The sequence below is a fragment of the Camelina sativa genome, chromosome 4, assembly GCF_000633955.1.
Source record: "Camelina sativa cultivar DH55 chromosome 4, Cs, whole genome shotgun sequence".
NCBI classification, from domain to species: Eukaryota; Viridiplantae; Streptophyta; class Magnoliopsida; order Brassicales; family Brassicaceae; genus Camelina; species Camelina sativa.
Genome location: NC_025688.1, coordinates 14,627,972 through 14,694,391, shown reverse-complemented (window position 1 = coordinate 14,694,391; position 66,420 = coordinate 14,627,972). Strand labels below are relative to the sequence as shown.

At 37.8% G+C, this 66,420-nt stretch overlaps 3 protein-coding genes and 1 pseudogene across 4 annotated transcripts; 3 read left to right on the top strand and 1 right to left on the bottom strand.

The window, feature by feature from the left end:
* LOC104780564 (myb-related protein 306-like) lies at positions 6,724–9,395 on the top strand. Of its 2 annotated transcripts, none has more exons than XM_019244655.1 (4): positions 6,724–7,018; positions 7,692–7,797; positions 8,102–8,231; positions 8,345–9,395. In XM_019244655.1, the coding sequence occupies exons 1-4, from the start codon at positions 6,992–6,994 to the stop codon at positions 9,084–9,086; spliced, it is 1,005 nt and encodes a 334-aa protein (XP_019100200.1). In that variant the 5' UTR covers positions 6,724–6,991; the 3' UTR covers positions 9,087–9,395. The 2 variants fall into 2 exon arrangements, with proteins under 2 accessions (XP_019100200.1, XP_010503364.1); XM_010505062.2 differs by having other exon boundaries at positions 6,724–7,066; positions 7,740–7,797.
* On the top strand, positions 10,883–11,774 carry LOC104780563 (annotated as a pseudogene).
* On the top strand, positions 28,056–29,681 carry LOC104780562. The gene is made up of 5 exons (XM_010505061.1): positions 28,056–28,368; positions 28,693–28,775; positions 28,859–29,139; positions 29,213–29,306; positions 29,380–29,681. The coding sequence occupies exons 1-5, from the start codon at positions 28,087–28,089 to the stop codon at positions 29,567–29,569; spliced, it is 930 nt and encodes a 309-aa protein (XP_010503363.1). The 5' UTR covers positions 28,056–28,086; the 3' UTR covers positions 29,570–29,681.
* LOC104780561 (glycine-rich protein 3 short isoform-like) lies at positions 39,354–40,361 on the bottom strand. Its single transcript, XM_010505059.2, has 2 exons — positions 40,220–40,361; positions 39,354–39,756 (listed from the first exon to the last, which is right to left on the bottom strand). Exons 1-2 carry the CDS (start codon positions 40,305–40,307, stop codon positions 39,572–39,574), a joined length of 273 nt encoding a protein of 90 aa, XP_010503361.1. The 5' UTR covers positions 40,308–40,361; the 3' UTR covers positions 39,354–39,571.

Below are 66,420 nucleotides of genomic sequence, written 5' to 3'. Positions count from 1 at the left end.
ATATATATATATATATATATATATATATATATATATATTATATTACCAATTTTTGTCGCGACATCATCTCTAGTATCGATAATTGTCAAAACTCTACCCAAATTGCCGCAGAAGATTTTACCAAGGAACCTTAGGTTATGTTCCGTGACAATTACATCAGCTTGGATTACACAAAACCCTATGCTTAATTATATATACTTTTTTTTAATTTTATTTTTATCATTCTATCATGCACATCATTTAATGGTAAGTCCAATTTCTCTTACTCTATTATTTTACTGCAGCTTGTATTATTTCTGCGCAATTTGACACGTGTCTCTCATTCCCATTTAACCGTTTGTGGGGGTAAAATATTAACCCTAGGTTTAACCTACCAAATATTTTAATTAGATAGTGTATAAATTAAGATATGAACCAAAAGCACGTCGAGATCCAAAAGACGACCAGAATCGTTGACTTATACTCTAGAAACTGTAGGAAACATCGTAGAACTTTCAATTTTGATGGAGAGAAACAAACGAAACCCTAGCTAGGTAGGCCTCGAAGATGCACAACTTAATAATATTATATCAATACTACTAAACCAAGTCAAAATAATAATTTGTGATAGATGACAAAAACAAAACTATTTGTAAAAATGGACCATCAAACTAAAATAGTATATAGAGATTGAAAAACTGTAAGTATTATACATTTTTTTCTTTACTAACATAGACTCCATTTGTTTCATAACAAATTTATGCATGGTTTTGTAACTTTCTTTTAATTGTTTTAAAGATTTTGAAAATGATTATCTTTTTCCAAAGTGTGCTTCTAACTAAATTTTTGAGTTTATACCATTACAATTTAATTAATTAGTAGTATATATATCTTGAATAGTCATATTAACTACATGTTTTCCAAAAAAAAAAGGTCATATTAACTACATTAAAACCTCTGTAAATTAAGAAAAATAACAAAATAATAAAATTATCTAGTCATAAGTCGGACATGTGTAAATTTGATAAGACAATAAGAGAAAAGTTAATTTGGAATACATATATACATAGCTTCATTACTATTATAAATTAATAATTATATATATATATACATGTAAGTTAAGTTGATATATTAATGTATGGTTATATATATTTTTTTAAAAATTGAATTTTCTCATAGAGCTCATCACTATAAAACAAACAAGATTTTCAAAAATACCCCTTTTTCTATGTCACTTTTCAAAAATATCCTTTTATGGTGTCTATTTTCAAAAATACCTTTTTTAATATATAAATATAATAAATTTCAAACCCTAAACTCCAAATACTAAATCCTACCTTCTAAAAACTATATCCTAAATATAAAATAGAGAACCCAAACTTTTAAAAAAAATTCTAAAAATTAATTTAACATATTGTAATTGTGTAAAAGAAGGTAAAAAAAGAAAATGTTCAAAAAGAGGTATTTTTGAAAATGAATATCTCAAAAAGGACATTTCTAACAAATTCTCGTAAAACAATTATTATATTATATTTTTAAACTATATGTTGTAGTATACTCTATAACATGTTATAAAATTAGCAATTTATTTTTTTAAGTTTCAATTTATAAATATACATCATTTTCATTTTTTTATAGGAAAAAGGAGACAAAGGTCTCCTAGAACTTATAAAAAAGAATAAAAAAAAATAAAAAAATTACAATCGAACACTGCATGGTCGCGTGGATACGCAGACCGAGCCTCATCTGCGTAGCTTAACAAAAAGAGAATCCGGGCAAACATCTAAGTATTGAAAACCTAATGAGAAATATGACTATCATCTAAGTACATCATTTTCGTTTTGAAATTCTTATAGGTTATTAAAATACGATTAAAGTTATTAATCATAAATTTGAATTTATGTATATTATGTGTATTGAGTTTAATTTATAGTATTTGTAATTTATCGTCAAAAATATTTTTCTAGATATTAAAATTTCAATTCTAAGACTATAAAACTATTTATAGAATTTGTTATAAATACCCTTTTTGAGATAACTCTTTTCAAAAATACTTTTTTTTTTTTTTGAACATTTTCATTTTTACTCTCTTTTACACAATTAGACTATGTTGAATTAATTATTAGAATTTCTTTTTTTTAGGTTTGAGTTCTCTATTTTATATTTAGGGTATAGTTTTTAGGAGGTAGAGTTTAGTATTTAGGTTTTATAGTTAAAATTTAATTATTTTATATATTAAAAAGTGGTATTTTTGAAAATAAATACCATAAAAAGGTATTTTTGAAAAGTGACATAGAAAAATTGATATTTTTGAAAATCACCCTATAATTTATAACATCCAAAAGATTGATACTATTTTTATAAAATTGTCAGAATTTTAACAATTAGAAAAAGAATAAAATAATAATTTAAATTATAGATAAATTAATATCACAACAAATAAATAAAATATTATGATTATAATATTATTATTATTAATTTATAGAGATTTTATTGTAGGCTATTATCGAAGTATCTGTCAATGTATTCGAAAATCACAAATTTTCACTGAAGTATATAGAAAGAATGTTGTCTTATGGAGAACAAGTAAGATCTGCATCCATAACAACAGTTGAAAAGTTAAATTTTGAGATGTATTGGATAATCTAATAGGTTACATGATTGATAAATATCAGTTGATATGGGTAAATTATTAGAAGCGTCTGGATCTCAGGAATTATGGATCTCAACTCTGGTTCTCTTAGTTAAACAACAAATAAAACCTTAAGATGATAAAGGGTTGTTTTACCGATTGTTTTTGATGCTCAAATTGGCTATTGAACCTAATTAACGTCAAAAGAGGTATCAGTGGTGTTATGATGCAGTAAACACACCAATAGAAGTTCAGAATCATATAAGATATTTACATATAGATTGGCCAGACAACAGATTTACAATATAATTTTCTTTGATACACATATATATATATATATGTGCACATTATGCTATGCATGCACTGATAATGTCATAATGAGTCGATGGTATCACAAACTAAAAGCATGATCTCAATGACCAGACACGAACATGTTTTTTGTTCAGTCTAATAAACGATACCAACAACGTAAATATATTTTTATCAAAAAAAAAAAGTTAATATATTTATTTTGAAATATACACATTAAAAAAAAAATACACATTTTCGATTTCTGATATACGGAGTACTACAATACAACTAAAGATTTGTAGTATTAAAAAAATAAGAATATTTATAGGTATCTATTTCACAATTTAGTCAAAGTAAACTTAATACCATCGTCCTCGAGATATGGGTTACGTATACAGAAAAAGACGTGGCGTATGGGGTTTCAACCTATTTTGTTCAATGATGTTTCTACGGCCCGTTGAATTTGTATTTCGTCACTTGATTTTCTTTTAAAACACTTCATATTTTGTAATATTAAGATAAGTATAATAATATTTCTTATCCAATTTAAAAGCTCAATACACAATGACGACGCGCTTTGCAACATTCCTCTCGTTTCTAGTAATTATTTTTTGATTTCCTCTAAGTGATTTTTAAACCGATCCTTAGTGTAAACAAACAAATCCCCCAATGACTTTATAACCTGAATATAACCAACAGGTTCAGCATCACCAAAAGATCGATACGTGTGGACAATTTCCTTACTGGGAATGTGGGGATATGTGTTACAATTATGTTTTATCAACGGTTCAAATTCAATATCTACAAAAGCTCACCACTAATGAACATTTTTACATGTTCGACTAAATTTTCATCAATTCAAGTTTAGCTACTTTTTTTGGTATATTAAATTTTGCTAGTTATTTATACGGTGTCTTTTGATGTCCATATTTGATTAATAGTAAGGGTACTATATTCCGGTTCATGGTAGTCAATTTTACTATAAAACTATATTAGTATTAAAGCACGAGTTGAAATTCATTTTATTTATATTGTAATTTTTATATAAAATATAATTTATGTGATTGTTTTTAAAAGTTTTTTTGGATAAAACATTATGCAATAAAATCATATGCTAAATATGATGACTTGAAAAAGACACATATTTTGTAAGTTTTATATTGTTAATGATTTTAGATAAATACCCGTGCTATAACACTGGACAATTTTATTTTATACAAAATTTTGTATATTCTATATTTTAAAATAAAATTTTAATATGTTGTATTAGGTTATATATGTGAAGTTATTTCAACAATGTATATTCTATATCATGACTTGAATGTCATTATAAGATATAATTTTGTAAATTTGAATTTAAATATTCAACTTTTGACCCGTTACTCAGTAAATTTTTTAATTCAATATATATTATTTCTAAACAATAATATTACAAAAGCTTGAATATTTTATAGATTGAACAATTTATATTTGTTTTTAAAAATTTAACTTATGGTATATCCAGAAATAAAACTATTTTTTAATTATAATAAATAATTTGATAATTTATTTGTTTCACAAAATAGACTCATATATAAAAATGGAAGGTGAAGTATAATGATAATTAACAAATTAATATGTTAAGTTAGATATCAAAAGATTTTATTTGATGAACAATTTAATAAATGAAATTAATATGGTAAGTTAGATGATATGATTCTTTAGAATATTCTCTTTATTTTTTTTGGTATAACCTATTTGTAACCGCCCTAGCCGCTCGAGTTCTCTCTAGCACGACCTTCAAGACATCTACTTTCAGCGGCGTCGACTTCGATCGGCGCCGATGGGAGACTGCATCTCTGTCCTCTTGTCCTCTATTGCTACCTAAGCCTGCTTTCTACCTGTTTCTACGGCGAATCCACCGGAGGTTCACCGAAGTTCGAATCAGTTAATCCAGCCATGCGTCAGCTTCATCCTTTCCCTCCCCCTCCGTCTCATTCGGTGGGTTTTCTCGGCGAGTCGATTCTCGCGAGTTTCCAGCCATTCACCGCCAAATCTAAGATCCCAGAACTTACTGCTAGCTTCTTGTCTCGTCTCTTTCACCGACTCCCTTTGAAGTCAAGCCTAACAAATCTCTGCTCCTTGGATCTAGAATCCCCCACCAAGTGTTTTACTTGGCTGCGTTTGGACATGAGCTCTGTTTTGACGCCGGAGTTGTGCAAGATATCGACGACGAATCATTACCCAAACCTTGTCCTTAAAAGACCTAGGTTTATTCAAAATCCTTCTTTGTCTAGCCATAGCATATCTCTGTGTCGATCCATGGTATCAATTGTCCGAAGACTGCAATTTGAACCTAATCGTCCATTGTTGCTCTGTTATTACAAAGTGTGTTTGCGAACCCTGTCATTAGAATCATCTAGGACCATTATCTATGATAGTCAAATGATGAAGAGAGCCAGAATTATGACCCCGATCCTATGTATCGAAGGTTACCAGACCCTCTTTGATATATCCTCTATGATTTACCTATTTCCTGAATCCTCTCAAGCGATAGTGTTATGCCCTGAAACCGGAAGAAGTAGGAAGCTCGGCATTATGACCTCCTCCCTTTGGAGTGGAGGTTACCGAAGCCTTCCTAACCTTCTCATAACCTCTTCCTTGTGTTCCGAGCTTTGTCAAGTGCAAATCAAAAAAGTTAGGAAGATGGTTCTCCCTTGCATAAGCATGAAGATTATCGGCATTATGACCCCAGCCCCATGGAATGGTGGTTACCGAAATCTCTTCAAACAAGCTTCATCCGACCCTCAACCTCCAATCACCCTCCTCGTCGCCTTTGAGCAGATCAATCCACCTTGTCTCACGGCTTCGGAAACCCTCTCAACGTCCCACTATCAACTGATACGGACTATCTCCCATGTTCCTGCTTTGATCTTGAATATGGCATCAACTCCCCTTGGATTTGCTTGTGGTTTGGAGCTTTATTGCCCAAATCTCCAACATCTCTTGGATATGGTGTTGATTTATCTATCTTTTATTTTGCTTCTTGTTGTTTTATCAAGCACTGCTTTCAAAAAACTCTTAACCTTTGTATCCCTGTATATTGTTGTTTTAATGAATACAAGACCTATTTGTTCAAAAAAAAAAAAAAATCTATTTGTAACCAATTAATATATTATTAATGTATAACCTGTTTGTAACCAACTTATTAAAATTATATAGTCTACAAAAGAATGTTGTAGAGAATTATATTGGGGATATATTTAAGCTTGTCTAGTAATTTTGTGGAGGAATGACATTATAATCATCGCACACACAAGTATATAATGAGCATGCAAGTAGAAATACAATTTACAGATTCACATGAAAGACTACTTTTTGCCTGTTTTATTTTTATATACGTTTTCCTAATGGGTAATTAGAAGGTTTTAGTTACATCAATAGAAGTTATATACTTAAATTATACTATACAATTCACTCTCATTGTGGATCGCTTTATACGGTCAAATTAAAGTCTTTAAAGTCTAAACCCAATCAGATTAAATACCTAAAAAATAATACAATTGTTCTCATGCATGTGGAGACAAAATTAGGGGTTACTTTGCGATAATATGAAAGGACTAGCTACAAAGAAAGCTGAAGGCTAATATTAGAGAGAGAAAGCATGGAGTAATGGTGGGGAGAGAGAGAGAGAGAGGAGGCTGACTTTGGAGAGCAGGAGAGAAAATGCCTTTGGCTGTCCATGTTGACTCTTTGAAAGCAAAACCCCACTCTTTATTATTGTTACTTTAAACTCTATTATTATTGCACAATTCACTCATCAGCTTAAGTGCTTAACTCTCTCTATAAATATAGGCAAGCTCTCTCTCAACATCTTCAGACAAAACCAACCACACCACTTGTACCCCTTTGTCTTATTACTCTTCAACCCTATCATTTCCCAAGCCCTCAAGCAAAAGTAAAAAGCTTCAAAAGATTAACCTTTTCTTTGTCTATATATACATCTGATCATCATCAAAGCCCTTCTCTCTACTCATACCACAAACCGTTCCATTCTTGCCATAATCACCGGGTGATATACACACATATATATACATAGAGGAGACTGAGATGGGAAGACCACCATGCTGTGATAAGATTGGAGTGAAGAAAGGGCCATGGACACCAGAGGAAGATATCATCTTGGTTTCTTACATCCAAGATCATGGTCCTGGAAACTGGAGATCTGTGCCTACTCACACAGGTATCTTCTTCTAGCTTGATCTTTTATATGATTTTTGTTTTTGACGAAAATAATATTTTAATTTCAGTTGTTAACCCCTATACTCTTCAGAAGTAGCCTTTAATGTTTTTTTTGTTTTTTTTTTCTTGGGTTTGTGATTCTTTTGGTCTGGTTTCAATTTGGTTGGTNTACTAATTTCTCTCTAACCGATCTTGGTTATGGTCCATCATCTTCTTCTTCCTCTACCACCACCACCACCACCACCACCACAAGAAACACTAATCCATACCCATCTGGGGTCTATGCTTCAAGCGCTGAGAACATCGCTCGTTTGCTTCAGAACTTCATGAAAGACACACCAAAGACCTCGGTGCCCTCCCCAGTTGCAGCCACCGGGATGGCTATTACCACGGCAGCTTCTAGCCCTAGCACAACCGAAGGAGATGGAGAAGGGGTTGACCATTCTTTATTCAGCTTCAACTCCATGGATGAAGCTGAAGAGAAGCCTAAACTATTAGACCATGATATTAATGGTCTAATTACACAAGGCTCTCTTTCTTTGTTCGAGAAATGGCTCTNTGTGATAAGATTGGAGTGAAGAAAGGGCCATGGACACCAGAGGAAGATATCATCTTGGTTTCTTACATCCAAGATCATGGTCCTGGAAACTGGAGATCTGTGCCTACTCACACAGGTATCTTCTTCTAGCTTGATCTTTTATATGATTTTTGTTTTTGACGAAAATAATATTTTAATTTCAGTTGTTAACCCCTATACTCTTCAGAAGTAGCCTTTAATGTTTTTTTTGTTTTTTTTTTCTTGGGTTTGTGATTCTTTTGGTCTGGTTTCAATTTGGTTGGTATGATCATTTAATGAAAAGCAAAAATTGTAATAATATCCGATTTATTTCACCTGCTTTTTTGTCCACATATCACAAACTAAATTACTCTTATTAATGTTTTAATTATTTTCTTTTTTTTATTGTTGTGGTGATTTAGGTTTGAGGAGATGTAGCAAAAGCTGTAGATTGAGGTGGACTAATTATCTTCGGCCTGGTATTAAGCGTGGAAATTTCACTCAGCATGAAGAGAAGATGATTCTCCATCTTCAGGCTCTTTTGGGCAACAGGTAAATTCATACATATTCACATGCACATGATCTATATATGCGAAACTTCTTTTGGTATGTATAGAGATAAGGTTTTGAACTTTAAATAACTTGGGGACCAAATAATTATGAAGGTGGGCAGCTATAGCATCATACCTTCCAGAAAGGACAGACAATGATATAAAGAACTATTGGAACACTCATTTGAAGAAAAAGCTCAAGAAGATGAATGATTCTTGTGATAGTACTATCAATAATGGTGTTGATAGTAAAGACTTCTCTTCACCAAACAAAAACACTACTTCACATCAAAGCAACAGCTCTAGCAAAGGTCAATGGGAGAGAAGGCTTCAGACAGATATCAACATGGCTAAACAAGCTCTTTGTGATGCCTTGTCTCTTGACAAACCACAAAACCCTACTAATTTCTCTCTAACCGATCTTGGTTATGGTCCATCATCTTCTTCTTCCTCTACCACCACCACCACCACCACCACCACAAGAAACACTAATCCATACCCATCTGGGGTCTATGCTTCAAGCGCTGAGAACATCGCTCGTTTGCTTCAGAACTTCATGAAAGACACACCAAAGACCTCGGTGCCCTCCCCAGTTGCAGCCACCGGGATGGCTATTACCACGGCAGCTTCTAGCCCTAGCACAACCGAAGGAGATGGAGAAGGGGTTGACCATTCTTTATTCAGCTTCAACTCCATGGATGAAGCTGAAGAGAAGCCTAAACTATTAGACCATGATATTAATGGTCTAATTACACAAGGCTCTCTTTCTTTGTTCGAGAAATGGCTCTTTGATGAACAAAGCCACGATTTGATCATTAATAACATGTCACTAGAGGGTCAAGAAGTGCTGTTCTAGTCTTCTAGAAAGAAAAAAAAGATTGACGATTTACTTAAGGAACGACGAGGCTTAGTTATAAACAAGTTGTATAATTAAGTACTCTTTAGTTTTGTTTTAATCCTTAACTATGTTTCAAATTACAGTAATTAGGGATCTTAGTCTTGATTAGTAGTAACTTTTAAGTTTTAACACGATTTCTCTACTTTTTTTGGGAGATGTTATCTTCTTTTTTTTTGTGTGCTCTTTGTCGACGTGGAGATGATATCTTCTATGTAGTAGAAACTCAAACGTGTACATCATCTTTATTAATGTAACGTTGTTTTTATATATTGTGGCTCATAATTTGGTTATACAAATTCATGCCACTTAATTGATATTGATGTGGTTAGGTTTCAGATTTTATGTTTCCATAAATTTCAATCAGTATGTAGAACACACATTTCTCCTTATTACTTATATAGAATTTACTAATTTAGATGATCTTAATCTATTTTGAATTTATTGAGTAAATTTATTTAATTTGTACGCAGATAGTTTCTTTCACTGAAACTTATAATCACAATTGTTATTTCCTGTCATATATAACTAACTTACGATCATCAATTATTTATTTTCAGAGCTTGTATATATGTTGTAGATATATGAGAAATGTGTTGTTTCAAGAAAGTTAAAGACCAAAATCTAGTTTTGTATAAAAAATGTAGTGGTTCGTAGGAAATATAAAAACTAATACTAAAAGCTACTAACAGGAGAACTACGAAAAAAAAAAGTGAATTAAATGTAGAAGAAAATGTGAGTGTTTGACTTGTGCCTCCTGTGAAGCACAACGAGCATGATCCAAGCAGAGATGCTTTTACCTTAGGCCTTAGCCACATCGCAGATTTTAATGTCACACTCTCACACCCATCTCGTTGACTTTTTTTTTGGTTTACAAATATGTAGAAGGATGAATGATATTATTTGCGATAAATCACTTGATTGGCTGAATAGTGGGGAATAAGTTAATTAACTGTTCTGATCTTTATTCAAATGTTTTCATGTTTTAATTTGTTTTGATAGTAACGAACGTTTTCGGAAACCGAACAGAATTAATCGAAATTTATTGATAACAAATGTTTTAATATAAAAGTAGAGAAAATATTAAAAATACACTAAACATCTTTAATATGAATTAAAATTAATTAATTATTTTATCTTTTTTGTTGGGATAACAATTAATTATTTCTGTGTATGTTATACACAGATATGAGACCGAATCCAAACCAAACCAACATTTTTAAGACAAACCAATTCAAAATATAATTCATTTTTTATGGACCTTATTATTTTTGCAAACCTGAAAAGATAAACCGTAACCCAAGCGGCTAAGACCCTGAACCAAAATTAACCGAAAAATCCATGCACATGCCTACCCGCATTCATGGTTGACAACTAGTTTAGTTAAACAAATTACCTAAGTACGTCCCAAGTCACGCTTTTGTGTTTGGTCGTTTTGCCAAGAAGGTGCTGATATAAGCATTGTCGTGGTCTCGTGGAGTCATTTTAAGAGAAGGTGATTAAGCTTTAACCAATGATCAAAAAAGGATGAAACTAGTAAAATAGGTCTTGTCGAATTCGTTTACCCAAGGATGCACACTTTTGACGTTTTCAACTTCAAGTATTTGTTTCGTTTTCTTTTCTTTCTACTCTACTTTTATCCAACCTCACCTTTTTTTTTGTTTTTTTTTTTGTCATCTTCTCACAAAATTCTCTTTTCTCACTATTTCATATAATAATTTTTCTATTCCAATTAGATAAAAGAAACCACCAAATCAACAACCAATTCTCTCACAAACCCTTTAATCCCCAAATGTTTCGTAAAATCTCATCTTCTCTCTTCTGTTCCACAATCTTGCCAATTTCAACCAAACCCATCTTCAAATTGCCATCTTACGATCCTCAATCTCTCCGTCGTCTCCTCTTTTCCTCCTTAAAAATGGTAGATTCACCTAACTCCCCTTCTATACCAACAGCCACCAAACCTGAATTACTTCGCTCACTCAAATTCCATATGGGTTCTTGCTTCAACAACAATCCAATAACTCCTCCACCAAACCCTTTTATCACCGGATAAGTGGAACAAGCGGAGTTGGCAAAGACGCAACCATCAACAAGCTTCGACAAGTTCGTCAAAGTCTCCATTTTGTTGTCACAGCTACGAGCCGTCCGATGAGCCAAGAGAGATCGACGGTAAAGATTACTTCTTTGACTCGAAAGATGAGTTTTTGTCAATGGTTGAGAAAGATGAGCTTCTTGAGCATGCACTCGTTTACGGAGATTACAAAGGGATACCTAAGAAGCAGATTCAAGAGTTCATGGGTTAAGAGTACGACATTGTTTCGAGAGTTGATATCCAAGGAGCGAAGACGTAGATGAAGATTCTTGGGAGCTCAGCTGTGTTTGTTTTCATTGTTGCGGAGAGTGAGCTTGCGATGGTTGAGAGGTTGGTTGATAGGAGAACAGAGAGTCATGAGGAGTTGCTTGTTATAGTGTAAGAGTTGCTACATCAAGAGAAGAGATTAGGCATATTAAAGATTTTGATTCAGTGGTTGTGAATGCCAAGTAGAATATATGTGAATGAATCCTCATTGAACTATAACAAATTATTACATCTGCAAATAGCTATCCATTTGAATAAGTTTTATAAAACTTTCATGTGTGAGTGTTTGTTTTTCAAGTATCCGTGAATTTTGTCTAACGCAACAAGTTCTTTGTTTGTTTTTAATTTTAGAAGTTGTTTGTAACTAATATGTATGTGGTCAAGTCTACGTGAACACTCACACATATTAAAATTTAAAAAACAAAAAGGTCTAAGTGAACATATTATTATGGATACAAACTATCATTAACCACTTAATTAGAACAACTATGTTCTAAGTTACAAACTATCATTATTAGCGATCTACCATCCCATGAACATGATTTAAAGGATGTTCTCTAACATTTTTATAACTTTCTATTTGTAAAAACATATTTTTTATTTCAAAAAAATTGCACTATAACCTCGATCAATAAATACGTTTCCATATGGACACGTTTGTCATAGACACCAGAATTTATGGATATTACTTATATATATAAATTTTGGTGGTATTGCTTTTGTGATTAACAAAATTATATGAATGAATATATATTAACTAACCAAATCAATTCATAAAAAATATATGAACACTTAATACTTTTTTTTTTTATGAATTGCTTTATTTCGTGTTTCAATGTGTAGTCAAAGTTTTTGTTAATTAGTCTTTAAACTAGATAGCTAAGAATCTATTTTTTTTGCAACAGTTATAACTTAGAAATTTACTTGTTTGCTTTGAGAGAACGGAACATGACACAACTAAGTTGGATAGCAATCACAAGATATTATGACATGTTATGGATTGTAGCATAAAAACGCATATAACACAACTAAGTCGAATAATAATCACAAGCAGCTCAAAAGAAAACATATTAGGTTACTTAAATTGTTTGTGCTCAGAAGAGTAAGCATGTGTTCGTGTTCAACAAGAACATGTTAAGAAATTAGGGGTAATGACCACATGGTCAAAGTTTAGTGGATGGACTTAGATGGAAATCATGAATATTTACGTCATAATGTTTGGATGTTCTTCGTATCTATATGCAGTGGCTATAGGTTCCATTTTTCCATGGCCGCATGGACATATGTAAATGATGGTATAGTTTGTGAAGAGAATGAAATGTTTGGGCATGCTTTGTATGTGGATGACATTAATTCTAGTTTTTCATTGGTTCAAGGACTTGTGGATATATGTGAACGGATTGTAGAGTTAGTAAAACCAAATTAAGAAAACAAAGTAGAATTATCTTTCTATGTCTTACGGCTTCTCAAGTGTTCATTTTCAGAAGAATGGTAAGGTTATTCAATGTGGCAAGCACCACACAACCACCTATGCATCATTTCTATCTTGCTTATATAGAGATCGTTTACGGCTCTCACTTTGTTCTGTAATTCCAAAAATTCTTCCACAAACACATATTAGATGTCCACGGAGTAATGACCATATGGTCAGATTCTTGTGTCATCAACACATTTTCTTGAAGATGGAGATTTCTGCAAATTGAAAGAAAAATCAACAAATAATTAACAAATTGGAGAATAAATCAATATGGTATCAATGAAAGACTGAACAAGGGATATTCACATATAGATAAAATCGTTCTCGATGATTAAATTGAATCATAAATTGAAGCCTAAAGAGATTGCCACACAATGAAAATGGATAGTTTTCCCAAAAATAAAATACAATGAAAATCGATAATCATTAAAAAAACTCACAGTTCAGAATCCAAACTTACCATAAACAAAAGTGCAGATCTATAGAATATGAATCCAATTGCACATACACATGTGATTGTCTAATTTGTGATCGCCGCTAAATTTATCTTCTACCTGCAATTCTCAGACTCTGTGGAGACTCAATTTACCAGTAGAAGCGAGCAGACTCATTGACCCTCAAATTTCCTTACCCATCAATTATACAAAAGCTTAAGATCTTCGACACAACACGATCCATCTCAATTTGCTTTCCAACAAAGAAAAAAAAAAAAGGAAAGATGAAGAAGAGAGAGAAAGCGGCAAAGAGATAAAGGTTTTTGTTTGATGTTTTTTAATTTATTTTCTAAAGAGGTGATTAAGGGCAAAATAGTCATAAAATAATGAAAAATTGTAAAAAGTATGGAAAAGTACACATGTAGCCGAAACGTCCCACCCAAAGTGAGTGTAGATGCAATTCACTCGTAGATATTTGAGAGATTTTGTGCAAACTGTTTGACAACTTGAAATTAAAAACTAGCATGCACACATATTAAACGTAGTGTGAAGAAAGAGAGAAGACAACGTATAAAACACATGGTCATTGTCATTGACCAAAAGACACAAGTACCTCACACGTTATACGTAGTCTACTCCTCTCTTCTTCTTTTGGTGTTGGAATTTTCCATGTCCAAAATCTTGGATGGATGCTTCAATGTCTTCTCCATCAATATTGGTTTCTTTTTAACTTCTTCGACGACCCATCTTTTCCTAAATTGCTTTTCTATTTTTCCTGATGAGTGTGCATCACTCACGAGTCCCATAATAGATCTTAGAGTGGAGATCCTTGGATGATCATCACAAGCCAATATCATTTCCTTCTTCTTGTCAAGTCCTATCATAGATGACGAAGACGGTGTAAAAAAGAAAAGTCCAATGCTGCACCGCAACGCTCTAGGATCTGCTCGGGGTGGTTTTCACCCCCAAAATGAGGTCCAGCCCATGGACACCTGCAAGGCCCAAATAGCATTTTGAGAAATAGACGAGATTCTTGGAATGTGGACAAGGTTATTACAGTCATTTAAGTCGATAAATTGACACAATATTTTATAAACACGGACGTATGACATTCGCAAAAGGGAGAAGAGGAAACCGTTAAGAGGAAACGACAAAGAGTAACCGACTAACTCGTCAAATTGATAAACCGGACAAACCACTCGAGGTCGTCCAACCTTTTTAGGATTTAACTTGTTGTCATGAAAGCTCGACGAGCACATTGACAAAGGTTGAAGAGAATGTCTTGTTCTTATTAATCACAATACACAAGTATATATACATATGTGAGGAAACCTAGGTAGAAGGCCCTAGAATATATGAAATAAGGAACATTAACATATCTAGAGATATTATATCTAATATTTACATAACGCTCCCCTCAAGTTGGAGCATGAAGATCCCGAATGCCCAACTTGCCACGTAAATATGTAAATTGTGGAGATGTGGAGATCATAATGCCTTGGTAAAAATGTCTGCCAGCTGTTCTGTCGTAGTAATGTGCAAAGTAGTAAGTGAGCCATTCTGAATCTCATCTTGAATAAAATGACATTAATTTTCAATATGCTTTGTCCACTCATGGAACACCGGATTCACGGCAATATACAAAGCAACCTTATTATCACAAGCCAACCGCATAACTTGCTTGTGAAACACACCAAAACACGACAAAAGCTCACGATTCCATTTCAATTCCCGTGTAGTAAAACTCATAGCACGATACTCCGCTACTGTCGAAGTACAAGACACTACATCTTGCTTTTTCGCCTTCCATGTCACAGGAGAGTCCCCCATCATCACGATAAAACCTGATAATGACGGCTGGACACCGAACATGATGAGTAATCCGAGTCACAATAAGCTGTAATTTGCAAATCCGAGTCAGCACTGAAGAAAATACCTTGCCCAGGGCACCCTTTAAGATATCGTACTACCCGTGTTGCATCTTCCCAATGTTTAGTATGAGGTTGTTTCATGAAACGAGACAACATATTGATGACATAAGTTAGTTCCGGTCTCGTGTAAGTAAGATACACTAAGCGCCCAACCAGCCTGCGATAGTGTTGCAGATTGTCATAGAAATCCCCTGTCTCAACCGATAACTTGTGATTCTGCTCATGAGGAGTAGAAACCGGTTGACCCCCAAGCAAACCACAATCATTCACAATGTCCAAAGCGTACTTACGCTGAGATAAATAAAAACCTTTAGAAGATCGTGAAACTTCAATGCCCAAGAAATATTTGATCACTCCCAAGTCCTTCATCCGAAAACATTTTCTAAGATAACCTTTAAATTTTGCAATAGCTTGAGAGTCTTTACCACCAATCAACAAATCATCCACATAAACTAAAACATAAAGTCGCATGTCTCCACGAACCAAGCTAAAAGAGAATAATCAGCTTAATGTTGGGTAAACCCATATCCCTGAAGAGAAGCCGTGAGCTTAGCGAACCAACACCGTGAAGCTTGCTTTAAACCAAACAATGACTTCTTCAACCTACACACTTTCGTCTTGTCTTTATAAACAAAACCTGGAGGCAATTTCATATAAATTTCTTCTTCTAAATCCCCATGAAGAAATGCATTATGAACATCCATCTGATGTACTTCCCATCCTTTAACCTCATTAATTTTAAGAAACATTCTTATTGTTGTCATTTTGTCCACCGGAGCAAAAGTTTCATCAAAATCTATCCCTTCTTCCTGTTTATTTCCAAAAGAAACCAAGCGGGTCTTGTAACGTTCAATCTCCCCATTTGATTTATATTTGATTGTATACACCCAACGACAACCAATAACCTTCTTTCCCGGTGGAAGATCCGTCACATCCCATGTATGTTGATCCTCTAATGCAGTAACCTCACATGTCATAGACACAACACCAACATTTATCCTTAATGGCCTCCGCATACGATGTTGGTTCACATGCCTCCGTAATTGAAGCAAAAAACGGTCGTTGCGAAGCAAAAAATTTGACACAAGAGACATAATTTGAAATAGGGTAACAAACCGTACCTTGAGACGAAGATGGTGATGGAGAGAAATCTGATGAGAGTGGTGAGGGGGCATTAGTACAACGTGTGGTGTGCAATTCATACTCATGAAGATGACCTGGCAGCTTTCTTACTCTTTCACTACGACGCACTGGTACAGGTGCGTCATTATTAGGAATCACATGCGGCTCAAGTATTTCGGCGGGAGAAGAGGACCCATCTTTGTGAGGATTCACATTAATGTCTTCCACATCCATAGTAGTATTTTCAACAACCCGTGTCGGTGAAGCGTCACTTGTCAAAACACCACTATGTTCAGTGGTCCCCCTTACGTCTACGCCGGGTAAATCATCAAAAAATGCACCATCATCATCATACAAAAGTGACTGTGACGGAACCAACTTTAATAAATTAGATCGCGGAGAAACCATAGACTGGAATGGGAACTCAGATTCTTGAAAGACGACATCACGCGATACAAAGAATTCTTTTGCTTCCAAGTCAAACACTCGCCAACCTTTCGTCCCAAACGGATATCCCATGAACACGCACCGTCGACTTCTCTCACCAAATTTATATTTATTACGAGTAACCTTCCGAGCAAAACACAAGCTATCAAAAACTCTCAATGAAGTATAATCTGGTTTCACACCATACAACATCTCATAGGGCGTCCTTCCTTGTAGAACATTCGACGGAGTTTGATTAATCAAATGACATGCTGTAAGGACACAGTCACCCCAAAATTTAGTAATACTCGCTTGCAACATCAACGAACGAGCAACATTAAGAATATGTCTATGCTTCCTCTCAACTCTTCTATTTTGCTGAGGCGTATACACACATGATGTCTGGTGTAAAATCCCTTCAGCAGCAAAATATGACCTCATAGCCAGAAATTCTCCACCATTGTCACTACGCACAACCTTAACCTTTTTCTCAAATTGTCATTCAATCATCTTGAAAAAATTCTTTAAAAAAACAGTAACCTCACTCTTTTCACGCAACAAATAAAGCCAAACAGCATGTGAAAAATCATCAACAATTGTGAGAAAATAAGCAGCCCCGGAAGTAGATAAAACACGATAAGGACCCTACAAATCGCAGTTAATTAATTCAAAAATCCCAGCAGCTTTATTAGAACTCTCATGAAAACATTCCCGGGTTTGTTTCGCCCGTAAGAAAATATCACAAATTGTTTTGGAACTCACTTGTTTCCCAACATCTAAAATACTTGATAAATAAGAAAGAACACGACTCAAAGGGTGACCAAGACGACGATGCCATAAATCCCATGAACCCAAACTGCTCACTATCTTGTGAATCTTCGCACCAAGCACTCCTCTAAGCACGTACACACCCCCCACACTCTTCACCAGCTACCATCATCGTCCTCGTAGCACGGTCCTGAAACACACATAACTATCAGTAACCGTAAAGCTTCCTTTATGAAGTTTAAGAAATGTTGCAACAGAAATCAATGAACAAGATAACTCCTTAGTGTATAACACTCCTCGCAACCATAAATCACCACCCAAACAAAAATCCCCTTGCTTGTTTGCCACCACATGATCACCGTTAGGTAACCCGATAATACATGTACTTGTATCAACCATATTACACAACATATCGAGATTCCATGTCATGTGATGCGATGCACCTGTATCAATAATGATTTCACTGTATGTTGTATTACCATGCAATTTCTCACTTGTCACTGATTTCCAAGAAGACATCAGGCTCATGAGGGATGTCCATTGTTCGTCACTTAGCTGCTGCGACGATTGTCGATCAAAATCTTCTGTTTTGCGTGAGGAGTTTGCTTGCACCCCACCAATAAGATTGACTTGTACTCCAGCAACAACATTAACACGTCCACCAACGCCTCTACTACGTCCAAATCGTCCTGCAGTTTCCTCCACCACGACCAAATCGGCCACGTCCTCTTCCTCTTTCATTATAATCATGATCCCATTCTCCCCACCATCCTGGGAACCCATTCAACTTGAAACAATCAACTTGAGCATGACCATACTTGCCACAATGTGTGCAAGTCACATCCTTTTCACATTGTTGATACGTGGAGGAGTATCCTCTAGTACCACCGTTTACCGCAAACCCTACAGCCTCTGGAATTATCTCCTTGTTACGAGACACAGTTTGTTGTGTCTCTTCACGTATGACTCTCTGATAAACTTTAGAAAGTTTAGGAAGTGACTATAAACTAGTAATAGGAGAACGAACAATACCAAACCTCACCGCATCCAAACCATTTAAGAAGGTATTTGTTCTCTCTTTGTTGCGATCTTCTTCTAACTGAGCTGCCATCTCCCCACAACTACATGTTCTGATCGGCTTGTAAATTGCCAATTCATCCCACATATTTTTAAGCTTGCCATAATATACCATCACCGAATCTCTGTTTTGTTTGCAGTTAGCAATGTCAGCTCGTAGCTCGCTTATCTGTGGTCCATTACCAGCAGAAAATTGTAACTTCAAGTCATCCCACAAATCTTTCACTTCATCCACCATAGATATAGAAGTCTTGAGCGTAGAGTCAATAGTATTCATTATCCAAGCAATAAGCATTGAATTTACAACCTCCCATTGTTCAATTTCTTCAGCATTAACCGACTTCACAAACGTTCCATCAATAAACCCTATGTTTCTTTTTGTTCACAAGGCATTCCGCACATGCTTAGCCCATTCTTCATAGTTCTCTCCCCATAGTTGAACTGTAGTTATAAGATTTTCCGGTCCATCCCAAGGATGGAGATAAAGCGGTGACAACACTTTATTTGTTGCCTTTGATCCACTACCATCACCTTCCATGATTTGTTTCTTCTTACTCTCCTCGTCGCTCTTAATTTCTGAAGTCATCGCAGCCTTTCGCCGTTAACCCCTGTTTTTTTCTCTCGCCTCTGTTTTTTTTTAAACCCTAGCTCTGATACCACGACAAAGGTTGAAGAGAATGAGTTATTCTTATTAATCACAATACACGAGTATATATATATATATACGTGAGGAAACCTAGGTAGAAGGCTCTAGAATATATGAAATAAGGAACATTAACATATCTAGAGATATAGTATCTAATATTTATATAACACTTCGTAATACACATTCTGTATTTCGGTCTTTGACCAAGCTCAGGCTCTTATTAATAAAGAGAATCTTCGATATTATTCCCTCAAAACAAATTTTTAATTGTGAACCGATTAGGACATCACCAGGATCGAACCCATGAGTCCCCACTTGTTAGCTCTCATGTCGTACCCATGAACCACTCGATTGTCACTATAGCCTATATAAATCTCCTCCCTCAACACTAAACACTTCCCGTCCAGCACTCCGTACCTAAACTGCCTAACGAGGACCCACTTGGGATCAATGAGAGTATTCTGGAGGGCGTAAACGTTAACAACTACTCCCTCCGTCTCTAATATCAAGGTTAGGTTGTTATCGTCGACAGCAAAAAATGTTTTCAAACTAGTCAAGATTAGTCTTGCTTGCTCTGTTTTGGGGTTGAAAGCAACGATGCTTCCGTCGTTTCGTAGCCAGTGAAGAAATCCGTCCAAGTAAACAGTTTTTTTCATACGGTTATCGAGACTGCTTTGGCTGCAAGTAATCTTCGTTTCCGAAAATCTCCATGAACCTCCGGCGTTAATCTCAAATTCATACGCCGTTTATTTCTCGAAAAAGTGATTCGATTGATGGGATTTGCTCCATTATGTTGTTGCTAGCAAATACCACTCTTTTTGGATCTTTCAAAATAATTCCTGCAGGAGACCCAATACTTTATTTCTGTCATAGTTGATCCTGATTCTTGCTGAAATCCAATAACAATAATTAGAAGGAATGTTGACATTAAATAGAAGTATCCTTACCCGTCGCAAAACATAAAAATTAGATCAACGCGTTATTGCTTCAAGAGAAGTTCCTATCGAAGTTCGCTTTTTGCCGACCTTTAATGCCTTCGATTAGAAATTTCGGGGAATCGAAAGTTTTGTTGTTGGACCATCTGCTCTAGTTCATGCGCTTTGTTTATAGTGGAAAACTTGAAGGCCTCCATGGAAGGGTAGAATGAAGAAGGGGTAAAATTACAGAATGAATACGAGTTGTGGCTAATACCCGGACCTTTTTTATGACTGAACTTCCCCGCAGCAAGATAGAAAGAAGTTTTGTTGTACTCTCTCATCTCAGCCATGCAAACAATTTTAAAACTCTGAGTGGATTTATCAATATGATCAACCGCTAACCTAATATTGAAAACTCAAGTTTTACGAAATGATATCAAACAACTGTTACAACGTTCATAAAACGCGATAACACTTCTCACCAGCAAGAAACTTCATAGAGAAGCTCCGGCTAAACAATGAGGAAGAGAAACTTCTAGAACATAGCACTTGCTCTTATACTCAATAAAAGAGTAAAATGTAACAAAATTTTCTGCAAAGACCTCTCGCACGTGTCTGCAACTTGATTCTTCTCCTCACGTGTCACACATGCCACCTTCCATCATTCAGCTATATCAAAGCTCCCCTGTTCGAAGAACCTTGTCCACAAGGTTCAAAAGCATGAATTTTCTTCTGTAAATCAAAGAGGTACTCCCAAGTAGCTTCCTCCTCTGTTTCAGCTTGGCCGTGACGGTTAACTAGTTTATTTTCCAGAATAGATTCAGGTTCACGTACTAACACATCAGATACAATCGTCGGTAACTGAGTTGAGGTCTGAACATTACCTACTAACACCTTCAATTGAGAGACATGGAATACTGGATGCACCTTAGAGCCTTCAGGTAATAGTAACTTGTAGGCGACCTTTCCACACTTATCAACGATCTTGTAAGGGCCATAGTATTTAGGAGCCAGCTTCTGATTGTTGCGTACCACCACTGATCCTTGTCGATATGGTTGCAGCTTGACGAAGACATAATCTCCAATGTCAAAGTTCCGATCTGTTCGATGTAAGTCTGCATTTTGCTGCATACGGTGCTGAGCTTGCAGTAAGTGAAACTTAAGTAGCAAAATCATACTCTCTCCTTCTTGGAGACTTCTAGCTACCACTGCTACCTTGGACTCACCCGGAAGATATGGTAGATGAATTGGTGGAGCTTGACCGTAGACTGCTTCATAAGGACTTAACTGAGTGGCTGTATGGAAGGTAGTGTTATACCAATATTCAGCCAAAGGCAACCATTGACTCCACAAATAGGGTCGATCACTACTCATACACCTTAAGTAAGTCTCCAAGCATCGATTCACCACTTCTATTTGGCCGTCACTTTGAGGATGATAAGCACTAGAGAGTTTTAACTCCACACCTTATAATGCAAAGAACTTTGTTCAGAATGTGCTCAAGAAGACTGTGTCTCTATCACTTACAATAGAACGTGGACAACCATGGAGCTTGAAAACATTATCAAGGAAGGCTTGAGCAACGGTCATAGCAGTATAAGGATGTGCTAAGGCTATAAAATGAGCTGCTTTAGACAACCTATCCACTACCACGAAGATAACAGATTTACCAGCTGAAAGAGGAAGGCCATCAATGAAATCCATAGAGATATCAGACCATAGTGTCTTAGGAATAGGTAGAGGTTGAATTAAACCCGAATAAGCTGCAGTGTCATATTTGCATTGTTGACAAACCCTGCAACTTCGAATGTAAGTCTGTATATCAATAGCCATTCCTTTCCAGTAAAATAAGCTTTTAACTCGTTGACGAGTTGCATCACGTCTTGAATGACCTCCACTCCCAGAACAATGCATCCACTTCAAAATAGAGTTCTTCAATTCCACATCTTGTGGTACCACAATCTTACTCTTTCTTCGTAATATTGATTGAACCCAAGAGTAGTGTTTCTTAGCCTTAGGATCCTTCTCCAATGCAGTAATTATCCCTTTCAACTCATTATCAGTTGCATAATAACTTTGGATATCCTTCAATATATCACACTCCAAAACTGACATAGCCATATGTAAAACTTCTGCTCCATCCACTCTAGACAAAGCATCAGTTGCAATATTGTCATTACCTTGTTTATACTGTATCTCATAATCGAATTCCAACAACTTTGGCAACCACTACTGTTGTATAGGAATGTTCAAACGCTGCTCCAGTAAATATTTAAGGCTACGCTGGTCTGTTTTAATGATGAAATGGTTAGGTAGCAAGTAGTAACGCCATTTCTGAACTGCAAACACCACAACCAATAACTCCTTTTCGTATATAGACAAGTGCAGTTGCTTCCCTTTTAAATGACGACTTATGTAGGCTCATGGATGACCATCCTGCATTAATACTGCCCCAATCCCATGAGTACAAGCGTCATTCTCCACCAGGAACGGTTTGTCGAACAAAGGTAGTGCTAAAACCAGAGCGCTGCACAAAGCCGATTTCAAAGTGTTGAAGGATATAAGCTTCATCAGTACACAAAAATGAATCTTTCTTCGTCAATACCGTAAGTGGTCTTTCTATAGTTCCAAAATTCTTCACAAACCTTCTATAATATCCTGCTAGACCTAGAAATCCCCTCAATTGTTTTAAATTCGTAGGAACAGGCCATTCTTCTACTGCTTTGATCTTATTAGGATCAGTAGAGACTCTTCTAGCTTCAATGTAATGTCCAAGATACTCAACTTTTGAAGTAACAAAAGCACACTTACTCTCCTTTGCGTATAATTGGTGTTCTCTCATCTACTGAAATACCAATTGAAGATGGTGCAAGTGATCCTCCCTCTCCAAACTGTAAATCAGTATATCATCAAAAAATATCAACACAAACTTCCTCAACTACTCCTTAAACACTGAATTCATTAAGCCTTAGAATGTTGCAGGAGCATTCGTAAGACCAAATGGCATTACCGAATATTCAAAATGGCCACTATGAGTCTTAAATGCAGTCTTATGAATGTCATCAGGATCCATCCTTACTTGGTGATAACCTGCTTGCAAATCTATCTTGGAAAAGACTTTGGAACCTCCGAGTTCATCTAGTAGATCTTCGATCAGGGGAATAGGGAATCTATCCTTAATAGTTAATCCATTCAGCCCTCTATAATCCACACATAATCTCCAAGTCCCATCTTTGTTTTTTAACCAATACCACAGGGGAAGCATAAGGACTCGAACTGGCTTGAATAGTACCACTTGATAGCATCTCCTCCACCATTTTATCGATTTCGGTGTTCTGATATACAACATATCTATATGGTCTTTGATTGATCGGGTCCGAACCTTCACGTAATGGAATCTGATGATTGTGATTCTTCCTAAACGGAGGTAAAGACGTTGGTACTGCAAATATATCCTTGAACTGTTCTTTAAGCTGAACAATTGCAGAGTTCTCCTCCTCCTCTGTATTTTTCTTTTCCACTGCATATAAAGATACGTTCGACTCCTGTTCCACTCTATGAGCAGAAATCATAGATATTTGCACCTCATCTTCTTGTATCTTGTTCATCTTAGCTGCTTTAACCTGTCGTACGGACCTTGGTTTCAAACCGTGTAGCAATATTTTTTATTATTCCAGAAAAAAACCCATCTCCAACTTATCCAATTCCAGGTTATATCTTCCAACAGTTTTAACCATTGAACCCCAAGAACAACATCACAACCTCCTAGTGGAATAAAAAAAAAAACCTGATTGAAATGGAGTGTCCTGTAACTCCCATTAAAACTTCTCTACCACACCAGTCACACCCAATTTACTTCCATCTGCCACTGTCACTCTAGAAACATCTGCAGATTCTTTCTTCAAACCCAACCGTTCAGCTGTTCTATAATCAATAAAATTGTGAGTTGATCCAGTATCCAAAAGAATGAATATCCCCTTCTTAGCATGTAATCCCCTTACTTTCATAGTAGTGTCATCTGCTACTCCAGAGACTGCACTTACCGATACTAGAGCTTTGCATTTTTCATCTGCAATCTCATCATGTTCTTCTTCACAATCCACAAACTCTTCTGTATCATCATTTGCTTAAATCATAAACAGCTGAGTCTTCTTATGTTTTAGATAATGCTCAGGGGTATATTTTTCATCACAAAAATAACACAACCCCTTAGCTCTCCTATCACTCATTTCTTCTTGAGATAAGAATTTTCTCGGAGCCTTTCTAGGATCATAAGTACTTATCTCATTTAATGTAGATGACTTCACAAAAGGATTCTCTCTGGAGTAAAGTTCTTGCTACCACTTGCACTTACCAGCTGCTTACTACCACTCCATCCATTAGAAACTGCTTTAGGTGGGTGTGCCTTCTCATAAAACCTTCCCAAGAGTAAACAGTGCCTCATAGTCTGAGGTTGGAACATCCTCACATGCATCTGTGTTTCCAATCTCAACCCAGCCAAGTAAGCACTGACCAAATATTCTTCAGAAAGTGTCACCCTAGTCTTGATTGCCTCAAACTTCTGATGGTAATCAATAATACCATCTGTCTCTTGTAAATTCTTCAACTCTGCAATTGGATCATCGCATACGTCCTCAAACCTTTCTTTCAACATGAGCTTATAAACGTTCCAATCATACAACATATTCAAATCACATGGTGGTTGCATCAATCCTTGGTGCCACATAGCTGCATGACCATCGAAATGAATTGATGCCATCTTAACCTTCATATCTTGAGGAGTATGATCAAGACTAAAGAACTCTTTAACCTTAAACAACCATTCCATCATCGCACTACCATCAAACCTAGGGAAATCTACTTTTCCGATTCTTGTCAACCCAGAGTAATAAGGATGTGGATGTGGATAAGATCTGATACCGTGATTAGCTTCCATCCCCATATTCATCATTTCCGGTGTCACTGATACTACCAAAGAGTTACGATCTTGAATCTGAGTTGGATTCCCACTCGATGAAGCTTGATTCGACGAAATCAACTTGATCGCTTCAAAAATATCAGCAATGTGTTGATCGAGTTTCTTATTTTGTTCCACTACTGTTATCTCCAAAGCTTGGGTACAATTCAGCACCTGATCGATCTTTGATCCGAGTGCTTCCTTTGTTTCTCGAACCACCGCACTCGTTTCACGCGCCACCGTATCCTTCAAAAACGTTTGCGATCTTGTTTCCGCCATCTTCGCCGAGGTTCGTTTAGCTCTAATACCTTTAATATCGAAAACTCAAGTTTTACGAAATGATATCAAACAACTGTTACAACGTTCATAAAACGCGATAACACTTCTCACCAGCAAGAAACTTCACAGAGAAGCTCCAGCTAAACAATGAGGAAGAGAAACTTCTAGAACATTTACAACAAGATATTATTTTCTGCATAACGAGGATAAGAGCTAACACTTGCTCTTATACTCAATAAAAGAGTAAAATGTAACAAACTTTTCTGCAACGACCTCTCGCACGTGTCTGCAACTTGATTCTTCTCCTCACTCTCCTCACGTGTCACACTTGCCACCTCCCATCATTTAGCTATATCATAACCCTATGTACATAGTGTCCCCAAGATAAACTTATAAACGACTATGGAATCTCCTTGACCAAGGATGATCCAGGAATAGAAACTTTCTTTGTGAGAGGATTTCTATAGCATGTAAACAAGAAAAAAAAAGAGTTCATATTATTCTTTAAAAAAAAAATTGTCTTCGTATTACTCATAATTTATTTAGATTAAAGCACTCCTATCTTGTTTCGAAGTAATCATTACATAATTGTTTTGATAGCCAAGAAGTAGGTGTAAAACAACTAGAATAGAAAATATTAGAAGTACATCCAAACTTAGCTAAACTATCAGCAATATAATTACAATCTCTTGGAGCAAATGTAAATTGGCAAGATTTAAAGTACGAAGACCAGTGTTTTATATCTTGAATGATACTACAAATAGCCATGTCAGTGGATTGATCATTAAGAATTTTGGATAAAATCTCATTATCTCCTTCAAAAACGACATTGGTCACTCCTCTTATCAAGGTTTGTTGAAGAGCTACCAGCAAAGCTTTAGCTTCCGCGTCAAGAGGGGAAGAAGCATGTTTTAGGATTGAGGCTCCCCAACCTTGAGAGATACCATTATGATTTCGAAGAATCCATCCTCCTTTTGCCTGATTTGTGAGTTGATCAAAAGCCGCATCATAGTTGCATTTCGTGTAAGGAGGTTTAGGTCGTTTCCATGTTTTCTTTTGTTTTTCTCGCCTTGCAGTGTTTGACAACGTGGTTGCCTTAAGTGCACGATTCCAATCTCGGATATCTGCACGTGCTCGAAGAACAATTTGTCTAGGACTTTCTTGTAGACCTTCAAAAATGAAACCATTTCTGCTTTTCCAAATGTGCCAAAGTAGACCTTCAAAAATGAAACCATTTCTGCTTTTCCAAATGTGCCAAAGTAATGAGAAATGCTGATATACATCCGTCCGTGAATTGTCATTATCATTACAATATTCAAACAGAGCTTCAATGAATAATTCAGAGTTTGAATAATTGTTAAAACAAAGAGTAGTCGGTAAACCAGATAAAAGCCATATAGATTCAGCAAAAGGGCATAGAAATAGGACATATAGTTAATTACTTAATTGGTTGTTTTGTAAGACAGACATGTTCATCTCAAAATTATCTTCCATAGAAACTTTGGCTATCGTTGTTATGTTTAAAATTTTAGATGTTTGAGAGTCTTTGTGCAAACTTTTAAATTCAAATTAAAATCTAGCAGACTCACATAATAAACATAGTGCATCCTACTATATTAATTGAGAAGTACAAATATGAAACTAACTTTATAAAGTGTAAAAATTTACATTATCATGTCATTGGTATTGAGGCAAATGTTTATTTTTTCAAGGGTAAAATATAATTTTAATATTAGACTAATAATTTTTTTAAATAATTATTATTTTCAAAAAAAAAACATTCTCTCTCTCTAATTAATTATGGACAAAAATTCCTAATTAATTAAAAAAATTGTAAACCATTCAGAATTTTTTAAAAGTAAGATTTTATATCTAATTATCCAAATTATTATTTTAATAACTATATTTGAAATATTTTGTTAAGATTTTAAATTATGATTTTCCTATCATCTTTCTTTTATTTTATTTACAAATTGTTTTGAATTATCATATAATACATATGATAAATTAATAAATTTTATTTTCTCACAATTAGAATAGAATAATTAATATTTTATAATGTTTCACAAAATAATGATGCAAATACAACAAACAAAAAAACAGTATAAAATAGTAATATACATCAAACAAATTAAAATACTATAATACTGTAAAATAATTAGTATTTAAAAAGATATATGTAGATTTACCAAACAATTGTAATATTAAAAATAAATATTGTCTCAAACAAAATAACTTTTTAAAACAAATATGACAAAACTTTTTTTATTATATTATAAATTTTGGAGAAAAATGTGGATCCGTGTTTTATAGCACGAGATATCTCCTACTAAATTATAATAATAATATGGTTAATTTTAAAAAGTTGGGAAAATAGACTTCGTAGGAGGTGACTTTTGGAGTTTTGAATGATGAACTGTGTAGTGTTTTGTGGATATTAAAACGGCAAGTTATGCTCAACGAAAGTTGAAAAACGGCTACTAGTTCATCTGTGATCCAACTACCCTTTCTCACTAAAAAAAAAAAGACTCATCCATCCTCACTTCATGGATTGGATATGAAACAATGAGCTTTTCACATAACTTCAACTTCGCACCTAAAGATTCTCTAATTTCCAAAACGTCCCCTTTTCTCACTTTACCCTTCTTCAACCTTCGCCTTCCCATCAAGAACAATCAAATCTTCTGCAAGGGAGCAAAAAAAAGCTTGAGAATGGATCCCTCTCAGGGGATTCAAGAGCAGAGGATTGTGATTCCGAACAGCCACAACGAGAAGCTTGTTGGTCTGCTTCACGAGACTGGTTCTACAGAAATTGTCGTCTTGTGCCATGGCTTTCGATCTAACAAGGTTAGTTTCTTTTGATTTACGCTTTCTTCTCACTTACCCTTAATCCAATTATCAATCTGGAATCGTAATCAGTGATTCACCTACGTAAAGCTGCAACCTTTTTTTTTTTTACTCTGTTTTCTCTCTTCTCCTAGTGGCTGAGATCTGAGATTAAAGGTTTTGCCTTTAGTTCAACCTAACTTGAATGTTTTGCATCTTGAATGGTTGTAGAATCCTTAAGCAACGCTGTCTTGGTTAATACTAACATGTAGAAGATGATCTATACAACATGGTTAGGAGTTACATATGAAATAACTAGTCTTTGGCCTGTGAAACTCTCTGCAGAATAACCAAATTATGAACAATGTGGCTGCTGCTATAGAGAAAGAAGGGATCAGCGCTTTTCGTTTTGATTTCTCTGGGAATGGGTATGTTTACTCTTTTCTTGTGTTATCATTGAACTAAAGAAAATGGCTTTTGATTTCATTTTTGGGTTTTAACATTGTTGCAGAGAGAGTGAAGGCAGTTTCTACTATGGTAACTATAGCCATGAAGCTGATGATCTACGTTCTGTTATCCAGTACTTCTCTAAAATGAACCGTGTGGTTCCTATCATTCTCGGGCATAGTAAAGGAGGTGATGTGGTCCTTCTCTATGCCTCCAAGTATCACGATATCCGCAATGTTATCAATCTCTCGGGACGTTATGATCTGAAAAAAGGCATCAAAGAGCGTCTTGGGGAAGATTTTTTGGAACGGATTAAGCAACAAGGTTTCATTGATGTTGGAGATGGTATTGTTAATCGCCCTTTAGTTTTCTTGCATTGTCTCCAGTGTCTCTCTATCAACGTGCTGATATTTTACAGGAAAATCCGGGTACCGTGTTACTGAGGAGAGCTTAACTGAAAAGTTAAACACTAATATGCATGAAGCTTGCCTCAAGATTGACAAAGAATGCAGGTGACATTTGCGGAGTTCTCTATTGTTTATTGAGATATATATAAACAAGCCATGATTGATATTGTAATGGCAGGGTCTTGACGGTTCATGGTTCTGGTGACGAGGTAATACCCGTGGAAGATGCGAAGGAGTTTGCGAAGATCATACCGAACCACAAGCTGGAGATTGTGGAAGGAGCTAATCATTGTTATACCGAGAATCAAAGTCAATTAGTTTCAGCAGTGATGGAGTTCATAAAGACAGTTATTGTGAAGAACAACTAGAATTGAGTTACGTTTGCTTTAATGCAATCACCAACACATTGTCCTTTAAAAAACACGGAAGTTTGTAATGCATGTTGAAGTTACATCAGCCTCATAATATTAGACATCACAATGGCAAAAGAAACGCATTACGAAAGAATCAGAACTTTCAATTACGAAACCTGAGAAAATCCAAATAAAACTGGGAACGATACTGTATAAAAATCCATTGTTTGCAAATAACACAAGCAACTAGGTAACAACCCGCATTAATGTATAGAATAAATCAATTTAAATAAAATTATCAGGAGTAAAATTATAATTATTGAATTAATATTATATGTTTTTGTCAAACGTAATCTATAATTAAAGTATTTTTTAATTCAAATTTTCGTTTATTTGGTGTTAAAATACATCTTACCCGTGAAATTTTTGAACGTGAAAAAGTTTTAACATAGTCGAAAAAATATTGATATAATATTATTATTTATGGCAACATGTCTTTTGTTCAATTTATTGAAACAAGAGAAATGATTAAATAATAAAAATGATATTTTTAAAATTTTGGAAATTTTCAGAAGTGTAATATGCATTTACATAAAATGTAAAGATATGAGTACTATTAAGTTCAAATTTTTATTTTAATTTGCTGATTTTTTTGTTACATTCATTTCTTTTTTTTAGTTTTTTTTTTCCGTCGAAAAGTGATTTATATTGATGAAATGATATATTCTGAATACATTTGTTGGATTAGCCAAACAGGTGGTCTAAAACATTCAAAATATTATTTGATGAATAACTATTTTTACTAATAAAATTAGATGTTACATTTTAAATTTTTTTTAAAAGTACACATTAACAAAATATAGTACAGGTGAAAAAAAGAAAAATGTAACAATATTTATTATTATTATTTTTTGGTTAAACATACAGTAAAACCTCTATAAATTAATAATGTTGGGACCAAGAAAATTTATTAATTTATAGTGATATTAATTTATCATAAATTAATAATTATTATTTTACAGTGTAAATTAATAATTATTAATTTATAAATATATTTTTAATTTTTTAATTTTTTAAAAAATTATGAATTGAGAAATTTTTTGCAAAATAATATTAGAATTTTGGATGTTGTAAATTTTATGGTATTGAAATTGAATTTGAAATAACTAAAAATATTATTGACAATGAATTACAAATATTATAGACAAATTCATTTATACACATGACATAAGTATTAAAATTTATGAATAAGAATATCAATGATCTTAGTGCAGTGGCAGGAGGTAAGTCCATTTGTAGAAGGCACCATCACACCAGGGATCGAGTCCCCCTTCCTACGAATGTAGGAATTTGGCTAATGGGCCGGCCAGTTGTGGCCCAATGGTTGACAAAAAAAAAAAAAGAATATCAATTACCGTATTTTAATAGTTTATGAAACTATCAAAATGTAAATGACAATGCATATTTTAGAAATTGAAAAGCTTTAAAAGTTTTAGCTGTTTTATGAAATGTTATAGAATATTTTATATCATTATACTTTGAAGATATAACATAACAATTGTTTTATAGATATGAGGTTTAAGAAAAACATACTTTACTATATCAGCATATATATATATATATATGTAAATTTACATGATTATTAATTTATGATATTATTGGGACTATATTTTATATGAGGATTTCAAAAAAAATTATTATCTTATTATTTTATCGAATTTTGTTATTTTTTACACTGTTGTGACTTGGGACTAGCAAAATTTATTAATTTATAGTGTTTATTAATTTATAGAGTATTAATTTATAGAGGTTTACTGTATAATGACATGTACTGTAAATAGTTGATAACATCATTAATTTACCCATTTTATCTATAGTTTTAGTATGCAATTGGGAAGAGTTTAGTATGATTTCAAGGCTTTATTTTCTATTATCAAGTATTTTAGGTTTCAGGAAAGTTTTACAGGTTTTATAGTAAAAAAGACCAAAAGACAACGAAAATACGTTTCAGGACAGATTCAGAGCTTTACAGTACGTGCAACTTTTGAAGAACTTCTACAACTCAAATTTCAACGTAATTGGTGTCTATGAAAATCTGAGAGAGTCATCTTTCTCCTCGAAGTGGAATAAAGTAAATCCATTCACTCATCAGAAAGTTATTTCCGATTTACCGAGACGTGTTATAAACCGACGTAAGGAGAACCATCAAGCCAATGGGCTTTTATTGAAGGCCTGACCAGCAATCCCCAAGGCGGTCCAGCCCAAGCCTTCACCACGTTCTAGAAGCTTCCTACGCCGCTCATTGCCATACACTTAATAAGAGAAGACGTTTTTAGCCTTACAAAACCCTAAACCTAGACAAAACCCTATAAATACTCTTCTAAACCCTAGGGTTTAGGGTGTGCACATTTTGGAGCGGCCAAGAGACACGACCAGAAGAGAAGCAGCCACGATCAGAGCCCTCTCTCGTCCATCTCTTGAAGCCTTGAAGTTCACCAAACTCTTTTCTATTCTATTTGCTTTGTTCTTTGTTTCAAAAGGAGAAGATCCTACAACTTTGTTTGACAACCATTGAAGTAATATCTAAATCTCTTTTCTCTATTTATTCTTTTATGTTTATGAGTCTATTAAACCTTGCTTTGATGATTCCCTTAAACATGCTAGAGTAGTTTCCTAGTTGGGTTTAAAGGGATAATCAAAGGGGGGGGGGGAGATAATCTTAGTTTAGGTGGCAATTTTTAGGGTTTGTTAGATTTAATTTTTTGTTTATTCTATGCTTTAATTCTAAGTCTTTGCTTAATGTTTTAAGTTAGCCTCATGAACTAACTATAATCTAAAGTGTGTATGCTTTGCCAAAAGCTTGCATGTGTGCTTGACCTAGCCTAGATGTGTGAGGAGTCATAGGAAGCACATACCCCTTACCTATGGAATTTCATGGATTAGAATCAAACCTGTTTTAAATGCTTTGATCTATGCGTTGTTGCCTGCGACAGTTGAGTAACGGAGTGTAGAGATCTTAGACGGTTAGCTTGTGAACTATAAGTTAACGGTTCATTCGTGTTTCGTAGTCCGAGTTTTAGATAAACAAACTAATGCTAAACTTTCCTAGATAGATAGATCATCGATCCCCTGCGATTCCCCTTGATGCCCAACGCTTGTTTTATTTATTTTTATTTGCTTTTATTTACGTTTATTTGCTTACTTACGACCGTGACAACCAAAACCCCCATTTTATTAAGTCCTAGCCTTACATCTCTTCCTACAGATTCTCTAAACAACAACTCTCTCTCTGTGGGATCGATCCTTAAATACTACTACCGATTAGCTGTGCACTTTCAGCGTTGTGTGGTCTTTTTAAGGTAAAAGATTTTCAGTGAAAAACCACACACATCAATAGTATTACCAAATAGGGGTAAATTGCTAAAAAGTGTCTAGAGCTCTCCAGCGATGACACCTCATCATTTTTCTCAAAGTGCTTCCCTATTAATATATAGAGGCTATTCTGCAAGCATAATATATTTATATAGAAAAAGACCGCGAATTATGAAGGAAAATACTATATAGCCTTCGAAGTGGTTTGCAAAGTTTGTAGACAGAACCATAAACACTTCAACGTCTGGCAGTTCTTGTAGCTTTTAAAGAACAACCTCTCTCTGATTGAGATCAACTCCTTTGCGGCTTCATTCACTACCAACCGGTTCGTTGGAGAATCTGCACAACACCTAAGTCTCACCTCGAAAAACAATGTCAAGCATTCAGCAATACGAAAACCGACTCTGAAACCAATGTGAAGAATCGATTTTTCTGCAATGTCCAGTACTCTTTCTGGCAATGCCGACTTGGTGTAGCTGTCTAGGGTAAAGTTCCCCTCAAATTGAATGCTAGAGCTAATAACCTAGTAAACAACAAGAGAAGAGAGGCTCAAAAGGATAACTTCATTCTTCTATTTCTTATTACATTTCATATGTTGGATAAGCTTGACATGGCTTGAGTCATAAGCCAACCAAGTTATGGTTTAATAAAGAGATAAGGACTAATAATATCTTTAGGAGTTATCTAGAAATATAAATATATGTCTAGGAGTTATCTAGATATATTCCTAATGTGTTTAGGTTTTGGTCAAGGTGTTCTCTATATGAGGAGGTGCAGACTTGTTGCATAACTTAAGAGAGGTTAAGAGCTTAAGAGCTTTAGTTTTTGAGTCAGTTTTCTAAAGCAATAAAGAGAGATATTCTTTACTTGAGTTTTCTCAATCTACGTTTGAATTCTAGAATTGGTATCAGAGCTTTGTTTGCTAAATCATGGGTGATCTCATATCAGTGACGGAAAAACCTAAAGAAGGAGGAGGACCCTCATCTATTCAATGTCTGATGCTTACTTCAAAAAACTATACAGTTTTGTCCATGAAGATGAGGATCTGTCTTAAAGTACACAAAGTATGGGACATCATAGAAGAAGGTATAATAGATGGCGAGAAGAATAACATGGCAACAGCCTTGCTGTTTCAATCCATACCTGAAGCGCTTGTTCTGCAAGTAGGCGAGTTAGAGACAACGAAAAAGGTATGGGAAGCGATCAGTGCAAGGGTGCAGAATGGGTTAGAGAGGCAAGACTTCAAACACTAATGGCCGAGTTTGACCGCCTCAAGATGAAAGATACTAAGTCTATTGATGATTTCGTTGGCAAGTTATCAGCGATATCCTTAAAATCTGCAGCTTTGGGAATAACTCTTGAGGAGTCGAAGATGGTCAAGAAATTTTGGAAGTGTCTTCCACAGAAGAAGTACATACAAATTGTAGCTTCCCTTGAACAGGTATTGGACCTCAATACAACAAGCTTTGAAGACATCATTGGATGTTTAAAAGCCTACAAGGAACAAATCAAGGAGGAAGAAGAAGAGATAAGAGAGGATCAAAGTAAGCTACTATATACAAACATGGATGTTGCGTCAAGGATGACAAACAACCAAGAATTTTCAGGTGACTTCAGAGGCAGAGGACGTGGCGGAAGATTCTTTTCTAGGGGAAGAGGCCGTGGACGGTTCAATGAGACAAAATATTTGTCGAGAATCACTTGTTATCGATGCGATAAGGTTAGACATTATGCCTCTAACTGCCCAGATCTCTTGTTTAAGCTTCAAGAAGTACAAGAAGACAACAAAGACACACAAGACGCAAATGAACTTTTGATGCATGAAGTAGTGTATTTGAATGAAGACAAGTGCATACCGAGTAAATACGAGACAAACAATGATGATGGAAATATAAAGTAACTTAATAATGGAAAAAGAGATTTGTCGATCATGTTTACTTGGCAAACAAACACGACATGTGTTCCCTAAAGCTACCATGTATCGTGCGTCTAAGAGACTTGAGCTCATCCATGGAGATCTCTGCGGACCTATAACACCAAGCACACCAGCAGAAAATAGGTATGTGTTTGTTCTTATTGATGACCATTCTCGGTACATGTGGACCATCCTGTTAAAAGAAAAGAGTGATGCTCTCCTCAAATTCAAGAAGTTCAAGACCACTGTGGAGCAAGAGACAGGTGAGAGATACAAGTTTTTTGAACGGATAGAGATGGCGAGTTTGTGTCACAAGAGTTTAACAATTTGTGTGAAAACTCTGGAATCCAGAGACACCTTACTGCTCCTTATACTCCACAGCAAAAATGGAGTGGTGGAGAGGATAAATAGAACAATGATGGAGATGGCAAGAAGCACTATGAAACATATGTGTGTGCCTAACTATCTATGGGGTGAAGCTATAAGACACTGCACTTATCTTTTGAACCGGATCCCTACGAGAGCTGTCAAGGACAAACCACCTTATGAAGCCTTACGACTTAAGAAGCCCAACATTGACCATCTGCGAGTGTTCGGATGCATTGGATATGCAAAAGTTGAAAGGCCACATTTGAAGAAACTTGATGACAGGTCATGTATGCTTATTCATTTAGGTATAGAACCAGGCTCAAAGGCGTATCGACTATTAGATCCTCAAAACCGGAAAATAATAGTGAGTCGTGATGTAGTATTTGACGAAACAAAGGGATGGAACTGGAGCAGTAACACTGAGCAGAGACCTGATGAAGGTTTCAATATCACTTTCGGAGAATATGGCAACCATGGCATTCGGTCATCGTATTGTAATGAAGAAACAGAGTAGACTGAAACAGAGAATGACGAGACAGAGCATGTAGAAACAGAGCAGGATTTCGAGACCTCTGAAAGAAGCGGTTCCAAAATCTTACATGAGCAGGAAACAGAAGTTTTAGAAGCTCCTATTGTGCGAAGATCATCAAGAGAATCGCTCATACCTAAATATCTTGAAGACTAGGTTATGATTTCGAAAGAGGAAGGAGAAAGATTATTTATGTGTTTAAATGATGAACCAAGAAATATTAGTGAAGCTAAGGAGTCAAAGCATTGGGTTTCAGCATGCGAGGATGAGATAAGTTCGATAATCAAGAATCACACATGGAACCTTGTAGATCTCCCGGTTGGAGCAAAACCGATTGGTTTGAAGTGGGTATTTAAACTTAAGCGTAATTCCGATGGAAGTATCAACAAGCATAAGGCTAGACTCGTCGCGAAAGGTTATGTACAACAACATGGGATAGACTTTGATGAGGTGTTTGCACCTGTGGCAAGACTTGAGACAATTCAAATGCTTATTAACCTTGCTGCAACTAACGGATGGGAGATCCATCATTTGGATGTCAAAACAGTTTTCCTCCATGGCGAACTAAAGGAAACAGTCTATGTCACACAACCAGAGGGATTTGAAGAAAAGGGGCGTGATGACATGGTTTATAGGCTCAATAAAGCATTATACGGTTTGAGGCAAGCACCTAGAGCTTGGAACAATAAGTTAAACCAAATTCTCAAGGACCTCAAATTTGAAAAATGTTCTAAGGAGCCTTCGGTCTATCATAAGATGGTGAGTAATGATTTATTAGTTGTCGCAGTTTATGTGGACGATTTGTTCGTTACTGGGACGAATGTGAAGATCATAAGTGAGTCCAAGAAGGGAATGTCATCGAGTTTTGAGATGAGTGACTTAGGAAGGTTGAGTTACTACCTCAGCATTGAAATTTGTCAGTATGGTGAAGGAATAATGCTCAATCAGAGACGGTATGCTCTGAGGATACTTGAAGATGCAGGGATGAAAGATTGCAACTTAGCTCACATACCAATGGAGTCTGGTATGAAATTGGCTAAATCAGAAAGAGAAATAAGTATTGATGCTACAAGTTACAAGAAGAACATTGGTTGTCTTCGTTATTTGTTGCATACAAGACCTGACTTATCCTGTTGTGTAGGAGTTTTGAGTCGTTACATGCAGGATCCAAAGATATCTCACGGAGCTGCGATGAAGCAATGCTTAAGGTATCTAAAAGGAACAACTACTTATGGTTTGGTGTTTGAGCGATCAGCCCCTAGAGTTCCAAGACTTATAGGCTATAGTGATAGCAGCTACAATGTTGATCATGACGATGGTAAGAGCACAATAGGACATGTGTTCTATCTTGGAAAAAGTCCGATATCTTGGTGTTCAAAAAAACAGGAAATTGTTGCCTTATCCTCTTGTGAAGTGGAGTTCATGGCGGGTACCGAAGCTGCACGACAAGCCATTTGGCTCCAAGAGTTGCTTGGAGAAATCATGGGGTCGCAATGTGAGAAGGTTGTCATTAAAGTCGACAATAGATCAGCCATCGCTCTCACTAAAAACCCTGTGTTTCATGAAAGGAGTAAGCATGTTCACACTAGGTACCACTTCATAAGAGAGTGTGTGGAAAGTGGCTTTATAGAATTGGAACATGTTCCAGGAAGTGAGCAAAAGGTGGACATACTCACTAAGGCTCTCGGTAGGATCAAGTTCATGGAGATGAGGGACCTGGTTAGAGTTCATGATTTGTCTAAGATCAATTTCAAGTTTAAGGAAGTGAATGTTGGATAAGCTTGACATGGCTTGAGTCATAAGCCAACCAAATTATGGTTTAGTAAAGAGATAAGGACTAATAATATCTTTAGGAGTTATCTAGAGATATAAATATATGTCTAGGAGTTATCTAGATATATTCTTAATGTGTTTAGGTTTTGGTCAAGGTGTTCTCTATATAAGGAGGTGCAGACTTGTTGAGTTTTCTTAATCTACATTGAAATAGAGGGAGGAAAACGGCATGAGAATTTGATAGATGATAACTGAAGAGCCTCAATCTAAGTCAAAAGAAGGTGATATTACCTCACTCAAATGCTCCCTTGCTATCTTAACAAATGTTTTCGTGTAGTCTCTCTTGTAATAAAAATATAAAAAAACTCTTTCATTTGCTCTTCCGGTCAAGGCTTTAGAAGACTGACTTGTTAAATGACCGTGAATATGTGGCTTTTGTTAGTCTGACATGAAAATATTAAATTAGAGTGTAGCCTAGCTCTGGTTTTGTAATTGGTATTTAGGATGGTTTCGGATCGGTTCCATTCGGCGTCAATTCTTTCAGTTTTAATAATTTCAGTTGGGATTTGGTCGTTTAATCCTAACCAGATCGTAAACGAGAACAGTCGCATCTACTTTAGACATCTCCATTGCATAACCTTTGCAAGTGTCTAAACATAAATTTAATTATAAAGATACTAATTTTATATTATGAGTAACACATTCAATAAAAATGTTTTCATAAAGACATGAAGGCATTTCTACCGGAAGTGTCTGTATCAATATCTGAACCACAAAAAAATTAATAAACAAAGAAAAAGTAGGAAAGAGAAAAGACTTAGGTCTTCTTCTACAAAGCATTTGGAGACACGGGATGAGAAAAAATCAACATGGGTCTTTCTATTAATGGCTCAACTGTATTAAAAAATTAGAATATTATTTTAAAATTAAAATATTTTTTTTTTGGTTTTAAAGACATTTTAGTGGGTAACCGATAATGATGCTTTTATAGACATGATGTCTCACATTTACCAAAAAAAAATTGTCTTACAATATTCATATATACTTTCTTTTATTTTGGTATCATTGTGTATTTATACCATTTTTGAGTTTTAACAGAAATTACAATGAACACAAGTAGCAGAGAAAACAAAAAAATCTACTGAATAAACAGGCAATAAAAACAGCAACGGAGAAAAATATTAACCCAATCGAAAGAAAAAAACACATATTCTGAGATGCCAAACTATCTTGTGGGAGGACGTTGGTGTCAGTTTCGTCTTCCGTTGCTGCTAGTTTGTGGCTCTTCATTAGGTTCCATTTTCTCAGTTCGGTATTTCGATGTTGGTGTTTTTCATTTCGTGAAACAGTTTTTGGAGGTCCATGTTATACACAAATGGAGTCTCATGAGAAAAATAGAGGCGGCACTTTGGTCTATGTGGCATCACTTACTCGTGGGAGATGGTTCCTCTTGTTTGCAATAGGAATGGTGAGCAGAGGTGGTTTCTCTAATTGCCCATAGATGCTCGTGTAACCGTCGGATTTGTGAGTTAGTCCGCTGTTGTTATTGCGTTTTTGTGTTAGTTTGCGGAGAAGCTGTAAATGCCTTATCTAGAAGTTTTGAAGGCTGGCTTCATTTAGGATTTGGTTTGCTCGTGACAACTATGATTGGGAGCTGTGGAAATTAATATATATTTTTAATTATATATTAAGACATTCTCTTACTATGTCTAATGGAAATGGTCTTAGACCAAATGCACTTTTGTCATAGTATTAATTTTTATGTAGCTAATATGCGAAAAGCGCATTTCAGTTTGTTTAGAACTTGTCAGGTGGCTATTTTATACAAAACCAAAAGAGAATAACATAAACTACAAACAACTTTATTATGCAAACAACACAGATTACAACTCACATAAACATTACATTATCAAACTATATTCCCAAATACTTTTCTTCTTAATCAATTTTGCCTCTTTTGTAAACTGAAGTACACTTCATTACAAACGCACCATGGTTTACTTAAAAGTGATACACACATAATGCAAATCTTGCGTAGTGTTGAATAGATTATATTATTTCAGTGACCGGGCTGAGTCTGAACAGCTTCTCCGGCATACGAGCAACACCTTGAGCAGCTACGGAAACCCTTATAGCAGCAGCCGTAGTGGCAGTATCCACCTCCTCCTCCTCCTCCTCCGGAGATGTGATAACCTCCACCATCTTGATGATCAGGTTGCACAGTTTCCTCACTCTTCACCGGGCCTGTCCAAAACAATACATTATTTCAAAGATATTGTTTAGCACGTGCATATTGTGCATTCCTCTCCACGGTTAAAATAGCTTTTCGCTTAAAGATATTTTTGAAATAAATATGTATATAAATTTGAATCTATAGTTATTTTTAAACAATTTAGATAGTTAAATATAATACGCTCAAGATATAGTTTCCACTAAACATATAGGTATTTTGAGATGGTCTGGTAAATATAGTGAGCACTAAAAGTCGTATTCAGGATTTGGACTATAGTAACACCAAATAATTATATTAACCGTTGTCAAGCCAAAACAGTCCGGACTTAAAAACTGACAAAATCTTAACATGAATAATCAAATGTTATGTTAGCTCGGGTCCAATTAGCCGCCTAACGAACATATGTTTCCCTTATTAAACCGCCTCGAAATTAAAGTAAGAAATAGACTGTAATACATTAAATTATCTACGTACCGGGTTTGCTAGCAGATGCCCCGGCCACATCTGAGATGACAAGAAGCACTGCAAAGAGACCCAACAGAACAAAAGACTTGGAAGCCATATATTTGAACTTCTAACTCTCTTGTTATGGAAAGACAAGTGATAGATAAAATGTCAAACTGCATATATGGCCTCTATTTATACAAAATGAGGAAGGAATGAGAACAGTCGGATACCTAAGCACAATTAAAACAAAGTAGAAAAGTCTAAGTGTGTATGCGTTAACTGCGTCGGGTGTGACTCGCGTCCTCTTATGGTTGGATAATGTAATAACTCCAATGGCAACCACACATATCTATACAAGAATTTTTATTTGGACAGAAAACTCGTTCACTATTGCTACTTGTGAAGGGTCCATCTTCTTTCCAATCTTAGATCGACAGATATTTAAACCAAGGTACAGAGTAAGTTGGAGCATAAAAGGGTAATAGTTAACCAGAAATTCAAAATAGTAAGCTAACATATGAAAGAACCTTGGGTAATTAAAGCGCCTGCTTGAGATTTCAGTGCATAGATCAAACGAAAATACTCTAATGATTAACTTAAAAAATCAACGTCAGAAGCTCCCAAAATTAGTGTAGAACCAATTTTTTGGTCCAGTTTCAGCTCATCAACTAGGCAACTACCTCATTATTCAGGATAAAACTAAATTCGGTTTGGTATATCGGTTCGACTCTTCATTTTTGGATAATTGGGATCTTGAGTTTCGTACCCATTCAGTATTTCAGTTTTTCAATAGATATTTTAATTTCGAGACCAATAAATTCTGAATGTAGGGGAATTTTCAATGGCAGCAACAATAATAAAAAAGACCTCGAAATTGCGGGTTGCAATTTGCGGCTAATGTGATCAAAACTTTAGATTCTGAATGGTGATTGTGAGATCGGAAAAAGATCTTCTTTTACCGGAGTGATTTTAAGACGGAGGAGTTTATCCCCGTCTTAGTTCCAAGCTGTCAAACTTTGCTATTCTTGTTACAGTGCAAGGTTATTTGAGCACTCTTCCCAAGTCCGACCTGGTTCCAGCTCGTGTCCCTTATTTGGGTCTCCTCGTTCCAATGGACCGGGCCACCCTTTTTGTACCAGCCTGATATGTTCATCTCGGGAGCACTCCTCAAAGCGAGGTGATTAATCGTGGTACCAACAGTTGCCCCCAAGTCTCTCGAACTGAATAGTTCGGAGGACTTTTGATCTTCTTGTGCTTGTATGGGGAAACTAAATATATTCCAAATCTTTTTCAAATATCATGATTTGATCGTGATACTGATGAGATTTGCCTTCCCGAACAGGGCAAGGATCCTACCCATCAATCTAATCAGCTATAAGATGGGAAGGGGGGAGAAACTCGACCTTTCGCTTCCCTAGGTCATCATTGCTTTCTCCCCGGCTTATAAAGGTAGGGTTCCTTCGGTTTTTCCTTTAGAACTCATTTTTTAAATTGCTTTGCTCTCGTCTCTCTCTTTTGCTCTCGTTATCTTTCGTTATTGCCGGAGAAATAAACGCTTTTCTAAGTCGATTACCACCGTTTTCCTTCGAGAATCATGTCACTTCCAAAGTCTACCCATAGTAAAGCCGCTAAACCGCTTAATCCCAGTGTTTTTGGTCCCTACCCACCGTCTATTCTTTCGGAGAAAGACGCAGCTGAGATCAGAGGATCCTACGAAATTCTTCCGGAGATTGAAATCCAATCCCCCAAAGCTCATGAATCCCCGAAAACTCTCCTCCGGGTTACTGCTGTGCGTTCGAGACTTTTTTCTCGGCGTGTGGGTTGTCCTTTCCGCTCCCGGAGCTCATTGTGCGGATGATGTTTGAACTGGGGTTCGCACTTCCACAGATGTGTCTGAACTTTGTTTGCACTTTGGTGGAGGAACACGATTATCTCTTGTCTCTCTCTGACTTCCTTCACGTTTATATCGTGAAGACCGGGTGAACCAAAGGGACCCTCTACGTCAGTCCACTCTCGGGACTCAAGGTCTTCGATGACCATCCCAAAAATAGGTGAGAAGTGGCACAAATCCTTTTTCTATTTCCCAGTTAATGAACTCACCTTTGGACATCTCACGAGTTTGTTTGTGTCGAAGTAGACTTCAAAAATTGGTAGCGTAGAGCATCTCGCATGACATATTAGTTTATTTTTTCCTTGGTTTTTAACTGTTTTGCTGTTCTGTTTTAGCTCACTTCAAGCGAGGTATGCTCTCCCCTACCTTTGCGGAGTACTTCTCTCGATTTTGTAGCGGTCAAATTGCATGGGACTCTTTTTCGTGCGAACGTACCAGGGAGTCCGGGGTGAGGCTAAGAAATCGTTCCTATGTTCGTTCTTCTCCCCCTCGAGTTTCCGATACCTCCTCGATTGGTTAAAGGGAGGAAAGGGCTTTCTTGAAAGAGCTTGAGACTGCGGAGAAAGAATCGAAAAGGTTGTTGTCCATTGCTATTGCCAAAGATAAAGCTTGCATCCCTCCAAAGGAGAAGAGCGTTGACTCCCCAGCTCCCGAGGTGAGTAACACTCTTGCCCCGACCTCTGAATTGTCTGAGCCCCCCTTAATCGTCATCCCAGATTCAACTAACGAATCCTTAGAGATAGAGGCTACCATTCTGACTGCTACTCGTGGTTGAGCTGAAAGTAGCTCAAAGCTAGTCGAGCAAACTAAGAAAAGGAAGGAACCTGAGTCCTCTTCCTCCTCCCGTGAGAAGGCCCGTGTCCGAACTAGCTCCTCAAGTGATGAGCGAAATAAATCTAGCTAAAGAGAAGGAGTCGGGTGACTCTCATACTAAGGAGTCGGGAGGCAAACTTCCCCCAAAAGAGTAGCGCCACTCACCTCGTGGTAAGTAAAATCTTATGTAAGATTATCATGAGTATTTAACTATTTATTAAGTGGAATAACCTAGTTTATGTGATGTAGCTCCCCTAGCCAACTGGTTTTCGGATAAAGTTGGTGAGGTCAGTGTCGAAGTGATTTAGCTCGCTATATATATATTTTTAAAAAGAGGTGTTACTAAAATCTTATTTTTATAAATGATGATTGAGTGCAAAAACTCGGTTGCGTCGTACGAAGAGCAACTGTTCGTTTCCCCCTCGGTTTTCGAGGTGACAAAGCTTCAACGCAGAATAGCCGAACTCGAGGGTCACGTGGCAGAATATGTTCGATTGGAGTCTGTCAACGCCAAGAGTGTGGAGAAAGTTGAGCAGATTCAATCTCAGATGAAAAACGCTGAGGCCAAAGTAATAGACCTCAGGGTTTCCAATGAAGATCTGAGGCGAGAAGTTGAAGAATGTGGGTGAACTCTACTACGAGGCTGCATGAGATCAAACTTTGCAACTAACTTCTGCAGGCAGGGAACAATTGCGAGATCGAGAGGGTCCAAAGAGAGGAGCGACAATCATTGAGACGAACTCTTTGTCCCCTAATTGAGGATGAGAAAATGCACTTCGAAGAGAGAGAATGACTGGCTCCAGCACTGATCCGAGCTAATGAGATTAAGTCTAACCGGATGCTGGTCGAGAAAGTCTTGAGACTTTGATATTTCAGCTTTTTCCAATATCTTGGCGGAAACTACTTCAGATCTGCTATGCAATGAGCCTCGGCTGAGTATCATAATTGATGAATCCAAGACTAACTTCGGGAAAATGTTGAACCAGGAACTGAAAATTATCCGAGCTAACACCACTTCGGAGGTAGGCGCATCCGAAACGACTATGCCTGAGCTTTTTCCTGTGATCCCACCAGAAGTAGCTGAAGCTACAGTTGAGCCCATCCCCATTCTAGATCCTTCTACTTCATGAATTTAATCAGGGATTGTTTTTTTTCCAAGTGGCCCCCCTCTTGTTTTTTCTTCCTTCTAGACTTAGTTTGGGGTTTTTCGTAGCGGTGACCACCCCGAGCAAAAAACATCTTTGGGAATAATTTTACTGCTTTCGATTTTATACTTCTTGACTATCGCATTTAGTATCAAACCTTTTAAGTAAATTCTAATCCTGAAAACTGAGCAAGGAAAGAAGTTAAATTACAAAATTAGAAGAAAGATTTCCGCTCAATGAACTTCCAAAGTAAGACTTCGGTCTAAATGAATTTAAGATGTAAAAATCGATTTAATGATTTTTACGAAGTAAAACTTCAGTTTGAATGAATTCCTGAAGTTAGACTTCGGTCTTAAGTAAGACTTCGATAAACTTACGAAGTAAAACTTTGATTTAATGACTGTACGAAGTAAGACTTTGGTTTGAATGAATTCACGAAGTAATTTAGTTTTCTGAGTTTACGAAGTAAGACTTCAGAATGAAAGAGTTTACGAAGTAAGACTTCGGTTTAAAGAACTTGCAAAGTTATGCGCTGGTTAGGAAATTTGGTAGCTGAACCCGAAGTGGTTTGCCTACGTACCTTTTTTTGGGATCAAGCCAGTCGTAGTTCAGTACAACGTTAATCAATGTAGCTAACTAATTGTAGAAATGCTTAATGTGCAGGGAGTTCCATGATCTCGGGACCGGATTTCCTTCGGAGTCTTCTAAACGATAAAAGTCATTTCGTACTTCGCAGGTGATTTTGTACGGACCTTCCCAATTGATCCCAAGTTTTCCTGCATTTTTCTTATCTGTATTCTTGTGAACTTTCAGAAGAACCAGGTCTCCCACAATTAACGGTCTTCCCCAAACTTTGGAGTTGTAGTAGCGAGCTACAACGTTTTGGTAATTTTGCATATGAGCTAAGGTCTGATCTCGGCGCTCATTTACGACATCCACGGTATCTCGTAGGAATTCTTTGTTCTCCGCCTTCTGGGCTGGGTTCAGCGTTGTACAAACTCTAGGGACTTCTATATCAGCTAGGACTACGGTGTCGACTCAATACACTAACGAAAACGTTTCATTAGTTGTCTGCCGAGGCATGGTTCGGATTGCCCAGAGTACGCCATGCAGCTCATCTGGCCATCTTCCTTTGTGAGTATCTTCTTGTTAGGTTAGATAGATAACTTTATTGCTTGCTTCGGCCTGTCTGTTTCCTTGCGGGTAACGCATAGTCGATTTACTAAGACATATCTTCCATTCCGCACAAAAGCTCTCGAATTGCCAAGAGATAAAATGTGGACCGTTATCCGTAACGATTTTGTATAGAACACCGTACCGGTAAATTATATTTTTCAGCCCGAATTGCTTTACTTACTTGTGTGTTATGATTGCGTAAGCTGCTGCTTCCACCCATTTGGAAAAGTAATCAGTGAGAACCAACACGTACTGAACTCCTCCTGGCCCCCGATGTAAGGGACCAATAATATCCATCGACCACCTCATGAATGGATAAAGTGCTGACACCAAGGATAACAGTTTGGTGGGCTGATGTATAGATGGGGCATGCTTTTGGCATTTCTCACAAGTTCGGGCATACTCTTCACAATCAGCGAGCATAGTAGGCCAAAAATATCCTTGCCTCTTTATCTTGAAGGTCAGAGTACGACCTTCGGAATGATTACCATTAGGGCCATTATGGACAGCTTGCATTAGCGCAATGGATTGCTTGCCAGCCACACATGTTAAGTACGGGTTGGCTACGCTCCGACGCAAAAGTGCTCTATTATATATGCAATACCGCACACTTAAAATTTTTAACTTTCCTAGCTGCCCACTTGTCGGTCGGGGGGTCGCCAGTCTCATGCTCCCCTACTGTTAGTGGGCGTGTTGCTCGGAGGTTGCTACGGGAGCATAGCTAGGTCGTTCAGTGGGCTAGGTTGGTCCGGTGTGGGGATTTCCATATTGGCTTCCAGCTCGTTATTAGGTAGGTGCATGATTTCCGGATTTGCCTCGGCTGGTGGCGAAGTCGTTGCGAGTAAAAGGTTATGTAACATCCGCGAACAAAAAATATGCATTTTGGGGATGGGTGTCGACTGGCACCAAGGGTAGTGTCGATCGACACCATTGATTTCTGGTTTGACCAGTTCGATTTAATTATCGATTTGGGTCGGTTTGGTTTAAGGAAAACCATTGAACCGAGATATTAAAGTGGATTGTCAACAGAAGAGTTTTGGAAAGTGTTTTTCTGTCGCCTTTTAGAGATTATTGAAAGAAAAGAGAGAAAAGAAGCGTTCTTGAGTTTTTGGGAAGATTGGTGAGATTTATTGTCTTTTCTTGAGAGATCTGAGGCTAGGAACATGTTTAAAGCTTGCTAGGAAGGTTGGATTCGTCGTGGTTGGTCAGAAACTTCCTGCAAAGAGGTGAGTGCATGACCATGGCTTATCTAAGTCTGAGATTTCCTTTGTCTTGCTTGTTTGGTGTTGTTTGTGGTGTTTTGTTGCTTGTTATGGTTGCTATAGGGTTCCTACGGAATCATATGGCTTTGGGAATGAGTATTGGACGGATTAGAGGAGATGGGAAGCAAGATTCGACACTTGGCTGGTGTCGGTCGACACCTCCCTTCCAGTGAGACTATGTTTGCTTCCTTGTTTGTATGCTTTGTTTGTTGATTGTTTTAGACATTGGTATCTCAGTTGCTTGTGTGTATAGCCGAGTAGATGGGAGGATTGCCTCACTGAGTGTTTTTTAAATACTCATGCATCTCAATTTGTGTTTGTGGTGCATGTAAAGGCAAAGTGTGATCGTGGAATCAAAGAAATGAAGAGGAGGATGTTCTAGTGGCTCGCTTGGTTGTATGACTTCTGTTAGTTTGCTAGAGTTGAGTCCTAGAATGTTGTTTAGGATTATTTGTTCTCTGGTTTATGTTGATTGGATCATTAGTTTATGATTGGAATTAATACGGTTTCTTTATTATTGGTTATTGGATTATTGGTTATTTATTGGTATTGTTATTTCTGCTGTTTGGTGTGATTATGCTTAGGTGACTAGTGGATATGGGACCACTAGTTTTAGAGTATTAATTATTATTGTTATTTATTAAAAAAAATGGGTCGGGTCGTTCCAGGTTACGTGCCACCTCCTCGACTGCTAGTTTTTTCTTCTTTGCTCGAGTTACTACACTTGCGTTCTCTAGACGTATGCTTGGATACTCGATGACTTCTACCAAAATGATTCGTGTCGTATTGGGATCCAAATTCGAGGCTAGTGACGTAACGCTTCCGTAGCAGAGTTCTCGCCTCCCGGGATCTTGGTAATCTTGAAGTCATCGACCTTGGCTGCTAATCCCCGAGCTGCCGCTAGATAAGCTTCCATACGCCCATCCCTCGAAAATTGATTAGCGACCAACTACGAATCGTAAAAAGCTCGGAGTTTTTTGACACCGATCCCGATAAGAAGGTGGAGTCCCGCCAAAAATGATTTATACTTGGCTTTGTTGTTAGATGCATTGAAACCTAGGCGAAATAACTGCTAAATTATCTCGCCCATGGGAGGGCTAAGACGAACTTTGATTCCTGCGCCTAACTTCAAGGAAGCCAATCCACATGCAAGGTCCAGGGAACCTCTGTATTTTCTTCAGCCGAACCGAAGAGTGGTAGCTCTATGAGGAAGTCCGCTAAAACATGTGCCTTAGCACAAGTTCGAGTCCGAAACTCGATGTCGTACTCACTCAATTCGACGGACCATTTGGCTAACCTGCCAGACTGGTTCGGACTGTGGAGAACTGTACGAGCGTTGTAAGTACTATGATTGAATGGGACTGAAAGTATGGCCGCAACATTCTTGCCGAGGTGACTACGACCAGGGCCAATTTTTCCATCATTGGATACCTAGATTCAGCCCCCATAAAGAACTTACTGACATAAAAAATTGGCCTCTGTTTGCCCATTTCCTCGCGAACTAAGACTCCGCTCACTGCACTCCTAGAGACAGCTACGTACAAAAAGATTGGTTCACCGAGCTCTGACTTTTCCAATACTGGCGGCTCAGACAAATATGCTTTCAGCTGAGATAATGCTTGCTTACACTTCTCGTCCCATGCGAAGTGCTTTCCTCCTTTTTTTAGTAGCTGGTAGAAGGACAGACATTTATCCGTTGACCGAGAAATAAAGCGATTGAGTGCTGCAATTTGTCCATTCAGACGATGTACTTCTCTCAGAGTCTTGGGAGAACTCATGGACAGTTAGCTTTAATCCGTCATTCAGTAACGATATAACCCAGAACTCTCCTGACGGTACTGTGAAAGTGCACTTTGTTGGATTGAGTTTCCATCCCAAACTTATTTAGGATTCCAAAACAATCCTTCAGATCTGCGAGGTGCGAACTTGCTTCCATGGACTTCACTAGCATATCATCGATATACACTTCTATTGTTTTCCTAAGCTGCTTTTCGAACATCCTATTTACTAGATGCTCGTAGGTTGCTCTAGCATTTTTCAGTCTGAAAGGCATTACCTTATAGCAGTAAGTACCTTGTCCGTAATGAATGCTATTTTCTCCTGGTTGTATAGATTCATGAGAATTTGGTTATAGCCAGAGAAGGCATCCATAAAAGACATCAACTCGTGCCCGAGGTCGATTCGACTAGTCGATCGATGTGCGGAAGCGGGAAACTATTCNCAAATATGCTTTCAGCTGAGATAATGCTTGCTTACACTTCTCGTCCCATGCGAAGTGCTTTCCTCCTTTTTTTAGTAGCTGGTAGAAGGACAGACATTTATCCGTTGACCGAGAAATAAAGCGATTGAGTGCTGCAATTTGTCCATTCAGACGATGTACTTCTCTCAGAGTCTTGGGAGAACTCATGGACAGTTAGCTTTAATCCGTCATTCAGTAACGATATAACCCAGAACTCTCCTGACGGTACTGTGAAAGTGCACTTTGTTGGATTGAGTTTCCATCCCAAACTTATTTAGGATTCCAAAACAATCCTTCAGATCTGCGAGGTGCGAACTTGCTTCCATGGACTTCACTAGCATATCATCGATATACACTTCTATTGTTTTCCTAAGCTGCTTTTCGAACATCCTATTTACTAGATGCTCGTAGGTTGCTCTAGCATTTTTCAGTCTGAAAGGCATTACCTTATAGCAGTAAGTACCTTGTCCGTAATGAATGCTATTTTCTCCTGGTTGTATAGATTCATGAGAATTTGGTTATAGCCAGAGAAGGCATCCATAAAAGACATCAACTCGTGCCCGAGGTCGATTCGACTAGTCGATCGATGTGCGGAAGCGGGAAACTATTCTTTGGGCACGCTTTGTTTAGGCCAGTAAAGTCGACGCACACTCGCGACTTCCCAGTTTTCTTTTTTACAACTACAATATTTGCAAGCCACTCTGGGTACTTCACTTCGTGTATCTTTCCGACACTTAGTAGTCAATTTTCCTCCTTGTTGACGATCTTGGCTCGTTCAGGGCCAAACTTTTGCCGTTTCTGTTTCACCGGTTTGAACGTCGGGTCTACATTCTGTTCCTGTGAAATAATGTCTGGGTTGATGGCCATCATCTCGTCAACTGACAATGCAAAGGTAATCATGTTTTCCTTGAGGAAAGAAATTAGATCAAACCCGAAGTTCGCTCCCAAACCAGCTTCTATCTTCATTTCCTAAGCCGGAAACTTCGCATTAATGAATATGGCTTTGGTGAGGTTGCCCCGGACTTGCTTTCGGACTGGGTTCTTTGCGACCTCGAGCTATGGTTGCTATTGGATCAAGAGCTTGTGACTCGCGAGTTTACAGCTCCTAGCTACTCTTTGGCTTCCCAAAATCTCCTGAACTCCTTATGGGGTTTGGAATTTAAAGCACCGATGGTACGTTGAAGGAACCTCCTTCATTTGATATAACCATGGTGTTCCTATTATTGCATTGTAAGTCGTGGGTCGGTCAAAGACCGTGAATTCTACCATCTTGATCACCCCTTGGGGGACACTGGTAGTGCGATCGTCCCTAAAGACATTGACGTCTCGCTTGTAAATGAGACTAGAGGCGAAGGGGAACCTGCGATGTGCTCTCTTCCAATACCCAACCTCGTGACGGTTTCCAGGAAAATTATATCCACTGAACTTCCGGTGTCTATCAAGATCCAACATACTTTGTGGTTCGCAACGTCTAGCGATATGACTAGAGCGTCATCATGTGGACAATCCAAATTCTCCGTTTGTTTCTCCGAGAAGGTGATCTCAGGTAGGTCACTGCTGGTGATCTTCATACGCTTAGGGCCCGAGCTTACGAGCTTCCTGTTGGTGATCATTAATCACTGTTATCGAGTTGCAAAATATACGCGATCCTCACATGATGACATCTATTCTCTTTTTTGGCCTGGCATTTCCGTCCGACTGCTTTGGTTTTTTGGAAGGTGGAGCATCGTCGTCGACTTTAGGAGCAGTCGCTGGTTTTTTTTCGAACTCATTGATAGTTATGTTCGGCATTTCGCCGGATACAAACTTTTCAGCGAGGAGATGCATCAGCTTTTTGCAGTCTCTGGTTGAATGACCGTTGACTTGATGTAGCTCGCAATATGCGTTATCATCTTGAATCCACTTGTTGCTCGGAAGAACTCCGCTCTTTTAGCATGGTGAAAATTGTAATTTAGATGGAGAGCCTATGGGGGAACTCTTCTGTGGAGACTTATCCACTGCGAAAGTTCCCAGCCCAAACTTTGGGGGAGGTGTCCTTTTGGTCGGCGCTTCAAACCGTGGCTTTGAGGCCGCCTTATACTTTTGAGTAGTAGCAGCTTTTTCCTCTTCCGCAACTATCCAGTTCGTAGCTCAGTGCAACATGTCCTGGATTGTAGGGAATTGGTTAACAGTCAGTTCCTCTCGAAAACGAGACTCGTGTCAAAGTCCATTTTTCAAAGCCGCCAAGGCGGTTGAGTCCGAAAACCCTAGTATTTGGACCTGGATCTCTTTCAACTTTGTAATATAGGAACGAAGTGATTCTCCTGCTGTTTGACTCAGGTTTCAAAGATGGGCGTCGATAACCGCTGTTTCAATTAGACTCAAATATTGTTTTATAAAAGAAGTTTACAGCTCGTTAAGTTGTCGATCGAGATGTCAGGCACCGAAGTGGTTGCACTATGCACTCTAGATCGCATTGCGCGGATCTTGTCCTGCATTCGATGGATCTTGGGGCTGGAGGCAAATCCTGGAGCGATGCTCTCTTGGAGGATGGCTCCTTCCACCGGGGGAGGAAGTTGAACTGGGACAGGCAGAGTAGCCGTAACTTCAACTCCCATCGGAGTGAGATTTTTGTCAGTCAATGGAACTGCGACCTGGGGAGTAGCTTGGGGTGAAAGCACGGTCCCGGACGCTGGCGCCATTGTTGTTTGAGTTGATGCTTGCTGCGAGGTGAATGGTGGGATAACCCCGCCAAAGTCCAAAGCGTGCCGCTGTGTGGTTTGCTCGTAAGAAAGGAGGTCGACCTGATCGGCATATGCACAGTGGGATGCTGACAGATCGGTCACAGAACTAGAGATAACCTCTAATCGAGTGGAGACGTGTCCTTTCAGCCTATCAAAACATTCTGACAAGGCGGCAGTCGCTGTTTGCTGACGATCTGACTGCTCCGCTAAATCCTGCAAAAGTTTTTGGATTGATTCAAAACTTAACTGGTTTGAAGATTCATGGACCATAGGGACAACGTAGAAACGAGAAAAACCTTGGAACTATAGAGAGTTTAGGCGATAACGCCCTCCTTTCTAGCGCCAAATGTGAGGTAAAAAAAAAGATTTTGTCTTACCGAAGTGATTTTGAGACGGAAGAGTTTATCACTGTCTTAGTTCCGAGCTGTCAAACTTTGCTATTCTTGTTACAGTGTGAGAAATGATTAAAAGTTCTTATTGCCCAGAAATATTTAGATCCCTCACAATCTTTTTCTCCTCTTTACTTATACTATTACAAGTCTATTAATGCGAAATCAATTTACTCTGCCAATCACGCGTATCATTTATGGCTGACAGCCCGATGGGATCTTTGACCATATCCCTGAACTCCGAGATGATTTAAGCACTCTTCCCTAGTTCGACCTGGTTCCAGCTCGTGTGGACCTCCTCGTTCCAATGGACCGGGCCGCCCTTTCGTACCAGCCTGATATGTTCATCTCGGGAACACTTCTGGAAGCGAGGTGATTAATCGTGGTATCAACAGTGATGTACGTGAAAACTGCGTATAAAGTATGGTGCAGTTCTAATAGTAATAATAATGTGCACATATATAGGTTTCAAATTTGAAGTCTAAGGAATAGTTTGGAAAGCAGATATTTGTTGAGATACTAAGGATCTAACTTCTACAATTTTACACTTGCCTCTTATAAAGTCGATGTTTATATACCTCTTTAATCTCGATCCCGCCTTGGATGCCACTCGAGATGATAACTTTCGTGATGGTATATGACTCCGACGGAAATTAAATATTTTTGTCTCCGAGCTTAATTAACCGCCATTTTTGTTTTCTATGTAGACTCTTTTAAACCATCGCCGTAAAGGTAATCCATTTTTAGGTCAATTAAAAAGAATAAGCTTGTCAAAAACTATATTAATTGGGAAGTACAAATATGAAACTAACCATAAAATGTGTAAAAAATTATATTTAATTGTCACTAGAAAAACTTAATTAAAATTAATTAATTAATTAATTAAATATAATTAATTAAAAATGAGAATTGGGGACACATAAAATAAAATACATGTAGAAAAGTAAAAAAAAATCTATTAGAATCAAAACTAATTTGTACTTAAAAAAAAATTAACAGCTAAGATTTTGAAAATCTAATCGAATAAATTCTATATGACTACAAATATTATCAAAAAACTTTTCCAGCAACGGTTTAAAATTTTATCAAAAATCAAATGTAATAAAATATATAACGGTTCTCTTAGATTTTAAAAATTAATAAATAAAAAATGCTATCTTATCTAATTAAAAAATTTATATATTTCTTTTAGCCACCGTTTTTTAGGAAAATAAAACTAAGTTGAGATTTGAATATAGTTAATGCTTGAAAGTGCTTATTACAGACGAGTAAGGAAAGCCACAGAAAAAATAATGAATGTTGTTTTCTGTTTTTTTAAGTGGTTTTTCAGAACCTTCACTAGTTATATTTAGTTGATCTTTTTACATGTTAGTTATATCTTTTTACTTACTTCACAACTATAGCAAGGATTGTATTTAATTGACAAATGTTTAAATAATTTTATTCATTGCATGCAAAAGTTTTATTGACAGGTTTTCACTAAACATTTTTAAAATACAAAAATTAATACAAACAAACTGAATTTTTAATCACAAACCTTTATAANGTGTAAAAAAAAAATTAAAAATACGTATTTTTTTCCTTCTCAAAAGTGGTAAAATCCACAAAATTTTCAAAAAATGTTATATCCAAAAGATTTCTTATAAAAGTGGCATTTTTAACAAGAATCCTATTGTCTAACCCATTTACATCTGTGACGTCCTGACCACCAACTCATTTAGTTTGTCTCATGTCCATTCCCAGTCCATAGGCCCATCCATATCTGATTGTCGGTTTGCTATGTTCGAGAGGTTTTAATAACTTGTTTACAGACCATACAAATCACCACATGATATTTTCCTCTCTCTTTTCCTCTGTCTTTTCCTCTGTTTGGTGTGATTATGGTTAGGTGGCTAGTGGATATGGGACCACTAATTTTAGAATATTTATTATTATTATTATTATTATTTATTAAAAAAAAACGGGTTGGATCGTTTCAGGTTCTGTGCCACCTCCTCGGCTGCTAGTTTTTTCTTCATTGCTCGAGTTACTACACTTGAGTTCTCTAGACGTATGCTTGGATACTCGATGACTTCTACCGAAATGATTCGTGTCGTAGTGGGATCCGAATTCGAGGCTAGTGACGCTAACGCGTCTGCAGCAGAGTTCTCGCCTCCCACGATCTTGGTAATCTTGAAGTCATCGACCTTGGCTGCTAATCCCCGAGCTGCCGCTAGATAAGCTTCCATACGCCCATCCCTCAAAATTGATTAGCGACCAACTACGAATCGTAAAAAGCTCGGAGTTTTCTGACACCGATCCCGATAAGAAGGTGGAGTCCCGCCAAAAATGATTTATACTTGGCTTTGTTGTTAGATGCATTGAAACCTAGGAGAAATGACTGCTAAATTATCTCGCCAGTGGGAGGGCTAAGACGAACTTTGATTCCTGCGCCTAACTTCAAGGAAGCCCATCCACATGCAAGGTCCATTTTCAAATGTAAGAGACTAGCTGTTGAGGTTTTTGTGTTCACATAAATGCGTNGGGAACCTCTGTATTGTCTTCAGCCGAACCGGAGAGTGGTAGCTCTATGAGGAAGTCCGCTAAAACATGTGCCTTAGCCCAAGTTCGTGTCCGAAACTCGATGTCTTACTCACTCAATTCGACGGACCATTTGGCTAACCTGCCAGACTGGTTCGGACTGTGGAGAACTGTACGAGCGTTGTAAGTACTATGATTGAATGGGACTGAAAGTATGGCCGCAACTTTCTTGCCGAGGTGACTACGACCAGGGCCAATTTTTCCATCATTGGATACCTAGATTCAGCCCTCGTAAAGAACTTACTGACATAAAAAATTGGCCTTTGTTTGCCCCTTTCCTCGCGAACTAAGACTCCGCTCACCGCACTCCAATACACAGCTACGTACAAATAGAGTGGTTCACCGAGCTCTGGCTTTTCCAATACTGGCGGCTCGGAAAAATATGCTTTCAGCTGAGATAATACTTCCTCACACTTCTCGTCCCATGCGAAGTGCTTTCCTCCTTTTTTTAGTAGCTGGTAGAATGAGAGGCATTTATCCGTTGACCGAGAAATGAAGCGATTGAGTGCTGCAATTTGTCCATTCAAACGATGTATTTCTCTCAGAGTCTTGGGAGAACTCATGGACAGTTAGCTTTAATCCGTCATTCAGTAACGATAAAACCCAAGAACTCTCCCGACGGTACTGTGAAAGTGCACTTTGTTGGATTGAGTTTCCATCCCAAACTGATTTTGGATTCCAAAACAATCCTTCAGATCTGCGAGGTGCGAACTTGCTTCCATGGACTTCACTAGCATATCATCGATATACACTTCTATTGTTTTCCTGAGCTGCTTTTCGAACATCCCATTTACTAGATGCTGGTAGGTTGCTCTAGCATTTTTCAGTCTGAAAGGCATTACATTATAGCAGTAAGTACCTTGTCCGTAATGAATGCTATTTTCTCCTGGTTGTATAGATTCATGAGAATTTGGTTATAGCCAGAGAAGGCATTCATAAAAGACATCAACTCGTGTCCCGAGTTCGATTCGACTAGTCGATCGATGTGCGGAAGCGGGAAACTATCCTTTGGGCACGCTTTGTTTAGGTCAGTAAAGTCGACGCACACTCGCGACTTCCCAGTTTTCTTTTTTACGACTACAATATTTGCAAGCCACTCTGGGTACTTCACTTTGCGTATCTGTCCGACACTTAGTAGTCAATTTTCCTCCTTGTTGACGATCTTGGCTCGTTCAAGGCCAAACTTTTGCCGTTTATGTTTCACCGGTTTGAACGTCGCGTCTACATTCTGTTCCTGTGAAATAATGTCCGGGTTGATGCCCATCATCTCGTCAACTGACAATGCAAAGGTAGTCATGTTTTCCTTGAGGAAAGAAATTAGATCAACCCGAAGTTCGCTCCCAAACCAGCTTCTATCTTGATTTCCTAATCCGGAAACTTCGCATTAATGAATATGGCTTTTGTGAGGTAGCCCCAGAGTTGCTTTCGGACTGGGTTCTTTGCGACCTCGAGCTATGGTTGCTATTGGATCAAGAGCTTGTGACTCGCGAGTTTATAGCTCCTAGCTACTCTTTGGCTTCCCAAAATCTCCTGAACTCCTTATGGGGTTAGGAATTTAATGTACTGATGGTACATTGAAAGAACCGCCTTCATTTGATATAACCATGGTGTTCCTATTATTGCATTGTAAGTCGTGGGTCGGTCAAAGACCGTGAACTCTACCATCTTGATCACCCCTTGGGTGGACACTGGTAGTGCAATCGTCCTTAAAGACATTGACGTCTCGCTTGCAAATGAGACTAGAGGCGAAGGGGAACCTGCGATGTGCTCTCTTCCAATACCCATCCTCGTGTGGGTTTCCAGGAAAATTATATCCATTGAGCTTCCGGTGTCTATCAAGATCCAACATACTTCATGGTTCGCAACGTCTAGCGATATGACTAGAGCGTCATCATGTGGACAATCCAAATTCTCCGTTTGTTTCTCCTAGAAGGTGATCTCGGGTAGGTCACTACTGGTGATCTTCATACGTTTAGGGCCCGAGCTTACGAGCTTCCGTTGGTGATCATTAATCACTATTATCGAGTTGCAAAATATACGCGATCCTCACATGATGACATCTATTCTCTTTTCTGGCCTGGCATTTCCGTCTAACTGCTTCGGTTTTTTGGAAGGTGGAGAATCGTCGTCGACATTGGGAGTAGTCGCTGGTTTTTTTTCGAACTCATTGATAGTTATGTCCGGCATTTTGCCGGATACGAAGTTTTCAGCGAGGAGATGCATCAGCTTTTTGCAGTCTCTGGTTGAATGACCATGGACTTGATGTAGCTCGCAATATGCGTTATCATCTTGAATCCACTTGTTGCTCGGAAGAACTCCGCTCTTTGAGCATGGTGAAAATGGTAATTTTAGATGGAGAGCCTATGGGGGAACTCTTCTGTGGAGACTTATCCACTGCGAACGTTCCCAGCCCGAACTTTGGGGGAGGTGTCCTTTCGGTTGGTGCTTCGAACCGTGGCTTCGAGGCCACCTTATACTTTTCAGTAGTAGCGGCCTTTTCCTCTTCCGCAACTATCCAGTTCGTAGCTCAGGGCAACACGTCCTGGATTGTAGGGAATTGGTTAACAGTCAGTTCCTCTTGAAAACGAGACTCGTGCCAAAGCCCATTAATACGAACTTCCTAGGATGAAACTCTGATGGAGGCTGATGACAGGTAAGAGGCAACGTGAATTGATGGTGATGATGCACAAGTGGATTGCGAGTGAAGGCAGGTGATGTTCGAGAGAGAAAAGCAATGATTCGATGGTGAGAAGTGTTAGATGGTTATATGGATTCGAAAATAAAGTGAAGAGTTTCTTAATCACAAAGTGTTTAGAAACTCGGAATCATGAACGCATTCACGAGTTCGGATTGAGAGAAGAAAGATTCAACAATACTTGTTACATAAAACTTCTTCGCTCCCAAACAAGGAGGCGTCGCTTTTGGGTTTTATAATCAACCCTAGGGTTCGACACTCCAAACAACAGGAAGTTCAAAATAAAACAACAAGGCGTGTAAAGGAAATAAGAAAACAACGAAGCGTCTAGGTGATCTGTAGTAGTACAGAAGTCACTTGTATTAGTACAGAAGTCATGGTGACTTGTACATTATCCCCATTGGTAATGACTTCTAGATAACTCGACGTAGTGATCCATTTGCCTCATTAAAAACCATACCGAGAAAACCCATTGGGACAAAACTCAGCTATGGGAAAAAGAGTACAAACTTCACACCTAAGTTATCTAGTTATCATTACCGGGTGAAGTCTTCAGGGTGGATATGTTGAAGACTTGGATCCTCGGTAGATTGAATGACCCGTCAGCTATGAGTGCATGAGCTTCCTTGGCCATCTCCTTAGCTCTTGAACGAGTGATCCTTCCCACGATCTCCGGTTTCTCTGCAGCTTCTGTCTCCTTGCTGGCCACGATCATATCATCCTCCCCCTCTTCAAAAGGATTTGTCCTGAAATCGGGATCTGCATAATAAGGAAGCAAGTCAGAAACATTGAAGGTTGAAGATATATTATACTTACCTTGAAGATCAATCTGGTAGGCGTTGTCGTTGATCTTCTTGATGACTTCAAATGGACCATCAGCTCGTGGTAGAAGCTTGCTTTTCCTCTCTTCTGGGAACCTATCCTTGCGTAGATGAATCCACACCAAGTCTCCTTCTTCGAAAACGATCTCCTTTCTGCCCTTGTTCGCATGTTTCTCGTACTGCTTGGTTCTTTTCTCTATGTTCTCCTTAGCTTTAGCATGTATCCTCCTGACCTGTTCAGCCTTTTCTTTGCCATCAAAGCTACACTTCACACTTAAAGGTAAAGGAATCAAGTCTAGAGGTGATTGTGGATTAAAACCATAAACAATTTCAAAAGGAGAGAATAGAGTAGCAGAATGCTTAGCGTGATTATATGCGAACTCTACGTGTGGTAAACATTCTTCCCATGACTTGAGATTGCTTTTCACTAAGGTCCTGAGGAGTGTAGATAGCGTCCTGTTCACCACTTCGGTTTGCCCATCTGTTTGCGGATGACATGTGGTTGAGAATGATAGCTTGGTTCCGAGTTTAGCCCATAGCGTTCTCCAGAAGTGTCCTAGAAACTTAGTATCTCGGTCTGAAACGATTACTTGAGGTATTCCATGCAGACGTACTACTTCCCTGAAAAACAAGTTAGCTACAATAACAGCATCATCCGTCTTGTGACTGGCAATGAAGTGAGCCATTTTGCTAAACCTGTCAACCACAACGAAAATCGAATCTCTACCATTTCTGGTTCGAGGTAAGCCAAGAACAAAATCCATAGAAATATGAGTCCAAGGTTGAGAAGGGATAGGGAGAGGAGTGTACAAGCCGTTGGGCTGTACTTTACCCTTGGCCATTTTGCAGATATGGCACCTAGAACAGACTTTCTCAACGTCTTTCTTCATTTGAGGCCAATAGAAGTGTTCTTGCAGTCCAAGTAGAGTCTTTGACACTCCGAAATGTCCAGCTAGTCCACCTCCGTGAGCTTCTCTAATCAACAGTTCCCTTATGGATCCTCTTGGTATGCACAATCGATCCTTATAAAATAGATATCCATCCTGCCTATAGTAGTTTTCAAAAGCAAACTTATGGCATTTGCCATAGCTCTCAGCAAAATCGATGTCAGTCTCATAAAGTTCTACTATTTTATCAAAACCTTCAAGCTTAGAAGACAAGGTAGAAACGAGAGTGTACCTCCTGGATAATGCATCTGCGACTACATTATCCTTACCTTTCTTGTATTTAACCGTGTAGGGAAAAGTCTCTATGAACTCCATCCATCTGGCATGTCTCTTGTTGAGCTTCTGTTGTCCTTTGAGATGCTTCAAGGACTCATGATCAGTATGAATAACGAACTCCTTTGGCCACAGGTAATGCTGCCACGTTTGAAGAGCCCGAACCAAGGCGTACAGCTCCTTGTCATATGTAGGATAGTTTAGCGTCGATCCTCCTAGCTTCTCACTGAAGTAAGCTACTGGCTTCCTATCCTGCATCAAAACAGCACCTATACCCACTCTGGAGGCATCACATTCAATCTCAAAAGTTTTCATAAAATCAGGAAGTAAGAGAATAGGGGCAGTGATAAGCTTCTCTTTTAAGGCTGAAAACGCCTTCTCTTGTGCTTCCTCCCATCTGAATCCTACATCCTTCTTGATAACTTCTGTAAGTGGCGCTGCAATAGTACTGAAGTCTTGGACAAATCGCCTGTAGAATCCTGCTAGTCCATGAAAGCTCCTGACTTCTGCCACGTTTTTGGGTGTTGGCCACTCCTTTATAGTCTTGACCTTCTCATCGTCCACTCTAACTCCTTCTACACTGACAACAAAGCCTAGAAAGACAACCTCAGTAGTACAGAACGAACATTTAGAAAAATTAGCAAAGAGGGATTGAGAACGAAGAACATTTAGAACTTGGCGGATGTGTTCTAAGTGTTCTTCTAGACCTTTGCTGTAGATGAGGATGTCGTCGAAGTACACAACCACAAAGACGCCAATGAAAGGTCTGAGAGCATGATTCATTAAACGCATGAAGGTGCTAGGAGCATTGGTGAGACCAAACGGCATGACTAGCCATTCGTAGAGCCCTTGCTTGGTCTTGAAAGCTGTTTTCCATTCATCTCCTTCCTTCATTCTGATCTGATGATACCCACTCTTCAAATCGGTCTTTGAGAAGACTGTTGACCCACATAGCTCGTCCAGCATGTCATCTAATCGCTGAATCGGATGTCTGTACTTCACTGTGATATTGTTAATAGCTCTGCAGTCAACACACATCCTCCATGAACCATCTTTCTTTGGTACGAGCAAGACTGGTACTGCGCATGGACTGAGGCTCTCTCTGATGTGTCCCTTGTTCATCAACTCTTCTACTTGTTTATGCAGCTCTTTAGTCTCTACAGGATTGGTTCTGTAAGCTGGTCTAATCGGTAGAGCTGAACCTGGTACCAAATCGATCTGATGCTCTATCCCACGTATTGGAGGCAAGCCTGGAGGTATCTCTTCTGGAAATACATCCTTGTACTCCTCTATAATCTCTATCATCTCGCGTGGAAGCTCTTCTGCTGGCTTGGTACTAGCGAGTGTCTCTTTGTAGACAAACATGAATGTGGTCATCTCTGGGTCAAATAGCTTATTGAACTCGCTGTGATTGATGTACAGGCTGTGAGACACTTTCTCTGTATCCTTGCGGTTCATGTGAAGCTGATCCTTGTAGATCTCGCTAGGTGTAAGTGGTAGGAGAGTGACCTTGCGTCCTTTGAACTCAAATGACTGCCTGTTGGTGTAGCCATCATGAAACACTCTTCTGTCAAACTGCCATGGTCTTCCCAAAAGAATATGACTGGACTTCATCGGAATCACATCACAAAGCAGCTCATCTTCATACTTCCCAATTGTGAGTTTCACTACCACTTGCTGCGAAACTGTTAAAGCTCCTTTGTTATTCAACCACTGTAGCTGATAAGGTCTTGGATGTGAAGTGGTCTTGAGATTAAGCTTCTGTACCATCTCTTCACTAGCAGCATTAGTACAGCTACCACCATCAACGATCAAGGTGCAGACCTTGTCTTGAACCATACACCGGGTGTGGAAGAGATTCTCACGCTGCCCTCGATCATCTGGATGAGTCTGAACACTTAAAGCTCTGCGTGCTACTAACATCTCTCCCATGACTGCTGGTTCACCTTCTTCACCTAAATCAGACTCTGGTTCACTCTCTGAACTGTCTACAGGCACAATCTCTCCTCCTTCTTGAAGAAGAAACATCTTCTTGTTAGGACAGTCTCTGGAATAATGCCCCATCCCTTGGCATTTGAAACACCTGATATGACTTGTAGAGGTGCTACTCTTGGGCTTGAAATCGATCTTAACTTCCTCTTTGACTGTGGCTGTCGCGGGTTTGCTGTCCTTGGTGAAGGCGGGTTTACTGAACTCTCTTGGCTTGGGAATGTTAGGCGTAAACGTTGACCTCACTCCCTTTCTCTTGATCTGTGATTCAATTAGCTCTGCCTTATGTACCATTTCTTGCACATCTTCATAGTTCTGCAGCTCTATCTTGTCTTGAATCTCTCTGTTCAAACCTCCAAGAAACCTAGACATAACCATGTCTTCACTTTCTCTCAGATCAGCCCTGATCATAAGCGTTTCCAGCTCCTGATAGTAGTCTCTTACAGACTTAGTGCCTTGAGTGAGACGCCTCAGCTTGTTAAGAGTCTCTCTCTGGTAGTGTGTAGGCACAAACTTCTTTCTCATCTGTGTGACTAACTGTTCCCATGTAGTGATAGCAGGCTCTCTCTGTCGATGTCTAGTGAGTCCCAACTGCTCCCACCACAACAAAGCATAGCCATTGAATTCAGATATGGCTATCTTCACCTTGTTCAACTCATAGGTACCTTGAACTTGAAAGTTCGACTCCATCTTCCTTTCCCAGTCTAGATAAGTCTCTGGATCATTGGTACCATGGAACGAAGGATACTGAATCTTGAGATGATTCAGCTGCTGCCTCAAAGGATCATAATCCCTGCCGTGACCTCTGTTTCTGTTTCTCCTCATTGTCTCTTGGCTATGATCTGAGGCTTCCTCTTCTTCTGAATACTCTCTATCTGTATCAAAGTATATTCGATGCCCAGCTACTTGTTCAGCTCGTCGTGGGCGTGTAGGATCTCTACTAGTTCTTCGGTGCTCTCTTTCTGTGCTTTGAGTGTTTCTTCTCTGATTGAAACAAGTCTCTCTTCCCCCAGTAGGTGACTTAGCTGTTATGATCCGTGTATGTTTGGAAGAAGCTCCCACGTGTGCCTTTCCTTTAGCTAAGCGGAGAGCCTCATTAGGACTAGGCGGTTCTGAAGAACTCTGATCTGAAGCGCTAGTTGCTTGAGCTATATCTTTGATCTGCTTCTCAAACTTGTTACTGAGCTGCTCCATCTGTTGCTGGAACTGAGTAGACATTGTCTTGTTTGCTTCTGTTATTTGCTTAGCCATGGCTTGGTTCAAAGCTTCCATAGCTTCTGGAGAAAGCTCCATTGTACCTGCAAAATAAAGAAGAAAACTCGAAGTAAAACGTTCCTTGGGTGAAAGGACAAAATAAACTCTAAGACTCGTAATCTAGACACAAACGAACAACAACAAAAAACAAATCCTAAAACTAAACAAGACTCACAACGAAAGCTAGAACAACAGAGACTAACACAACAAAGAATTAAACAAGTGAACAAAATCAAAACAACACAAAACGAGATTAGGGTTTAGAATCGCTCAGCCTTTGGCACAGAGTTGGCTCTGATACCACATAATACAAACTCCCTAGGATGAAACTCTGATGGAGGCTGATTACAGGTAAGAGGCGACGTGAATTGATGGTGATGATGCACAAGTGGATGGCGAGTGACGGCAGGTGATGTTCGAGAGAGAAAAGCAATGATTCGATGGTGAGAAGTGTTAGATGGTTATATGGATTCAAAAATAAAGTGAAGAGTTTCTTAATCACAAAGTGTTTAGAAACTCGGAATCATGAACGCATTCACGAGTTCGGATTGAGAGAAGAAAGATTCAACAATACTTGTTACATAAAACTTCTTCGCTACCAAACAAGGAGGCGTCGCTTTTGGGTTTTATAATCAACCCTAGGGTTCGACACTCCAAACAACAGGAAGTTCAAAATAAAACAACAAGGCGTGTAAAGGAAATAAGAAAACAACGAAGCGTCTAGGTGATCTGTAGTAGTACAGAAGTCACTTGTATTAGTACATTATTCCCCATTGGTAATGACTTCTAGATAACTCGACGTAGTGATCCATTTGCCTCATTAAAAACCATACCGAGAAAACCCATTGGGACAAAACTCAGCTATGGGAAAAAGAGTACAAACTTCACACCTAAGTTATCTAGTTATCATTACCGGGTGAAGTCTTCAGGGTGGATATGTTGAAGACTTGGATCCTCGGTAGATTGAATGACCCGTCAGCTATGAGTGCATGAGCTTCCTTGGCCATCTCCTTAGCTCTTGAATGAGTGATCCTTCCCACGATCTCCGGTTTCTCTGCAGCTTCTGTCTCCTTGCTGGCCACGATCATATCATCCCATTTTTCAAAGCCGCCAAGGCGGTTGAGTCCGACAACCCTGGTATTTGGACCTGGATCTCTTTCAACTTTGTAATATAGGAACGAAGTGATTCTCCTGCTGTTTGACTCAGGTTTCAAAGCTGGGCGTCGGTAACCGCTGTTTCAATTAGACTCAAATATTGTTTTATAAAAGAAGTTTACAGCTCGTTAAGTTGTCGATCGAGCCTGCTGTCAAGTTTGTGAACCACAGCAATGCTGGTCCATAGAGGGTTTCTGCGAACAGCTTGCAATACCCGGCATTAGCCTCATGAGGCTTAAGGTCCACTTGAATTGTTGTTAGCAAGAAGGTCTTGAGATGCGTTGTCGGATCTCCTTTGCCTTCATAACTTTTAAATTTAATTTTTCCAGTGTCCTTAACATGGACTCCTGCTATCCTAATCGAGAATGGTGTCCGCTTGGATTTCTCAGTTACTTGTGAGATGTCAGGCACCGAAGTGGTTGCACTATGCACTCTAGATCGCATTGCTCGGATCTCGTCCTGCATTCGATGGATCTTGGGGCGGGAGGAGAATCCTGGAGCGATGCTCTCCTGGAGGATGGCTCCTTCCACCGGGGGAGGAAGTCGAACTGGGACAGGCAGAGTAGCCGTAACTTCAACTCCCATCGGAGTGAGATTTTTGCCAGTCAATGGAACTGCGACCTGGGGAGTAGCTTGGGGTGAAAGCACGGTCCTGGACGCTGGCACCATTGTTTGTTGAGTTGATGCTTGCTGCGAGGTGAATGGTGGGATAACCCCGTCAAAGTCCAAAGCGTGCCGCTGTGTGGTTTGCTCGTAAGAAAGGAGGTCGACCTGATCGGCATATGCATAGTGGGATGCTGACAGATCGGTCACAGAACTAGAGATAACCGCTAATCGAGTGGAGATATGCCCTTTCAGCCTATCAAAACGTTCTGACAAGGCGGCAATCTCTGTTTGCTGACGATCTGACTGCTCCGCTAAATCCTGCAAAAGTTTTTGGATTGATTCCAAACTTACCTGGTTTGAAGATTCATGGACCATAGGGACGACGTAGAAACGAGAAAAACGTTGGAACTATCGAGAGTTTAGGCGATAACGCCCTCCTTTCTAGCGCCAAATGTGAGATAAAAAAAAAAGATTTTGTCTTATCAAAGTGATTTTGAGACGGAGGAGTTTATCACTGTCTTAGTTCCGAGCTGTCAAACTTTGCTATTCTTGTTACAGTGTGAGAAATGATTAAAAGTTCTTATTGCCCAGAAATATTTTGATCCCTCACAATCTTTTTCTTTTCTTTACTTATACTATTACAAGTCTATTAATGCGAAATCAATTTACTCTGCCAATCACGCGTATCATTTATGGCTGACAGCCCGATGGAATCTTTGACCATATCCCTGAACTCCGAGATGATTTGAGCACTCTTCCCTAGTTCGACCTGGTTCCAGCTCATGTCGGTCTCCTCGTTCCAATGGACCGGGCCGCCCTTTCGTACCAGCCTGATATGTTCATCTCGGGAACACTTCTTGAAGCGAGGTGATTAATCGTGGTATCAACAATGATGTACGTGAAAACTGCGTATAAAGTATGGTGCAGTTCTAATAGTAATAATAATGTGCACATATATATGCGGATATTTTGTTACTATTTCAAGTGCACCAGTTCGGTTTCAAATTTGAAGTCTAAGGAATAGTTTGAAAAGCAGATATTTGTTGAGATACTAAGGATCTGACTTCTACAATTTTACACTTGCCTCCTATAATTGTTACCAGCCAAATCTTGTTTTAAAGTCTATGTTTATATACCTCTTCAAAATAGATTTCGATTTTAAGATTATTCGTAGAAATAGAAGAAGTCCAAGGTGCTTTATTAACCGCCATTTTTGTTTTCTATGTAGACTCTTTTAAACCATCGCCCCGTAAAGGTAATCCATTTTTAGGTCAATTAAAAAGAATAAGCTTGTCAAAAACGAGGTGATCTTACTATATTAATTGGGAAGTACAAATATGAAACTAACCTTAAAATGTGTAAAAAATTACATTTAATTATCACTAGAAAAACTTAATTAAAATTAATTAATTAATTAAATAAATATAATTAATTAAAAATGAGAATTGGGGACACATAAAATAAAATAAATTAAAAATCTATTAGAATCAAAACTAATTTGTACTTTAAAAGAAAATTAACAGCTAAGATTTTGAAAATCTAATCGAATAAAATCTATATGACTACAAATATTATCAAAAAAATTTTCCAGCACCGGTTAAAAAATTTATCAAAAATCAAATGTAATAAAATATATAACGGTTCTCTTAGATTTTAAAAATTAATAAATAAAAAATGCTATCTTATCTATTTAAAAAATTTATATATTTCTTTTAGCCACCGTTCTTTAGGAAAATAAAACTAAGTTGAGATTTGAATATAGTTAATGCTTGAAAGTGCTTATTACAGACGAGTAAGAAAAGCCACAGAAAAAATAATGAATGTTGTTTTCTGTTTTTTTAAGTGGTTTTTCAGAACCTTCGCTAGTTATATTTAGTTACTCTTTTTACATGTTAGTTATATCTTTTTACTTACTTCACAACTATAGCAAGGATTGCATTTAATTGACAAATGTTTAAATAATTTTATTCATTGCATGCAAAAGTTTTATTGACAGGTTTTCACTAAACATTTTTAAAATACAAAAATTTTAATATAAACAAACTGAATTTTTAATCACAAACCTTTATAAATAATATAATAACAAAATAAATTATTAAAAATTTTCATCAAAAAAAAGTTCAGCCTGCGGTTTTCGCGGGTTAGTACCTTAGTTAAGATTATTTCAATCACCTCGCTTCCTCAGGGCTTTTAACTAGCGTATTTTGAATTTTGATACAAACTATAATACGACTACGATACAAACTATAGTACGATAAAAAAAATTTAGC

What these genes read in the sequence shown, in the direction of transcription:
- LOC104780564 (XM_019244655.1), top strand. Translation starts at nt 6,992, where the DNA reads ATGGGAAGACCACCATGCTGTGATAAG. An exon ending in ATCTGTGCCTACTCACACAG is followed by an intron (nt 7,798 to 8,101) that starts GTATCTTCTTCT and finishes GTGGTGATTTAG; the next exon opens with GTTTGAGGAGATGTAGCAAA. An exon ending in CAGGCTCTTTTGGGCAACAG is followed by an intron (nt 8,232 to 8,344) that starts GTAAATTCATAC and finishes ATAATTATGAAG; the next exon opens with GTGGGCAGCTATAGCATCAT.
- LOC104780561 (XM_010505059.2), bottom strand. Translation starts at nt 40,307, where the DNA reads ATGGCTTCCAAGTCTTTTGTTCTGTTGGGTCTCTTTGCAGTGCTTCTT. An exon ending in GGCATCTGCTAGCAAACCCG is followed by an intron (nt 39,757 to 40,219) that starts GTACGTAGATAA and finishes TGTTTTGGACAG; the next exon opens with GCCCGGTGAAGAGTGAGGAA.
- LOC104780562 (XM_010505061.1), top strand. Translation starts at nt 28,087, where the DNA reads ATGAGCTTTTCACATAACTTCAACTTCGCACCTAAAGATTCTCTAATT. An exon ending in ATGGCTTTCGATCTAACAAG is followed by an intron (nt 28,369 to 28,692) that starts GTTAGTTTCTTT and finishes AACTCTCTGCAG; the next exon opens with AATAACCAAATTATGAACAA. An exon ending in TTTCATTGATGTTGGAGATG is followed by an intron (nt 29,140 to 29,212) that starts GTATTGTTAATC and finishes GATATTTTACAG; the next exon opens with GAAAATCCGGGTACCGTGTT.